The 72089-nt window shown below is 41.2% G+C and overlaps 1 protein-coding gene across 1 annotated transcript; it reads right to left on the reverse strand.

The window, feature by feature from the left end:
* Window positions 1–16226: 16226 nt before the first annotated feature.
* PNLIPRP3 (pancreatic lipase related protein 3) lies at window positions 16227–51359 on the reverse strand. The gene is made up of 12 exons (XM_080822702.1): window positions 51133–51359; window positions 41271–41425; window positions 36397–36516; window positions 35575–35706; window positions 33452–33560; window positions 29858–29977; window positions 29652–29774; window positions 26364–26482; window positions 23303–23435; window positions 21108–21219; window positions 18127–18294; window positions 16227–17851 (listed from the first exon to the last, which is right to left on the reverse strand). Exons 1-12 carry the CDS (start codon window positions 51179–51181, stop codon window positions 17788–17790), a joined length of 1404 nt encoding a protein of 467 aa, XP_080678828.1. The 5' UTR covers window positions 51182–51359; the 3' UTR covers window positions 16227–17787.
* Between the last annotated feature and the right edge of the window lie 20730 nt (window positions 51360–72089).

Raw genomic sequence — 72089 nt, forward strand, 5'->3', positions numbered from 1 at the left:
AAATCACACTCAGTGAAAATCCTGACAGAATTTTGTTTTTAGGCAACAAACTTATTGATATATAATTAATTTTTCGCAGCAGGATTTTTCTGTTAATTCATGAAGTGATTCTAATTTCTGGAGTCTAAACACAGAAATTCTTAAAAAAAAAAAAAAAGTGGGGGAGAATTCTCTTTAGCTGAAACTAAAATATACTATAAAGCTCCGGTGATTAAAATAATGAAGTACTGGGATAGAAATAGAGCAGCCTCCTCTATCTGGGGCAATTTTGCCCCTCAGAGACATTTGGCAATGTATGGGGACATTTTTGATTGTTATAACTGAGGGTTGAATTGTCACTGTCATCTGTGGAGGGCGGGGATGTCATGAAACATTCCCACAATGCACAGGATGCCATCTTCCTCCTACCCCCAACAGTAATCTGGCCCCCAAAATGTCAAAGGTGCCAAGTCTGAGAAACGAAAACAGACAAACAAATAGGACAGAGTAGGGAATGTAGCATAAATCTAGGTATCTATTGAAATATAATTGGATATAAAGGTGTCATTAAAGCAATGGAAAATGATGAATTTTAGATAGTTAGTGAATGATTTGAGGAACAGAGGAAAAGCTAATTCCAACCTCATTTCTTGTCCCAAATCTGAGAATGCATGAAAATTAAAAACATCCCCATAGTATATAGAAAAGGCAAAATACAAACCACAACCTGGGGAAAATATCCGCCCTACACATGTCAGACAAAAACGTTACTACCCCTGATATACAAAGAGTTTTTACAAACCAATAAGGAAAAGACAAACCATACAGATAAAACAGGCAAAGCACACAAACAGGATATTCAGGAGTTAAAACATATATAAAACGCAGTGATGAAAATTATCTATATAGTGCAAAACATATAGAATGTAATGATAAAATAGGATACTGAAAAGTGCAAATTCAAATGAGATATCATTTTGAGAAGAAAAAATGTGAAAGCCCTCAGACTCTGAAGGCAGAGTCTTGAGTCCCATCGCCTGGAAATGAACCCTGCAGTGCCTTCCCTTACCGTCAGTGATAAGTATTACTAGCAATATAAGCTTTCTCCTCTCCAATCTCATCGGAAAGCTACAAAGGGCACTCACCGCAGATGCAGTTACATAATGAATAGTCTAAATTTATGTTGCCCCAATGCTGGCTAAACAGCATTCTTTTATATAGACTGACCTTATTTGACTGTATAAATCTGTACAAATTCAATATTCCTGGTGCAAATCCACTAGAGGCAATATCAGGAAATTTTATTAGCTGTAATGATTTATTCAGGCCTCTAGAGTACGATTTATTTCCCAGTAGAAAAGTAGTTGGAGTATTTCAGTATTTCATTATTCACTGATTTCCCCTTAAAGTCCATTAAAAAAGTTCAAGTTAAAAAAAAAAAAAAAAAACTCCTACTGGGCTACAAACAACTCTAATGTTTCAGTTGTGAATATTTCTGTGAATATTCAGTTGTGAATATTTCTGAGGAAATAATATTTGTATATAACCCTAGTATCTTGAAAGGAGCTATTCTATATTAGGAAAGAAAATTCTATATATTCTATATTAGGAAAGAAAATTATTTCCATTTGCTGTCCCCGACTTGCCTGAAGTTCATGATTTGGTGCAGCCCTTGAATATGACTGTCGTAATTTATCACGGCTAAGGAAATTGGGATTCCCAGGCAGCCTGAGGTCAAGCAAAACCCCAACTCCCAGTGCAGATCGCCCCGTGCTGCCTTCGTCCCTGGAAACCATTTCTGTGGCACTGAAGCTGCCCCATGGGTCAGCCCATAGAGGCACTTGGACACCACAGGCGGGCTGCTTGGTCTTGCCCCAAGACCTGTCCTCCTGCGGCACATCACATCTCGGGACAGCCCGACTCTGTCACCCTTGCCCAGCTCGGGTCCCTGGCAGCCACCATTGCTGGTGGCGGGGGGAAGATAGTTCCCCTGACTGAGCACAGGGATCCTGCTAAGTAGGGGCTGTGGGTTGCGTGGGAAAAAATGACTCAGAACCAAAGTGTTTAGGAAAGGAAAGAAGTTACACCAAGTCGTTTTTCAGAAGAAGAATAAATAAAACACCCAATAGGAATTTAATGGGGAAAAAAGCCCCACACAAGATGACAAAGCTCGCATCCGTTACTGGCAACCCCATTCACAAAACTTGGGACATCTTTAGCCAACAGCTCTGCAAACGTGAAGTAAAGTTATTCTGTGAGGAAACTAACTTCCGGGAGATGCTCAGAATCTTCCACTGTGTTCTCAGCGTGCTTGGAACGAATTCCCAGGTCTTCACCATGTCTTATATGGCAGGTCTCTTTGCTCCCTGACATGTCCTCTCACTTTTTTGCTTCCGGTCTGGCTCTGATCACACTAGATCCTTTGCTGTCCTTCAAACACGTCACGCAGGCTGCTGCCTCGGGCAAATATTTATTGAATGAATCAACAAGCATGAGTTTAAAAGTCTGACAAACAAGGTCATACAGAAAAACCCAACAGCTCTTCCCGTGTCTTCCCCTGCGGCCGCCAGGGAGGTGCGGTGAGGGTGTTGCCACAGGTGCTCGGCCGAGCGGTGGAATTCTCCCAAGGCCCTGTGGACACGCGTTGTTCCAGCAGAAGCATCACGTCTTCCCTCCTGTAGGCCTGGCAGCACCCGGGAGCCTCCGGTGCCAGGGCCTCACAAGGTGACATTGGCAGACAGTGGGCTTCTGTGCAGTAATTATTCCGGGCACAGAATCTTTCCCTGGATGTGCCTCCAGCCCAGCACCCCCGCCCCACCCCCACCCATGCTACTGCTCCCCGAAGACCTCTTTAAAGTTTGCTCTGACCGTTTAGTTGGCGATTTAAGGGGTTTAATATCCCGGCACACTCAGGACTCCCTAGGGCTGGGGTGGGGGGCAGGTAGATCTCAAAGGTCAGCTGCACTTGGATGAAGCTGGTACATCCAAGCTTCTGAGAACGGTGATCACAAGACTCCCCAAATGTCACCAGGTAACAGAAAGGATCAAAAAGGAAAGAGGTAAAGTTCCTCCGATTCAGGGAAGGTAACTTGGTTGTTGTGAGCTATGAAGAAGAGGAGGGGGAGGGGGAGGGTAGGGGGAGGGGAGAGGGAGAGGGAGAAGGAGGGGAGGGGGAGGGGGGAGGGGGAGGGGGGAGAAGAAAAAGAAATCTAAACTAGCTCGTAATTTGTGCCAAACAATTTCTTTTGTCCCCTCCCTGAGATAGTCTTGTGATCAGCCTTCGTTTCCCAACCTTGGCTGCCCATGGGAATCACTTGGGGATCCTTGAAGAAAGTATTGATGTCTGGGCCCCACCCCCAGTGAGGCTGGTATAGTTGGGCAGGAGGGTGGTCTGGATGTTGGGCTTTTTAAAGTTCCCCACTTGAGATTCTGATCTGTACTTTTACATCAGCAATTAAAATGATATGTTATCATCATTTATAATGATTTTGGCATCATGTTTAATTAAATCACTTATCTCTATTAACAAATACAATTGGCAGATATCTTGGGGATCACACAGAACTACAGGGACATATTGGGCCACTCTGCTGTAGACAGCACTTGGTGTGTTTTACAGAGAGAATGCGGAATATCTGGGAATCCGGCCATTCTCACTAAGGTTGAGTAGAGGACGTTAAGGAAGTTTCTTCCTTATTCTTAAAAATGTGTCCGTTTGATGGCAGGAGTCAGGGCCCAGGGGGCGGCGGAGATTAGCAAGTGACGGGAAAGAATAAAACCTTTCACTTGAATAAAATTTTTCACTTGAGAAGAGCAGCGGGCTCTCCTCAAAAATTCTAAAATTTTATTGTCAGCATTAAAATTTGTATTTTATCCAAGAAGTGAGAGGTTCAGGCAATTGCAGAAAATGACCATATTGCTGAGGTACCTCCCTTGAAGCCACGAAACAGATGACATCAGGGGTATTGAAGAGGCTTTTGTCCCCTTCACAGGAACACACTTCCCCTCAGAACTTAAGCTCCGTTCACACGGCGTCCTTGGTGTGCATCCCATGGCCTCGAGACTGTCCCAGTCAAAATGCCACCCCTTTTCCAGCCCCGCGTCAGGATCAGACAGCACTTGAAAGCTGACCAACTATGCTTTGCAAATTTGGCCAAGCCTTACCTGGCATCCCGGAGCCACCCTTGTCAGCCTCTCTGCTGCGAACACAGCTGGTGCTGTCTGTCGTGGTCCCCGCACACCTCCGGTTTATCTGACAGCTCATGAGCCACCCGTCCAGCTGGACGGAAGTCATTCCTCCTGCAGCGCGGGCTCTCAGGCTCGCAGGACGAGAGGTCATCACACGCTTCCCTCACTCATCCTTCCAGAGTCACTGGACCCGGAGCTGGTTTTAAGTTTATTGTATTGTTCTGTGCTATGGTATTTGCACCTGTTGTCATCTCTGACTTTCCATCTCAATGAACAGCTTTTGAGCCATTGATCCTTTTTAGTGAAACTGGTGTCCTGACAAACACAGAAGGAACAACCAATCATGCAAATTAACAAGTTCGGTTGAAAAGTGGACCCACGGAGGATGTGAGACTGAGAAGAATGTTCTCGCAAGTGCAATGCTTGCTGAGGCCCGGGGACAGGCTCTATCCTCACGGTGCATGCTACCATTGTTAGGTACAAAGCAAGATTTTTGTGGAAATAATAGCCAGTGTTCCATTTCCTATGTGTCAGATTTTGAGAACAAAATCGTTTCAACCCTATTCCTCTGAAACCGCCAAACCACTGCTAACCCCTGGACAGATCGCCCTCTGAGAAATGTGGGACAAGCAGTTCCCCGCTAATAGGACGATGTCCGGATTTCCCCCTTTCAAGCCCTCCTGGCCAGCCTGGGAGCTGGACACCGTCAGTTCTGTAGATGCTCTCGAAGAAGCGAGCACTTCCTCTGCCACGAGCCCCAGGAAGTGTTCATGATTTCTCCCACGTCATCGTCTCTACTCTTAGACCCTTGGGCATGTTAGGAAGTAGATGAAAGCAAATTCTATTTTTCTGTCTACTTAAAGTGCTTGAGGGCTAACAGTCACACCTGGAGCCTGGGATGACAAATTGTTTTTGATTTGTGTGTCAACAGTAATTAACTGGTAGGGACTGCCTGGTGCACTGGGGTGGGAAGGATTTGAGGTCCCATCTGATTTCGGTGGGAAAGGGGCTGGTGATCAGTTAGTCATGCGGTAGTGGGCTGGGAGTGAAAAATGACACCACATTGGCCATGTATTTCCGTTCCTATCTTTAACTTCATTATTTTGACAGCAGAAAACGAAACGCTTTAGGTGTTGATGGTGGAATTTAAGGTGTCAGCAATGAGTTGAAGGAGCGATTGAGGAGATTAGCCTTTTGATGGATTCTCCAAAAATCCCACGGCTTTACCTACCTTCAGCCTGCTCCACGAAGGATAGTCGGTGAGGTTTGGGAGACAGTCAGTGACACAAATCAGGGGTTCTCATACTTGTCTGAGCACCTGAAATATCCATGGAAGTTTATAAAAATCAGTTACTCAACTGAGGACTCTAAGATCATATTCTCGGGGCTCCGTACTTAAAAAAAAAAAAATCTTCTGTTGACTCAGCTGCACACAAGTTTGGGAAACAGTGATAAAAATCTGCAGGGGGACCTGAAATCTGACTTCTTCCCAGCAGGAGGCCTAGGAAGCTGTTTGTCAAAGCTGCTGCTCCAGAATTTACACAGCAATGTGAGGGGAGGTAGTGTATTTCTAGACTTTGATGACTAGATATCTGATCGTCTCTCTTTTGGGAGGGTTGGCAGTCATTGAAAATCACTGCCTGGATCCTTTAATTCATTAGGGTTTGAAAATAATAGTATTTTAATTATATCATTCCTTTTTTATATTTCAGCTGGGCTATTTCTGTGAAGAGATCTTTAATTCTTTGTTTCTATTACTTGCCTCTTTAGTAACTATTAATTACCCCAAGTTACAGTTCATATAGGAAAGGCAAGTTAAATGATCGATTTTTCCATTTATATGTCTGTTTTCAAAGTAATGAATTTAGCATCCTCAAAGGTAAACAATGAAATTTTAGCCTTGTTTTTTAGTATCTTTTTGGGCTCATGGCTAAAACCGTATGTAAAGTGTTTCAGTGCAGTGAAATATACCTACTGTTTACTCATGCTCATCACATCATTCTCTCCGCAACCAGTGGGAACATCGTTAAGTCAATGGCTCCTTAATCTTTTTGACATGATTCTAGTAACCTCTGACAGTGTCCTTGCTTTTTGGTCTAACAAGAGGCTCCAGCTTCCTATTTTACCTAAAATCAACCATTGCTCCAAGGAGCCTTGTTTCTTTTTGGTTGCAAATGGCATCGTGAGGTTGCAGTCTGGGTACCAGGGGTACTCATCACAACTGGGTTGGTCATTGTTTCTTGACCTTTTTTTTTTTTTTTTAAGATTTTAGTTATTTATTTGACAGACAAAGATCACAGGTAGGCAGACAGGCAGGCAGAGAGAGAAGGGGAAGCAGGCTCCATGCCGCGCAGAGAGCCCAATACAGGGCTCGATCCCAGAACCCTGGGATCATGACCTGAGTCAAAGGCAGATGCTTAACTGACTGAGCCGCCCAGGATCCCCTACATGATTTTCTGTTTTTGTTTTGTTTTGTTTTGTTTTCAAGTTCTTTATGTTCTTAGGGTTATCCCACTGGGATACAAATCAATTAACTGTTATAAAAATCACTTGGAGTGGTTTTTCTTTGTGTGATTATGAAAATCAATCAGATACACACTCAAGTTCATTTATTTGATTTTGCTTTCAATATTTAGGGATTGCTTTCCTATTAGTTTATTTTGTTATGTAATCATGGAAAACACATGATTCCAGAACCAAATATACAAACTCAGTTCACTGAGAAAAGTCAAGTCTTGTCTCTGTCTTTTTCACCCGATTTCCCTCCTTGCCACTGGTAATCATTTAATTTTTTAAAAAGTCGATCCTTTTATTTTTTTAAATGCAGTCAAGTAGATATATATATGTATCCCCCCTTTCTTATTAATACTGTTTTAGAAACATTAACCCCTCAACTGAAATATAAGAGGCATTTCTTAAGGCAAAATATATATTTAAAGAATAAGCTTTTTTTTCAACAAATATTGCCAGTTGGTAGCAAGGGCACCCAGCCGTCTGTGGGAGAGTTATCCCAGGCTGTGTGCTCACGGCTTCCATCTCCAGTGGGCACAGGCTACTTGCGGAATGAGTTTTGCAATCATTCTTCCAGCAATGATATGTTGAAAAAAATGAGACACTATAGATTTTTACTTTCTGTCTTTTTTCTTTCTCTCTCTCTCTCTCTCTTTTTCTTTTTAGAGAGAGAGAAAGCAGAGGGCTGGAGCATTGGAAGAGAGAGAATCTCAAGCAAACTCTATACCCAGCCTGGAGCCTGATAAAGGGCTTGATTTCACGACCCTGACATCATGACCAGAGCCCAAACCGAGAATCCGATGCTTTACTGACAGAGCCACCCAGATGTCCCAGTTTTTACTTTTTGATTTACTGGCTCTTTGTTGATCAAATCAGTGAGAGAAACAACAGACCACATCCACTGCACAATCTTCCCCAAATGCCTCCACATATCTTCCCTTCAACGCCATCTACGCTCCCTGTTTCTCTGCTGCTTCTACTATTAAGTAAGTAAGTAATTTGCATTTGTTTTTCCTTCGTAGTCATCAAACTGGTTCATTACCAGGGCAACTAGAAATGATGAACCCTCATTTCAGGGTTCAGTAGGCCTGTATGCTCTATTGATTAAGTTCCAAACATCTTTTTGGTTTCCATTGCTCCTATGGTCCAAAACACGTAAAACATTCACCTTTTTGAGGTACTGCTGACTGACTTTGGAGCCAGATTTCTTGAATCTGATTCCTGTCTCTGCCATTTACTGGCTGTGTGATCTTTGGCCAGTTGCTTAACCTCTCTGTGCTTATATGCCTCATCTGTATAAGTACCTATCTCATAGAGTTGTCCTGAAAATTGAATCAGAAAATGTACAAAGCCCTTGGAATTATAGTTGGCATACAATGGGTACCCACTGGATTTTAGTTTTTATTATTATTCAGCTGATCTCTTCCTGATTTAGATTGTTCCTGTAAAAGATCATGTCAACCTGTTTAATCTTCTGTAAATTCCCTAAAGTGATTTATTTTACTTCTACTAATTAAGCCTAACAGTTTTCCCTCCTATTATTTCTATTAATTAATTAATTATTATCTATTAATAATTCTATTATTTCTATTAATTCTATTATTTCTACTAATTAAGCCTAACAGTTTTCCCTCCTATAGTGCAAATGATTTAATCAATTTCTCGTACTTAACATGTAACCCAGTAATTTCATTCTTATATGACCATATTGCCAAGCTTGAATTTAATAAATACTGAAAAACATGTGATCGATATTTTATTTTCAATATTACATTTAAAGATTCTAGACTAGATATGAGACAATTCTTTTTGTATTTGTATAGATACCACAATTAGTCTCTAATCATGCAGGTTTATATAAATTTCAGATAAAACTGCTCTCAGGTTAATTCAGTTTAAAAGGGAAGTTCGCCTAAAATGAGCTAATACTGGTTAGTCATGTAACAACATATTTTTAGTACTTTGGGTGATTAGATGAGACTTTAATAGTAATTATGATTAAAACTTGTGAGAGAATAGATTAAGAGATGGAGTATTTCACCAGGAAACTGGAATTTGTAAAGAGGAACCAAGTAGAAACATGTAGAACAAAAATGAGATAACTAAAATTGAGTCCGGTGGTTGGGTTTACCAGCATATCAGAAACAACAGAAGAGAAAATTAGTATATTGGAAGAAAGAGCAGTGGGAAGTATCCAGATTAAAGCACAGAGGAAAAAACCTAGTAAATACAGAAAAGGCCATAAACCTGCAGTAAATACATAAACCTAGTAAATACAGAAAAGGCCATAAACATGCAGTACACAAAGATAAAATCTAATACATGTGTGTGTGTGATTTCTCAGAGGAGAGGAAAGAAAGAATGAGGAAAAAGCAACATTAGAAAAGGTACTGGTTGAGCATTTTTCAAAACTGGTAAATGACCCTAAATTGCCAAAGTGTCTCAAGAAAGAACGCAGTTAGAGACATCACTCTTCCTGATCTCAAATTATACTATAAAACATAGTCATCAAACAGTGTGATCCTGTCATAAAAACAAATAGACCAATGGACCAGAAGAAAGAGTCCAGAAATAAGTCCAAGTGTAAATGATCAACCAATTTTGACAAGGATGTCGAGAATATAGCATGGGGCAAGGACAGTCTTTTCAGTAAATGGTGCTGGGAAAACTGGATATCTACCTGCGAAAGAATGAAGTTGGATTCTTATGCCATAAGCAAACCAACTCAAAATAGATTAAAGACTTAAAGATCTGAAACTGTAAAACTCCCAGAAGAAGTATAGGCAGTAAGTTCCTTGGCATCAGTCATGGTGATTAGTTTTTGGATATGACACAAAAAGCTCAGGCAAGAAAAGGAGAAATAAACGAATGGGACTACATCAAACTAAAAAGCTTTTGCACCGCAAAGGAAGCCATTAACAAAATGAAAGGGCAACCTACAGATAGGAAGAATATATTTGCAAGCCATATTTCTAATTAGGGGTTAATAGGCAAAATATATATGAAACTTATAAAACTCAATGGCAAAACCAAACCAAATCAAACCAATCTGTGTCCCCCCCCAAACCCCAAATAGTCTGACTAAAAGATGGACAAAGGACCTGAATAGACATTTTGCAAAGATGGCTAACCAACAGCCAATGGGTAGATGACAGTGGTGCTCAACATCATTACTCTTCATGGAAATACAAAACAAAACCATAGTGAGATACCTCACACCTGTTAGAACGGCCATTATCAAAGAGAGAAGAGATACAAAGTGTTGGTGGGGATGTGGAGGAAAGAAAACCCAGGTGCACTGTTGGTGGGAATGTAAATTGGGACAGCCACTCTGGAAAACAGGATGGAAGTTCCTCAAAAATCTAAAAATAGAACTACCATATAATTGTGCAACCCCTCTTCTGGGTATTCTTAGATACCCAAAGGAAATGAAATCGGTACCTTGGAAATCAGCGTTCATTAAAGTTGAATATATGCCTACTCCATCACCCTGTTATTCCAATCCCAGGTTTATACTCAAAATAAATTCACACAAAATATATGTTCAAAAATATTTATACATACAAAAATAGTCATAGAAGCATTATTTGTAATAGCCTCACACCAGAAACAACTTAAGTGTCTATCAACTATAGGATGGATAAATAAATCGTCACACAAATGTTCTATACAGCACTGAAAAAGATCAAACTGGTATTATTTGCAACGATTCTATAGACATAATGTTGGGCAAGCCAAGAATGAACACATACCATACTCGCGTCCAGTTTAAACAACAAACCAAACCAACCTATGGTAATAGAAATCAAAATGGTGGTTACTTTGGGTGAGTCATAACTGGGAGGGATAGAAAGGAGACTTCTATGATGTCATTAGGATTCTTTTTTTTTTTTTTAAGATTTTTATTTATTTATTTGATAGAGATTACAAGTAGTCAGAGAGGCAGGCAGAGAAAGGAGGAAGCAGGCTCCCTGCTGAGCAGAGAGAGCCCGATGGAGGGCTCGATCCCAGGACCCTGAGATCATGACCTGAGCTGAAGGCAGAGGCTTTAACCCACTGAGCCACCCAGGTGCCCCTCATTAGGATTCTTTTCGAAAGAGTTAATTTTGCTGTGTTTACTTTGAAAAAATACATTGAGCTGCACCTTTATGATTTATGCCCTTTCTTGGATACATTGTTATACTTCAATAAAAAGTTCAAATGAAAGCAAAATGTGGCTGCTCTGTGCTAGGGGCTTCCTTCCTCTCTGGCGCCTGAGTTATACTGTGAACATTTAGCATCGATTTCTAGCGTTTGCTCTCTTTACTGGTCTGGAATTCACCCACTGGCCCCAGTTACCCTTTTACTAAGCCTCCCCAGCAGTGTGGGAGCCCAGCCTCTGCCCATGGAGTGAACAACCGACGGAGAGAGAGTGTGTCAGAATTAAGGATAGAGCTCTGCAAACAGGGGTTACTCAGATGACAAGATCTACAAAGAAACGGCAGGGTTTTGCCCGATTCAATGCAAAGTATCAGCACCCCAAAGATCCACTAGTCATAGAATTTTTCTGTAGTCACATAAAAATGGAAATGCACCTAACTTTAAATCAGCTGTCGCGGAGCAACCTCTTGTCCTTTTGCTATGAGGGGTGACCTAAATTTAATATGAAGAACAGTTCTAGAAACTCATGTTGCCTGATGAAATACTGACTTATTTAACCCCCTGACATTCCAGTTGCCGTACCTTTTTCTAGCTTTTTATTTACTCGGTAACACTGTTTATACACACTAGCAACGTGGTATTTCAGATGAACTGGTGTATTGATACCGTATGAAATTGAAATCAATAGCTGGTGAAATTCTGTTAAAAAATAAATTTGGCCGCTTGACGAAAACACTCTTGTCACTTTAAAAAAACAAAACCTACCAGTTAATTGTGTTAAATTGGTTTGTCGGCAAAGCTTAAATGCTTTCCTCACACTCGGGTGGCTGCTGTTCAATCAAGGGGAAAGTTCGGTCTCTGGAGAGAAATATCTTTATTGATTACTACACCAAGAGCAATTACATCGAAACAGAGGCTAGTAGGTAAGACCTTTCGGTTCTTATATAACCTTATGACAGATGCTGAAGAACACACGCAACGTGTACCCTTTCTGCTCACATGCCCTAGACATTCTGTGAAGTCCGAGGGTCTCTATTATGCTTAGTGCTCACATGCCTTGTGCCACAGGTATGGTCCTTGTCCCACCCAAAACATGGGTTAGGGACAATTCCCAGTACGCCGGCAAAGTACAGGTCCTCAAGCTTCTCTGGCCTTACTGATTGCAAGTCATGCACTTGGTGAACACAGTGAAATGTGCTCCGTGTTTTACAGAGTCCAATATACACTGTGACTACTCCGAGAGCAACAATCATTTTTGTTTTGTTTTTAACAATATTCTAGCTTTTCACATGCTGTTATTCTTAAATTTCAAGATTGGCTCCAAACCAGGATTTTAGCCAGAATAAGATAATAAGATCTTGAGAACTGAAAGTTTCTCTGCACATAGGTAGAGGTTTGATTCTTTACAAATGCGTACAGTCCTGTGGTTTGTCAATCGTTAAGGAGGCGCAGGGTGACACAGTGTGCTCACTCTGCCACTAGAGGGCCCCCTGACAAATATATGAAACCAAGCAAGCGAGGCTTTCCACAATAAAAAGACAAATCAAACTTCAGGAAAACATGAATTTATTGTGTACATCACCAAAGCATAAAAATACCTAATTAGGGCTTTGTATGGCTGGAGAGAATTATGACCACACAAGAAAATCCAAATTTTATTTTTTTATTGATTGATTCACTCTGTGATCAGACTGAGACCTGAGATCTTCAAATTCACAAGTCTATGCTCTATTCCCTATGTTAAATTTTAAAATATTGCAGAAGCTCAAAAAAGATTAACCTTCTGTTTCTGAGGTTTCAGAAATCATCATCTTGCCCCGTTGGTATGAAATAGTGTGTCCCACGTTCCATGTGTCTTCTGCATTTCGCCTTTTCCATTCTGTGTGTTTTGGACTCCCTGGGCCTGTCTCCTCTCTGTGATAACCAGTTTCTGGTCCCGAAAATCCACCGGCCTTTGTCAGTGTCAGTAAAAGAAACCTCTGTCAATAAGACAGATAATGTTGTATTTCCCCTTCAGCTTCACAGAGAAAGCAAACGGCACTGTGCATGGTAAAAACATTGTAAAAACATTGTAAGCAAAACACCTACGAAAGTAACCCTCTTTGAAAAAGGTCTCATTCTAGCTGGTTGACTTAAATACGTTTTGTTGTGCGAACAAAATTGAAATTCCTTTCTTTTCTCCAGAAGCTATAAATACACGTCTTTGCATTTTTAAGCCAGAAGGGAGTCACTAAACTTCCCTTTTCTTACACTTGCCTGTGGAATAATGATTTGGATGGAGCTCTTACTTAAACAAAGAGCCCGAAAGTCTTACCTAAATGAACAGTGTGCAAAGCGTAGCCTACTGCTGTTTGCGTGATGAGTGTTCAAGCGGCATCCTCTTCTGCCACATACTCACATATTTCTAATCTTAATTCTTTTAAGTGTGAGGTTTCCTGTGATTGTTGAGAAATGATGGGCTGAAGCTTGGTTATTCCATCTGTTTTCATGACCAACGGGCATCGTGCTGCCATTGACTCAGGGCCATTGGAGTGCATCACAGATGAGCCTGAGGTAAGTGTGTTGGTCATACTCTGGGTGGTGTCATCTTTTTTTTTTTTTTTTTAAAGATTTTATTTATTTATTTGTCAGAGAGAGTGAGCACAGGCAGAGAGGCAGGCAGAGGCAGAGGGAGAAGCAGGCTCCCTGCTGAGCAAGGAGCCCGATGTGGGACTCGATCCTAGGACCCTGGGATCATGACCTGAGCCGAAGGCAGCCGCTTAACCAACTGAGTCACCCAGGCGTCCCTGGGTGGTGTTATCTTATATCCACTGGGCTTGGCCTCTGCTCCCGCTGTCTGGGACCCTCCAGGAAATGACTGCTCCTCTGGCCATAGGACACAGTCAACAGATCCAAATTTCAAAATGGAATCACTTGTAAGAACGTACATGGTGACCACAGATTTCAAAGATTTTTTTTTTCTTTTGACAGATCACAAGTAGGCAGAGAGACAGGCAGAGAGAGAGGAGGAAGCAGGCTCCCTGCTGAGCAGAGAGCCCGATGCGGGGCTCGATCCCAGGACCCTGGGATCATGACCTGAGCCAAAGGCAGAGGCTTTAACCCACTGAGCTACCCAGGCGCCCCGACCACAGATTTCAGAAATGAAAACTGCCTGATCTCTGTCTGCTAGTATCACTTTCACACGGGATCAATGAGCGGAGAGCGAAGAAGGTGAGAAGAGTAGTATTTTCTTTGCTTCTCTCTCTCTGTGCCTGCTTCGATCGCAGCGCTTGCCCTGATAGATTCTCAACAAGGATTTCCTTCCCTGCATCCTTTTCCTGCTCGGTGCTGTGCAGAGTGCGGGAGCAGGGGTAGCTCGTGTTCTGCATGTAAAACCTCATTACTCCACACGATGCCCAGCACAGGAGGATAACTCAGTGAATGTGTGTTCAATGAATGAATGAAAGAACGGCTTACGAAAAGAAAGAAAAAAATACGCGACTGAGTCAAGACTAAATGTTTGCAAAATGCAAATATAGAAAATAGGCTGCCCAAGGAAGAAACCATTGGCCTCCAATCTTGGCTCAGTCGACCCAGGCATGCAGCCTCTCATATTGGCATGAAATCTAGTACAAACTCCACTCTCCTGAGACTTAAATCATTCACAGCAGAACTTTTAGAGACGCACATGTAAAATTAAGAAGCCCATCTGGTGTTATAAGAATATATTTGGAGGGGGAAGAAAAGCACAAGACAGACAAAGCACGCCTATCATTTTTATTACACGATCTACAGAAAGTAAAGATTTACAAAATCTTTTTTAGTCAGAAAGTATATGAAAAAAGATTGATTTTTCCTAAGTGGAGTAGAAAAGGCCCCAGGAGAAACATGAGATTTTTATGTTTATTAAACACGAGCTGAGGTTTTAAGGGGTTGGGAAACAATAACTTGGCATATGTTTCTGTTCCCGAGGCCCTGGGCTTATTCTGGACAGTTGCAGAGTCAACAAAACCCGGGAGCTCTAGGAAGCAGGGTAATCCCTGTTATCCACTCTGATCTGAGAGGAGCCTGGCGAGAGTCGCACCACTCGGCCGGGTATCTGAGTCTTCCTCACCTTTGCAGGACCCTTTATCGCCTACCACCTCTCGCCCCAGACAGAACGCCGAGTTCAATGGCTTCTCCATAATGGATATTCACAGGGCCATTGGCTCCCTTGTCCGCTCTCCCCAGCGCACAAACTCTTGCCAGCAAACTCTTCTGCGGGCACTTTCTCCTCTTAGCCTGATGCGTTAACCAAGATTCCAAGCCATCCAACTTTCTCTTCTACTCACAACTCTCATTGGTATAGCCCTTCCAGCTTTATAAAGTGCTAATACTACTCTTTAAGTAGAAAGAGAAAGAGAGAGGACGAGCGAGCGCGAGAGACCTACAAGGGGCTCAATTCCCAACGCCCAGCACGGAGGAACCCGGGTCTCGTCACGTCTCTCCACCTAAGAACTGGTTTACAGGAAATGCACCGGATGGAGAAATGCATGACGTGAGACCAAGAGGGTGCCAGCAGTTGCATGTGGGGCTATTTCCAGGATGAGCGACCAGGTTTACCTAATAACTGGTGTGCAGGAAGGGGCAGAGGAGTTGTCCCAGGTGAAAAGAGACTGAGGGGCGAGTCAGTCAGAGGCCCTGTAGGGATATTGCTTGGCTCCCACTTTAAAAAAACTCACTGCCAAGAGACATTGTTCAGGCGAGCTTGGAAATTTCAAAACTACCTCAATATAAGAGGATATTGAGGAATTACTGTTAATTTTTTTTAGTTAATCTTAAGTTCATTTAAACATGATTATTGTTGGAGGCGTCTGGGGGTGCTCAGTCAGTGAAGGGTCCGACTGTTGATCTCGGCTCAGGTCTTGATCTCAGGGTCATGAGTTCAGGCCCTGAGTTGGGCTCCACGCTGGGCATGGAACCTACTTAAGAAAATGATTATTGTTAATCTTTATACAGTGGATACTGTACGTATGTTCAGCAATTTGAAATATAAATGGGAAGGAGTATGGTAAAACCAAACAGGTTTGGAGGTGAGCATTTGGGGTGACAGGATGATGAAGTATGGGTGAATCAATGGCAATGAGGGGTAGAGGAAGTCAACAGCCCCCTGGGTTGGAAGTCACTCGTCAGCACTACTGGCAGTCCATGCAAGGAGCAGGACTTGCCCCAACATCTGCTGGTTCAAAATGCCGAGTGGCCATAATGCAGGGCACTGAGAGAGAAGGGGCATCATTTTTCAGTGCTCTCCCAGGGAACAAACACACGGAAAACAATGTCGTCATTCTATACTTTCGGAATCCCTTTGCTTAGATAGGCCACGCACACTTTTTCATCCTCACAACATTCTTACAATGCGGAAAAGAAAAAAAAAGGACAGTAAGACCTATGGAATAAAAAGTTTGTGTTTTATTAAAATAGGTTGCCAGAAGTTAATTGACTCCCATCTGTCTTTCCAAGCTTAGAAAGAGCCAGCCAAGAGGCCTCTTGGGCAAGGAGGCAGGCCGGGACTCACAGAGCCTGCTGCTGCTGGTGGCCAAGCCCTTCTCAAAAAAAAACAGAGAAAGGCTGGGCAGAGAACAGTGCAGGGTCAGGACAGCAGCTGGCACAGGAAGGTATCCTGCCTCCAGAGAGATGGCCCTCTCCACTGTCAGTCGGCCTGCCGCACTGTTAGTAGGACTCCGAGACTCGGACCCTCCCGCGGGGCTGCTGATGGCCACCCTGCTCCCGGGCCGGCCTAGGCCTCGGGTTGACACACCCACCAGAGAGTAGACAGCCAGCCAGTTCATGCCAAACGTGTCTGCATCTCCTTCCCTCCCTCACTGAGTCTCATGCTCCAATCAGTCTTCCATCTCCCACTTGCACGACGGGAAAGAGACACCCCACTTGGTTCTCCGATTTCTGCCCCAACACAAGTTTAAGTACATCCAGGGGCCTCTTCTTGAGGTCCACTTGGCAGCGAGGCACCAAGGAGAATCAAGAAAGCTCCTGCAGAGGCTCTGTCAGCATTTCCTTTCAACAACATTTACAGTACAGTGCTGTGGGCTAAACACTAAGCGCATTAGAAAACAGAGCAGATAAAAACAGTCATCTTTGATGTGCACTGGATACAGACAATTGAATTACAAAAAACTGAAGCAAAGCTTTAAAAAATTGACATACTTAAATATTATAGGATTATTATTACAAACACAAAGGGACAGTCAGGGGCATTACAAATGAAACGCTGCCTTTAAGCCAAATGCAAACTTGCAATGGGGCTTTCAAGGCCCAGAGAGGAGGAGTCATTCTCTCCAGGCAGGAGGCTTCCGAGAAGGGGCTGATGATTCTCAGGGACTATTGCTAAGTGTTGGACATATCACAGATCAGCCCCCGAATCTCTTTTACTTCGCATACACCTGAAGACAAGGAACACCTTGGAAATACTAATGTACTCTCATCGGTTTTCATTATTAATACATAGACATATCAACCCACAGGGTTATCTATCATCTACATACCATGAACCATAGCCATACTTTGTCTTAGCAAGATTAACAACATAATAAATATTGTTTAAAACATTCTAGTATAATGCTTATTCTACCTGGAAATACCAAAAATGTACCTCAAGTACTCAACCAGACAGAGTCTCACTTTTGCCCAGTGAATTTATACCGTGACACTTTGGCATCAGGTCATCTCATTGAGGGAAATTCCAACACAGCTTTATTTTGGCACTGATACCTGGGTTCCTGCATATGACCATACTATACTCTGTCCTAGGACTCAGTCTGTTTTCAAGGCCCTTACAAAGCTTGTCAAGGAGAAAAACATGCTATATAGAAAACAGCAACAACTGTACTTTTCTATCTCATTCACGAAGGTCTAGTTTGGTTCAGATACCAACCAGAAGAAGATTCTTTCTTTCATCACTTCCATTAAATAAACCCATCAAGACTGTATCTGAATTTAGCATGGTTTCAGGATCTGGGCAATATTGGGTCCCATGATGTCCTGGCTACAGAAAGTAGATCTGAAAATTTTTAAAAGAAAAAAAAAAAGGATATTGAAATGACTCTATGGGGAAAAGACACATGCTAGATCTAACTGAATAAGTAATTATTATTTTGTAAACACTTCTGCAAATATAATGTTTATTTCTTAAATAAGTTTCCTTTTCTTTAATTATAAAATGTTAAGAAGTACAAATTTTTATACAAGTTGTAAATTTCAAATTCTAGGGAGGTTTTAAATACCACTAAAAATTTAAACTTTGTCTGAAAATTCAAGGGAAAAGGTAATACTTACTCATATCCATATTTTCCAGATATATCTTTCACCATCTCTGCTCCCAACTTATTCTGAGAACGCCCAAACAAATGTTCCTTCCAAATGAACTCAATATTTGTAACATTTCCAACATTAACGTCTGCATCAATTAATTTTGTGTAAGTCATGCCTGGCTTCAGTGTTCCACTGTAAACAGAAAGATAAGACTCATAAGCCCACTCCGTGTATTCTCGATGTTCAAGTGAAGCTGCATCTACACAGATGAAAGAGAAAGAGAATGAAAGAGAAAGTCGTGGCTGCTGGCATCTGCTCACAGGAGATTTATTCTTTCCACTCATGTCAATCAGCGTCTTGGAAGACCTGCGTTCGGAAGCTTGGAAGGAAGGGCGAGGTAAATGGGAGGCTTGACCAGTCAATGTTGGGGAATGCCTAGAGAGGCATTATCTCGACGGGATCTCCACAATGAAAGGTCTCGTGTTGGCTTTAGAGTCTCAGAAACCAGATTTTATTGACACCAGGAAATGATCACGCTGTCAACGAGGAGCTGAATTCACAGAAAACTGATCTCTCTGTTCCCAGTGGGGAAATGTTTTCTTTTTATTAATCAAAATGTCCTCCAACTCTCTCCCTGGTAACTTCTTTATCCGGACGAAAAGAATCACGTCACCAAGCTAGTCATCCAAAGGTGTCTTCGTGAGCACGGCAACAGAGCAGAGGGAAGTGGATTCTCTTGAGGCACAAGGCACATCTTACCCTAGCCGAAATTAGACCAGATGTGATTTCCCTATTCCTGCCGCTTCGTTCTTCCGTTGTTAATGTATTGTCTAGCTCCTCTCCCTGAAGATAAGCCCCACAAGGACAGGACCCGTGGCTGTATTCTCAGCAATCAGAACAATTCCTGGCACACAGTGGGCATTTAAATATTTGTTGAGTGAATGAATGACTGTTGCTGTTCCTAGGGCCTGTCTTACTCTATTCTATATAGAATTAATTGCTGGGGCGCCTGGGTGGTTCAGTGGGTTAAGCCTCTGCCTTCAGCTCGGGTCATGATCTCAGGGTCCCGGGATCGAGCCCTGCATCGGGCTCTCTGCTCAGCGGGGAGCCTGCTTCCTCCTCTCTCTCTGCCTGCCTCTCTGCCTACTTATGATCTCTCTCTCTCTGTCAAGTAAATAAATAAAATCTTTAAAAAAAGAGAGAGAATTAATTGCTTTAATTATCAGAAGGCAACTTTCCTTCCAGCTTCTTAGGGATAATCTCCCTGTTGCTCTTTGAACTGACTTTGCTCAGTGGACCTACTGTGCGGACCTTCCTAGCAGTGCCATTAGGAGCCCACATGACTAACATATAAGCCACAGGGAGGGGCCAGACTCTTGATGTTTGACTGTAAAATAGGAATAGAGCGCATGTGTATGGGTGTCTACGACTTCACTGCAAGGTGGGACATCTACTGTGACCTAGAAATCTTGAACTATTCTTAAGAGAAGACTGGATGACGATGCAACCTGATAACGAACTCCTTCTTTAGATATTTGCAAAAGAAATGCAGAGATGTCAAAATAGTCTTACAATTTTAAAAAAAGATTTTATTTATTTGAGAGAGAGAGAGTACTCATGGGCACGAGGGGCAGAGGGAAAGAATGTCAAGCAGACTCCCGCTGAGCACAGAACCCCACGTGGGGCTCCGTCTCGTGACCCTGAGATCATGAGCTCAACCGAAACCAAGAGTCAGACGCTCAACCGATGGAGCCACCCAGGCGCCCCAAAATATTCTTGCAAATTTTTAGGTGGATGGGAACTGCTGATCTGGTCCCCCCCACCGCTCCAGGTCAGAGGCCTTTGTGCAGGGCTCAAACGACCCAGCCTTGCTGTGGGCCTGTGGGCCTCAGTGCCGCAGACACACAATCGATTGTACTGAATGGCTCCCAGAGAACTAGCTTCATGGAGACCTGAAGAACATGGAAAATGAGATAGGATAGGGAAGGGTATCTAGAGCAGAGGAACAACATGAGTGAAGTCAGGAAGAGAGGAAAAGGTGGGATCTAGTCAACGCGAGGTACTGCAGTCAGGGTAACCTGATTGAGTTGAAGACCAACGAACCAGACACCAGACAGCGGGAGACGGGGATGGAAAGGTGGGCTGGAGCCTGTGCGTTCACCAGGGGCCAGAGGATCCCCGACTGAACCCATAGTTGCAGGCAGGGCTGCTGAGGCAAGAAGATGTGCACAAAGGGCCAGAATGATTAATCTACCGCATCCTTACTGACAAAATAACCACAGAAATCTCTTGTTTTTCGTGCCTCTCTGCCCATTCTTTGAAGATAATGGAAAGTAAAGAGGCAAAAATCCAATCCATTCATTGGTTTGCAAAAAGGTAGCATCTAATTAGTGTGCATAACCTTAATTCTGAAACAGATTGCAGAATTAAACAACGTTAAGTGAAATCTCTAATACAAACATGCTAAGGCTGACCAAAGAAAAGATGAAAGGAAACTCAAGATAAAAGGGGACTTTAGCCAAAGGTACACAGTGAATGTCTCTGCTGAATTATTCCCACCTTTGACTATTTCAACACTTGTCCTGTATCTGTGGGTGCTACTCAGACAGCTTATTAGGAATCTGGCCATTTCTACAAATGTCTTATTCCATAAGTAATTTGAATCTAGACAATCAAAACATATGCTCTGATTTGCATAACGTTAATGGACTGGATAATAACTCCCGTTTGTTGCCCAGTTCCTCTCTTATCGAGATCTATAATTTTACACTATTGTTTTCCAACCTCTTCTGTTTGTAGGTGGAAGTGCAGAGAAAGGAGCACCTATGATTTCTATTTTTATATCTGGAAAGCCAGAAGTGAAAAGAAAAGTCAAATGTGTCATGACAGCCCGTGGCATTCCCATTCCGCCGTCGGAAAAGAGTGAGGGGCTGACTGAGCCAGTCTGAGCGAGTGCCCAGCGCCGTGCCACCTGCTGCTTTTCCTCGCCCTTGGCCCTCGCCCACCTGGTCATCACAAACTCCTCCTCGCTCCCCGTTGTCCCACCTACACGGAGAAACAGGGTCCCTTGAGTGACGTTGTTTCCATCAAGTTTGACAGACAATTTGTGCCTCCAACCTGGAAATTAAAAAAAAAAAAAAAAGTGAAAACACGCGAAAAGCATGACGTCCTGGGCACTCGGATGTGAGCGCAACTTTCAGCCTTGAACGTGGCTGTTCTTGTTCACGGAAAAGCACAACTTTATATAGCTTGAGTGACTTTGGTGAAAAACTACATTTAAAAATACATATACATGTACATGTTTTCATTTTATGAAAGTAAATAGTATCATGATATTCTTTAAAGAAAATCCTTTTATCTTCCGGGCATTTTTATGACTTTTAAAAATGGAAGCGTGAGCTTTCTTTTCTCTGCTACCCTTGTATTCTGCAGCATGTGCACTCTGCAGAGCCGGGTTTGACTGGCCATGGTTTGACAACTCATCCAGAATAAATCTAGAGAACCTAGCGAGCGAGAGGGTCTTGGGAGGTGAAGTGAGTTGTCTCTTCCCGTCCTGCGGGCTCTGCACTCGGAATGTTCCGTTAGCCCAGGTCTGGGGCAGCACAAAGCCTGCCCACGGGACGAATCCCTTGAAAGTGGCCAAGGGTCACTTTTACAAAACCTGGAATGAAGCACATCGTTCATTGTGAATTCTGAAATTGTATGTTTAAGAACACATTGCAAAAAATGCAATTCTTCCTAAAATTGTTTGAAAAAGGTCTAAAAGGGGAAAAGCCTCCAGAGAGACTTTTCAATTCCTGAGTTAATCGTTGCCAGAGTTCTTCCCTCCTCAGCCCAGCCCCTGCCACCTCCACCTGGAAACCCCCCTCCCCAGGCTCCCAGGGATGGCATCGGCGCTTTAACCCATGAGCCCTCGGGACCGTCCCATCCGACCTTTTAGCATATTTCGTGCTGTGGATCCATCCTCCCTTCCTCACTGTCTTTCTTTCTCTGGCTCCTTTTACTGCTCTCCACATCGGTTCACCCTCTCTCTCTCAAAGAGCCTGAGACCTTTCTCGGTCTCTCTCACAGGTTCTCTTTCTCTGCTCTCTTTCTTCTCATCTGACACACGTTTCTTGGGTAATTCCATCATCCGCCTCCACAGCTCTGATGGCGGCTACACACAGGTGTACCTCTCAAGTCTCTGTAGATCACATCAGTTGCCCGTATCTCTAACTGCCTTGTGGGCACACACCCCCCCCCCCATCCCAAGGCATCGCAAAACCTGGTGAGTTAGAAACCGGGCCCATTAACTCCTTTAAGTCAGTTTCTCTTCATGTGCCATCAAGTTCAGCGAATAGAAAATCCAGCGAGCCAGAATCATCCTTGACTTCTTGACTTTCTGTATCCCTCACATCCATTCACAGGTTCATTGGGTTTCTACCTCCCAACCATCTCCATACTCTCTCCCCGTCTCCTACCTTTCTGTCCAGCTTTATTGAGATATAAACATTGCGGATATGTACACTGTGACCGTGATACACACTTAATGATATATTGTGAAATGATTGGCACACGAAGTTAGTTACCATCCATCACCTTCCATGGTGGTGAGGCAACCCTTGTCCTAACAGGTCATTCTGCCTCCATCTTGTCTCCCTCTAACCCATGCAGCAACTAGAGTGACTTTTTAAGAAACCAGTCCGATAATCTTAACACCCTTTGGTGGCCTTCCAGGAGCTATAGATAAAGTCCAAACTCCCTGCATGGCACATGTTTCATTATTTGACTTAATTTACGTCTCCTGCCTCATCTTGTATTACTCTCCTTGGGGTGGCCATGGTCCCGGTAGGGGTTTCTTCTTCCTCTCACTCTCTTTCACCTCCAGACACTGACCCATGCTGTTCCTTCTGCTTGGAATGCTCCCCTTTCCTTCCCCCTCTGACTCCTCTTTCAGGAATCCGCTTAGAAATCACCTTCCCTCAGAAAGCTCTGTTGATTTGGTTTATGGACATCCCTCCTTTGCACGTCTCATCAGAACGTTTATTACCCAGGATTAAAACTCCCCACTAGTCTGTACTCACTGTTTGGCTTCCTCACTGCAGCCTCAGCTTCTGGCCCGGCGCCCAGTGATTTAGTAGACACTCAATAAAGACTGTTGAATTTTTAACGATAAGTACCTTAAAGCATTACAATAAAAAAACTGAGCTATGATACTTACGGGCAAATGGGGAAAGAGACCCAGTGTTTAAAAAATAATATGATCTATTAGGCTGCATATTTTTGAGGTGAAATCTATCAGCAAAATGACCCATTGTTGGGCAACCTTCTTGGGGACAATGGAAGCAATCCCCCTGGAGACAGAAAAAAAGAGGTAGGTTAGAAATGTAATTAGAAATGTCGACCTTCAATAAACTCTATATACATTATTAAACTATAATAAATCTTTGAAATTTAAATAAAGCATATGCATTTAAAAATGACTAGGTTGCCCAATAGGCTACCCTGTCTTCCAAAAACAAAACAAAATAAAACAAAAACAACCGAGGGGGTAAAAAATGGCCTATTAGAAAAATGAGTAAATGTTATGAATAGATAATCCCCAGAAGAGGATAACGATGTAAAAAGCTGCTCAATCTTGCTAGTTGTCAGCAATGTGCTAATGAAACAACATACAATTTCCTACTCAGCAGAACTGCAGAAATTAAAACAATGTGCAACACCAAGTAGTGGTGAAGACATGTGGAATTCTCGCTTGGTCCTGATGAGAACGTAAATGGACAGACGTTGCAGAAAGCAATTTGGGCATGGCTAATAGAGACAGAAACGTGGGGCACCTGGGTGGCTCTGTCAGTTAAGTGTCTGCCTCCTGATTTCAGCTCGGGTCATGATCTGGGGCGGCAGGGGGGGGATCAAGCCCCTTGTGGGGCTCTGCTTGTCCTTCTCCCTCTGCTCCTTCCCCTGCTTGCACTCTCTCTCTCTCTCTCTCAAATAGATAAATAAAATCTTTTAAACAACACGGAAATGCACATATGCTTTGACAATTTCACTTGTATTACACACCATAAGGAAGCTCCCATACAACCACACTAGCAGACACACAGAAGTGTTTACTGCAGAACTGCTTTTAATAACAAACCCTGGAAGCAACCAAAATGCCTATTGGTAGGGGAATGAAGAAATAGATTGTGACTGATTCCTAGAAAATAAATACACTAGATCCATATATACATCAATGTAGATCTCAATTCTAAAATTTAACAACAACAAAAAAGCAAATCCAGAAAGATACAGTGTGATGCTATTAATCTCATACATATGGGATTCACCTCAAACCCTGCTTCAGGGGAGGGCGTGAAGGGAATGAAAGGAATGAAATTTTGTCTGTGCATTTTAAGATCTAAAGCAAAACTAACAAAATGGGGATGCCTGGGTGGCTCAGTTGGTTAAGCGACTGCCTTCGGCTCAGGTCATGATCCTGGAGTCCCAGGATCGAGTCCCGCATCGGCACAGAGTCTGCTTCTTCCTCTGACCCTCCCACTTCTCATGCTCGCTCTCTCTCAAATAAATAAATAAAATCTTAAAAAAAAAAAAAACTAACAAAACGTTAACTTAAAAAAATTTGGGTAGCAGTGTTTTAATATTTGTTATTTTAGGTCTTGAACTTTTGGATATATAAATCATGGACATTTAGGCTAGGATTATAGTAAAGCATCCCATGTAAAACTCTATTTTTAATAAAGAAAACTTATCACAATAATAAAAGGGCTCATATTTATTAGGTGCTTACCATGTGCCAGGTACTTTTTAAGCACGTTGTATGTGTTTAACTAATTAGTACTCACAAGCCTCTTTATTATTACAGTGCTTTCAGCCTCCTTATCTAACAGATGAGGAAACCAAAGTGCAGAACAGTTGAAGAATTTGTCCAATGAGGTATGTCTAGTAAGTGAGGGAGCAAGGGTGTGAACCAGACAGACTGGTACTTGAACTCCTCCTTATTTTATTTTATTTTATTTATTTTACTTTATTTTATTTTTTTATTATTTTATTTCATTTCATTTTCTTCTATTTCATTCTGTTCTGTTCTATTTATTTCATTTCACTTCCTTTTTTACGACTGTTTGGGTAGAAGCACAATAAAACATGTCAAGGAAATTGACTCAGTGTTCTCCGGTTTATAGCCACAATTAGCATCCATGCAGCACAGGAGTCTAAGCTTCTCCCATCTTGCAGATTGTAGCCCATTCTATCTGACCATCCTGTGACTCTGAGGGCTTCTTCTACCTGCCTTCAGTATAACAAGTGCCAAGATCCCTTTAGCTACTCAGAGCAGCGTCTGGGGCCAGAAGAAAGAGGAGGCAGAGCAGAAGGTTACTGGGGAAATGCCAGGGTTTGGCTGGAAGCTTCCTGGGCATGGCAGTTCACCAGGGCGTGCCATGGGTAAGAGCAGTTGGCTCCGGAGATGAGGAAGGTGGCCGCAGGGTATCCAGTCACCTTGCTCTGGTTAAAAGGACAGAAATGGCTTATTACTATCCCAACTGCACTTAGTCTCAAAGTGCTATTACTTACAATAAACTCCAGCTGGAAACCCCACATTTTCTACCCTGATCAAACAGGGAATTAGGTCTCTGACGCATAAGAAGGAAAATCTCTCCACTTCCCACTACAAAATAGATTTTCTTTCTCCTTTTCATAGTGATAACCAAATGAAAAATACATTTAGTTCAGATCTGGCACCGTGCGCTTTATGACTCAAGCAAAATCAGATTTGGTATTTTGTCCCTTATTGATCTGTGTGGAGCTCCTGTGAGATATCTGTGCCTTAGTTCGGCTCTGTATAAATAATTAAATTTTAATAAAATAATTTTCACGTTCCAAGTAAATAGTAATATGTTTGGTTGTAGCTATTGATTGGTTCAGCCTTCTCGGGGCATCTTTGAAGATGACATTTAAAATATATACACAGAAAAATGTTTGCCCTGGACTTAAGCCTGTTACACAGTAGCATCTAATTACTGCATAACAAATGGCCCCCAATGCAAAATTGGATATAATCTTCAAAAGAGCTGAAACAACCAGAATACAAATAGTTGGTTTAGTTATTTAAGCCCTTCAGCAACCCTACTGTTCGGTACTCTGCACAGAGAAAGAAATCTATTACTTCCCCAAATGGCAGATGCATTGTTTGCTACATACTCAGAGCACTAATTTTTCGTTGGCTGATCCTGGTTCAAAAAATGACTTGCTAATTAAACTCCACTGCAAAATACTTAACTTACCGCTTTAAAAGAGCTGTAGGATCTACAAGGATAAGCAATAAATGCATCAGGATTGAGAACACTTTCGATGTAGAAGCGATGACTGCGGGCATGGTTGCACTCAAAGAACGAAGCCACTTCTGCGAAGACAATTTCCAATTAATGGATAGCAATAAATGGATTAACTGATAACTAATAGTATGAACCATTTCTTAGAAAAGTAACTTTAAAAAACATAAAAAGAAAAGAAATTTTAAAAATAAATAAATTTAAAAAAAACAAAAACAAAAACCATATTCTTGACTTGGGAGGTCCAGACAGCCAGACCTTGTATGTAGGCTGGATACAGCACAACCTTTATCTCAATAGCACATACCATTTTCTTTGTATCAAAGAATTCTTTGTGTGACCCTCAAGGGACATTCAAGCAGGGTAAATAAACAAATGCAAATGCAAATGACTCTGTGTTCCGTTATCTTCAATACTTTCCGAATCTTCCACTTAGGGCTTTAAAGCACCCAGAGCTTTCAGTATCCTTGTGCATACAGCATCCCCACGTTAGATCAATTCCTTCTCTGCCTCCCTGTTTCTGCAGGAAGGCTGAACTCCCTCTTACTCAGTCACAAAACAGCCAGCAATATGAACCAGTGCACACCTTCAACTGAACTTCAAGACGTGACAAGCGAGAGGTGTTATAATGAATGCTAAAGACAACTTAATTTTGTCATTGTCAGGCATGACATTATGGCCACTAATAGTTCGGATTATTGCAATAATAAATAAGATAGATCTAAATACATTTGTGCGTTCTGAACTTCGCATTCTAGTCATTTATGCTCTCTATCTTACAGCAACATCTCTAGCATCTGCTGTGGACTATTCTTCCAATGACCTGGACAACTTGGTTGACCTTTGAGAAACTAGATTTTGTTATAGTATATGTGGTAGATCGTTATACTTCAAGTGAGTCACTATTTTTTAGGTCCTCACCTCTTTGGAACAACAGATTACCACTCCTCCCTTCAAGAGCAAGGAGCTTATCTTTTTTCCCCCCACTGTCTCCACCCCACCCTGGACTGTAAGCTAGTCCCCCGACTTGCTTTGACAGCAAAACATGGAGGAATTGACCCCATACAAATTCAGGTCCTCAGTCTTCAAAAAGTTCTAGTATCTACTCTTGCTTTCTTAGAACCCAGCTTTTCTGTTAAGAAATCTTGGTTAACTGGCCGGGAAGAACGGCCCTGAAGACGAACAGACCACTTACAGAGAAGAACCAGTACCAAGACCCCAGACATGGAAGACCATGTTGAACCTTCCCACCTAGCTTAGCCCAGGGCAGCCCCTAACCGGATGCAATCACATGACTCATCGCAAATCAAAGTCTCTGCCTAACTCTGTCTGAATCTTGACCCTCAGAAAAATGGGCAACAAAACCATTGTTCTTTTAAGCCATTCTGGTTTGTCATGCAATAGTTAGCTGAGACAGGGTAACTTCAGAAAGCAGAGATCAATAATGGGCATCATCTTTTTTTTTTTTTTTAAACTAGGACGTCTCTTACATCAGGTCTCTTATATTCAGATTTATATTCACAATTAATTGTGATGTAGACAAGACAGTTCATTAGCATTTGGGAAATATAAATTTTAAAAGTAAGTGATTTCTTAGTAATAAATGTAATGTAAAATCGAATATCTTAATGTCTTCAAACTCATCTAAATCATACCATGAATGATACACATACTTTAAATAAAGTTGCAGGAAACTTTATAACATCTTAAAATGGAAACTTGTAATAAATGTGTTTTATTTGAATTAATTCTTTACAGAATTTCAAAAGTTCTCAGTTAGATAAAGAAATATTATGATCTATATTTGATCCCAATAGAAGGGATTGCAAGTCATAATATGGAAAATAAGAAGAGAAATAAGTTTTATAATGGGCCTTATTTGAATGAATTTTGCTTATCTTTTCTTGCTGGAATTGGCTTTCTCACTTTGAGTGTCTGTAATTCACCAGTTTTTGTTTCTTTTCTCCCGAAGGCATTGCAAATACACACTTCTAATCACATTTACTCTTCAGAACAGATATTAAAACTTTGCAATTTGTCTCTAGAGAGGAGGACACTCCGGCTACTCTCAATGTCATGATCTGTGTATCTTTCCACTACAGCAGCCAATTGGAAGATCAAATAATTAGATCATCGGAAAAAAAAAAAAATTAGATCATCGAGATAGTCTGACCATGTGGAATACGATGGTGAGGTATTTAGTCATCATTTATTATCATATCATCATACATTATATTACGTATTTTATATATTATGTATGATACATTTCATTATTTACATGATGATGATATGTAGGTCCAGAGAATAATGAAATTCCCAAATAATAGCTTTTGGTGCCTTATTACCAGACACTCTATGGATACTATTCTTATCGGAAACTACTATAAAGGGTTAAATACTGTTTGTTTAATTTGTGATTAATGTGTGATCCATAGTGATACTGTTAAAAAGTAAGTCAAATCCTGTCTCTCTTCTGCTCCAAATCCTTCCATGTTTCCCAATTCACTTGGGTAAAAGCTGAAATCTTTGCAATGGTCCAAAAGCCCAGTATTCTCTCCCTCTGTCCCTTCTCTAACTTCATGTCCACTACTCTCATCTTTCAATTCCCTCCAAACACAGTAGGCTCCTCACTGCCATGAACTTCCCAGGCAGGCTCCTGCCCCAGGCCCTTTACACTGGCTGCCTCCCACCCACTGGCTTGGATTGCCTTTCTCCCAGGTATCCTCATGGCTAAGTCCTTTAGGTCGTCTCTGGCCACCCTATCAAAAAGCTCCTTTCCCCACTTGACCCCCACTATCACCAACACCTCATATTTAATTCTATGCTTTATTTTGTCTCCTTACTCTATTACTGTTTTTCTAGCATATTAGAATATTAGCTCCATCACGGAGGGGTTTTTGTCTTTTGAATTCCTTCCTACATCTGCTGTTCCTAGAATCATGCCTGGCACATAGGGGACATCTAGTACATCCTGCTGGATGAATAAACATATTCTCCTGTTTTCACTGAGTGACTACAATATGCTAGACATTCTGATAGGCCCTGGGGATACAAAGAGAACTGAGACACGGACCCTGACCTTGTGGACCTCACAGCTAGTAGCAACTTCATACATGCAACTGTGTTTTGGGCTAAAGTATATTTTCATATCATATTATGTGCAAAAGGGTGTGGATCCTGTCCAAGGAGGGAGCTGAGTGAATGTATACTAGCTAGCTTCATATTTTAAGAAGTATTTACCTTCCTTGTAAACGTTGAAGTCAAAGGTAAATAAAGGTGTAATTAAGTCTTCACATCCTGGCATGTGCTTCCCTCCATTTGGGTAAAAGTCAAGGTGACCACAAGCATTAATAGTTCCAGCACCTGAGATAGATACAAGCAGGATAAATGCTTCTAAGATTCTTTTCCATGCTCCAGTGTAGTTTCTGTTTGTATTGAAAACTCACCAAATTCAAAGAGCAAGCGAACTGCATTTGTATGAATGACATCGACAAAGTTGGCGTCCGAGGGGTCCAGCCTAACTTCATTTGGAGTATTGTGGAAATATGGCCCGGCTGGGTCCAACCCTGGGGACAAGCACGGAAGGCCATTAGACCAACACACTTTCTCTCCAAGAGTACATTCATAGTGTTGTTATTTTGGAGGGATAGATTTACATAGGTCAAATACCACCCAAGACAAAGTACTGATACATAAATTGAGTACATACATGCAGGTCTCTATACAATGTCAGATTCCCATGCACAAGTAAGGCTGTGTCCAGACAATTCTTCCAGTCAGAAGAATCAAATGCTAGGGTCTGTACAGGGATTACCATCTACATAACTACATAACTTACATAACTAAGGTTATGGATCGCAGATGACCTCAAAAGCAACATCTGTATGCAAAAATACAGATAAAAATAAAAGATAAGAGCTCTTCACTCTGTAAACATGAATCTACAAAGCAACACACTTCAGCTTAGTTTTTAGCCATGGCTCATTATTTCCACTTCATTATATTACAAATGAAAAGCCTGACATCCGGTGACGTGAAGGGATTCAACAAGGTCATCATATACTGGAGACAAAATGGACTAAGAGCCCAAGTGTCTAGACCCTCAGCCAGCTGTGTCCTGTTCAAGTATCTAAGAGGGATAAAGGTAAGCTATGTAGAGGTCTCGACGATGTTATGACCATTCACGGAGCCACTCATTTACACATTTGACACTTATTATCAAGTACTTACTATGTGCCCGGAGCTAGGTTCAGCACCTGAGTACAAGGAATAAGGCCTGGCCTTGTCCTCAAGGAGCTTTCTGTTGGATGGGGATGACACCTCCATCCAGAGCTCTCAGTCCAGAGACCGAGGGGAGCCTAGGTCTTATGCGAGCACAGGGAAGGGACACACAAACCAGTCTTGGGAAGTTGGGACATGCCTCTGCGGGACATGGAAATACAAGCAGAGATCTGAGGGACCAGGACACTCGGCCAAGGTAAAGAGGGGACAGCAGCGCCCCAGGGGTAAGAAAGAGACTCTTCATGGCCTGCAGGTGAAACGGTTAAGCACATTTGGGAAACTATAACCAGTTTTTGAGGGCTGGGGTACAAAATTTTCGAACTGGGTGAAAGACAAAGCTAGCATTGTAAGCAGGGACCAGGTGTAGTCTGAACCACACAGAAGGGTTGGGACACCATCTGGTTGGCAACGGGAAGCTCTTCCAGGTTTGCAAAAGGGGAGATTTACATTTTAGCAAAAGTCTCTGCTGTAAAGTGGAGACTGGGTCCCAGAGTGGAGAGGACTTGGAGCGGAGCTGCAGCTGACCCTTGGAAATACGGCAGGAGTGAGAAGTAGATGTTTGGGCCCCACACCCGTAAGACACAACAGGCTCAGGCTCGATCTTCAACTGTAGGAGGTTTGTCTGATTGTTTCTGTGCGATCACCGACCAGCTGCGAACTTCTGATGACGTCAAGAACTCTGCAGAGATGCCTCCAAAAATAGGAGGCGCCCACCAGACTCTACTGATCAGAGAAGAGGCAAATAGCAGGGCAGCGGGGAACCTGCATTTGGGGGCTTCTAGGAGGTCTTGGGGGAAAGACAGCAGGAAGTTCAACTTACATGTCTTAAAATCTATCACTTAATTTTGCTTTGAACTGGTTTTATGATAAAGCTCATATCTTTCTTGAGGCTTTGGTTCTTTTGTTACACAAGGACCATGATTGTTCCAAAACTAACCACTTGCAAGGACTATAGATTCCAACATCGAAATTATAGCAATTTTTGGATTTTCAGAGAGCCTTTAAAAATGTATTATTTTCTATTTACTCAATGGGATAATTCACTTGGCAGGAAGAATTAGGAGTTAAATAATATCTGATTTTTGAAATCAGAATTGAGAAAAACAAAATCTTCACAAATTTATGGTGACCCCGTGTGATTGTAAATACATGAATAGCAATGTTCCTCCCTCTGATTTATGGCTGAAATGCCCACAGGCTGTGTAGGCCCCAGGATGTTCCCTCTTCACAAACTCTGCCCATTTCTTCATTCCCCTGGGCCTGAAAATTTAGAGCAAAGGGGGATTTTTGCTACACGATGACTTCAGAATAAAAATACAATTTTATTATCTCAAAGAAGAAAGGGGGCCATGGGCTCGTGTTGGCGTTGGTGTTGGGATTGGGGAGCTGGAAGAAAGATGAAGTTTTCTGCAGGAAAAGTCTGCTATACTGGGAGGCTGTAGAGACCATACACTGTACTTGTAATCTGGAGTTCTTAACTATTTTTAGGAAAAGATACTTAAAGTTCAAGTTTGAATTTAAAGCATAAGTATGTGTGTGTATATATGTACACACACACAGAACTACAGTTTATTGTTTTAACCAAGAGGAAATGTACACATACTATGTGTCGGGTCTGGGGAGGGGTGGGGGGTGAGGGAGACTTTCTTAGTAGTTCAGAGTCTCTCAAAATAAACAGATGAATGAATAATTATATATGTGTGTATATACAATCATGCAACATAAAAGTTGCATTTTGGGATATAATAGAGGCATATTTGAAAGGAGTTGGGAAATAGAGAGAATGAACTCTGCCAGAGGAAGGCGCACTTGAAATGAATCTTGAAAGATGAATAGTGGCCATTTAGGGCAAAGGATAATAGCACAAAAATATGAAAAGCCACGATGAAACATGAACCATTATGTGACGAGCTAAGAGGCTTTGGGTGACAGAAAGTTCTGGCAGTGAGTGGCAGCCCGTATTTGGAAACATGAGGCCTTGGCAGCACTTGTGGGGGACTGGGCTGGGAGACCTGTCACGAGTGGCCAAATCCAGGCGAGCGATGTAGAGGGCCTGAGCCGGGACAGTGGCCAGGATGCGGACAGGCACAAAGCAGCCGAGGAGACCAGCACCTGCTGCCTGAATGTTGCTTGGGGATGCAGAGGAGAGAGAGGCCAGGCCAATTTGTTGATACTGGAGCTGATACTTTGATCTCCCTCCATCTGACTCGATTAGTTTGGAAGCCGCAGTGCCGGAAAGGGAGATGATGATCTTCCTCGAAAATCTAATTCACAGTATATCCTAAATCATGCTAATTCATCGTGTATGCATACCCGAGTCGGCAACTTATTCTTAGACTTGACAGTAAGTCCAGGGGTAACAGTCAACATTCTAGCAACTGGACCGGCGTGGGCACAGTTCCACACAGCCAGCGTCTACTGTGAGCTGTGACCCCGATATGTCCCAGATGTCCTTCCAGAACCGTCAGTGAGGCTCTGGCTCATTCTGGAGTGGCACGGCACGTGTCATAACTCATAAGCCCTCCTCTACTGCTGCGTGGTCAGCTCCCGATACTTTGCCACCGCAGGTGATCCCCAGCGAACGTTCTCGAATGGGGATCTACACCCTCCTGCTTTGAAAACGCGGTCATATGTAGTTGAGCCCCATTCCCTCCTATCTCACATCCGCTTCCTCTACTCCCGTCGGTGTTTCAGACACTGATTTTGTGTGTAGACAAACATGGAAGCAGATTCCAGGCCCACCCCCAGGGCAGGCTCACCTGTTATCCTTCCAAGGCCTGGGACCCTGGACCCAGCTTCCCCAGCCAGATGTGCTCCCACGCTGTGGCCAATCAAGTGAACTTTAGAAGGAGAATATCCAAATTTTTTCTGTTCGGGTTTTCAAAGGAAAACAGAACACATGTTTTTAAAAGACCAGGCAGAATGGCTTCCCTGTGCTCGACATAAGCTTATTTGTCCCTCTCACACACAGGCTGGCGACTAGTCAAAGGACAAAGTGACCCCCTGGCTCCTTGTCTGGCTGAAGGAGAAAGGACGGGGCAGGCCTGGAGGAATGGCCTCTGTCAGGTTCTTCTCCCTGTGCTAAGGGGCCTCGTGGTCCTCAGGAAAAGAACGGCCCAGCAGCCACAGCTATGGCTTCCAGCCCATCCCTGAGACCCAACCCCGCCAGCATACTCCCATCATGGGTCAAATGCGGTCATACCGGGGCTGTTACACACCTTACCTGCGTCTTTCTCCTCCAGCTGAAGGGCACTCTAGCAAATGTGTATGCTGAGTTTGGTCTTCAAAGAGGAGTTTTTAAGAATAGTCCCAAAATGACTGTGTGCCTAAGAGTTCACACACACACACACACACACACACACACACACACGCACCCTCAACGGGGAACAAAGAAGCAAGCCCTTGCAGTTTCATCTGAGCTTCAAGTACTCTTCATGGTAACAGTGAAAATCAAGCAATCACCTTCACGTGGATAAATTTGTCATTTGATCAAATGTTCCACTTTTTTCCCGCCAGTAATGACAATATGACGTGCTGCCTTATAAAGAGTATTTTCTCCCTCCATTACATGTGAATGTGCATCCAAGGTGTCTCCTGGTCATTAGGGGGCCCCTTCCTCCACCGCGGCCACCCTTTCAAATCTCGGCTTTCTCTCTGTCTTCCTCTACAGCCTGGTTGGTATCCGATCAACCCTCCTCCCCCTTCAGGCATCCCCTCCTCTGTCCCCATCAATTCACCAAACATGTACTACAGCAAATGCTTCCCCTCCGCAAACATTTCCTCTCCGACAAGTCACTGCCATTTATTTCCTGGACCTAGAAGAGCCCATAGCACAGGCCCCAGGATCCACAAGAAATTCACAAAAGGTTAGGACAGGTATTTCTCTGAAGAGGAGCTGTATCAGATTTCATCCTTTGGATTCAAGGACCCCATTCTAAGTACCTCCTTGTGCCCTGGTCTCCCTTGATGGCAGGACGAGCAGACAAGCTGTGTGGGGGCAGAGGTGAGGACTTGGCTCCCTGAATCCCCTCCAGCTGGTTCCTCATTGTGCTCAGGTGCAAGCATCACCTCCCTGGGCTGCCCATCTAGGTTAGCCTCGGCTCCAGTTTCCATCCCACTGCCTTGAACTTCATAGTACTGTCCTATGCTTTGTCAGACCAGAAACACTGTCTCACTCGCCCTGTATCTTCAGTGACTAGAATAGCGCCTAGCCCACAGCGGCGCAGAGAAAAATATTTGTTGAATGAATGAGTGAACTCACCTTAAGAGTCGGAAAGGGTCATAAATCTTTAGATTTTACTTCGCTGCATTTTTTGGTGGGAAATTACTTTCTATAATGGTAGGGCATATGGAGATTTATAAATGTCTCAGGGTGTAACCCTCCTATATAGCAAAAGACTTTGCTATTTTATTCTTTTAGAAAATGTAGGTGTTACTGTGCCTGGACTGGACCACCTAATTCACTGCCACAGAACCCAATTTCTGTGGGACCATGTAGTTCACATTCCCAACAAATGGCATTCATAAGATAGGAACAGTTTATCATCATTAAGGATAGGTTTACGATGGGACAAAAACTAACTGGCAGGAGACAGTCTTACAAGCCAACCCAGGACAGGACCTTGGGGGTGGGGTTAGGGGTGGGGAAGCCTTGGGTGAGGAGCCTGTGAAGGGACACTGCCACCAAGTGGCGCTTTGTAGAATCACAGGCACTTCTTTTCCAAGAAGTCACTTCCTTTCCTGGTCACCATACGGAATGCTTAATATCTCACACGCTTAGAAGTTGTGTAAGCTAATAAAAAAGCCATAAAATCGACGCAAATCCTCGGTGTTATGATGTAAAACCAATTAAACACAATTTTAAAAAATCAACTTTTCTCACCGTGAGAACATCAATAAAATACGCCACCTCAGCCCCAACAACGCGCAGATTGTTGACGGCGTCGATGTATTCCAGCGAACCGTTAATCCAGTCTATGTTAATGCAATTCACGTCTTCTGCTTTCAGTAACACCTGGCACAAAGATTTATTATGTATGTAGGAAAGAAGAATTAAAGAAAGCCAAAATGACTGAGCAATGGGTTCCAGAATAAGAAAGAACACTGGGGGAAAAAAAAAAAAAAAGAAAGAAATAACACTACCAGGTATTGAGGACAGAGTACACATTAGGTTCTGCCCTAAACCTTTTACATATATCATCTTATTTAATCCCTTTTACAGATAAAGAATCCAAAGCACAGACAAGTTAATTAAACTTAGCCACGATCGAAGTACATAGAACCATGGTATGAATTCAGGCAGCCTGACTCTACTATACTATATGGCTTTATAAATAATTAATTGCTTACTATGTTAGCAGTCTATTAATCTTGAGTATAAGGGAGGAAAATTAATTTCCTGGAGTGAACCTGGAAAATTTTTTCTCTTAAGTGAGAAATTTATCATATTGTTCAATCTTTTGTCAAAAGTGAGACTTTATCAAAGAATAATTACAAAGAAATATGCTCCCATTATAATCTATGCAATTCATAATAAGTGGGTATAAATGGGAAATGGATAATTCATTTGGGGCCTTGGGACAGGGACAATGTGAGTAACCAAATGGAGGATTTTTCATGAATATGCATTAATATATGCAAAGCACATTCCCATTAAATATACAGCTTTTATACTAGTATAAAGAAGAGTTTATTCGTATCATACATTGCACATGTCTTGCTGCCATTTTCCATCTGATTTCCATCCAGGTATGTTAATACGGGTCATCTTGTCTGTTCCAAAGTGTGAGGTTTGGATAGTTAGATAATTAATTGCACTGATCTCCTGTTTCAAGTGAAAAGAGATTAAGGTAAGATAATAATTCAAAATTATGTGACACTTAGTAGAATTATTCCAAGTCAGCTCAAAAGTCTTCCACTACATTTGATCTTTAACAATCTTCTTTAATACATTTTTACCAAAGAAATAGTTATACTGCTACACACGGCAAAGTACCAAGAAATTATTAATGCGTTATCAAATACAATATATAAATGTAATCACAAGGAAAGGAAAGAAAAATGTTTGGTTTTAGGGCAAGGATTGTAAGACGATGCTGGGCCAGTTGCAGTCAGGGCTCCTGTCAGCCTTACTTTTGTCTAACACTTCTCTGCTGCCCGTGGAATCCATGAGCCGTGTGCTGCTTGAGGCTTGGGAAATGCTGACAAGGTGGCAAAAGAGATTGTTCACCCCACTTTATGGGGGAGGGAATAAAGTTTAGGATCTCACCACATGCAGCACAATAGCGTATTAACGATCATCTTATGTAATTACCTTAAATGTTCTTTCGTATTTCTTGTATTTTGTTGGATTATTTTTATAACCAACCAAACTCAATTTAAGTGATACTAGGCATTGAAGTGATTTCGTTCTTAAGAGAAACATGAAAAGGCATGCTCTAAGAAATGCTCAAAATTCTATTTTGAGAAAAAAAGATGAGCCCCTTAATCAGCGAGTTGCAAGCTGGACAGTGGTGAATCCTACAGCAAAGATCCTTCAAAGGAAGGGCCTATTCCTAGCCCTGTGTTTAACAGTAACATGCAAGTTGATCATACAACTTGCGGGCTAGTTAAAATATTTCCAGGATGGTAAGCAAGCAGTTAGGAGAATCCTAAACTGACTTACATTGTAATTATAATAAAGCAACACTCGTATGTGCCAGGAATCGTTCTAAGTACTTTGTAGTGTAGCTCATTCACCCTCCATGACACTGTGAGGTAGGTACTAACTTTGCAGATTAGGAAAGGGCACAATCAGAAGTCAAGTCACTTGTCCAAAGGCACTCCAGCTAACAAGTCCTGGTGTAGGGGTTGAAACCCACATGGTCTTTCCCTGAAGTCACATGTTCTACCACTGAGCTCTCAAGTTGGGGTCTGATCATACTGTTCTTTACTGATACGGCCCAGAGCAGATGTGGGATTTGTTGTGACAGATAATAAAATCAAATGTATCTGAGCTTTTTTTTGGAAGCGCCGCTGTACTGAATAATGGAATCCAAACACAAAAACATTTGTCCATCTATGCATTTAAAAGAATCCAGACGTTAATTCCAACTCCAGCTAGAGCTCCTTAAACAACCAACCATATTTTTATTTCTGTGTCAAAAAAGAAAAAAAAAAAAGCTCAAACCTATTCGAGAAAGGGGATTTGGTAGAAAAAGTTTGTTTAATCTTTCTACGTCATTGAGAAGAACTGGAGGCTGGATGTGGGGCCTTGTGAAGGCTTCAAAGTGTCAATCTGACAAGTCTTATGGAATCCCAGCATCCTCCACTGTCACAAAAGCCTTGAAGAATTCAATAAAGTAGGAAAGGTAGAAAAACACTTTTGTTCTCTTCGTATTCAATCTGGCACACCCCTGTGAAATGGCACACTAACCTAGAAAACAGGAAACAACACCATGGAATCAACTCAAAGAGGACACCTCGGCTTAAGGACAGAGCCATAAAACCGTGTCAAGACAGAAGGGGTTATCCCAAGAAAGGGCTAGGTAAAGTTTCAATGTTTAGCTGGGTGCTCAGGCCTTTACTTTTAACGTTCTTATCGTTGAAGAATCACAGAGCCTAACTGGTATGAGATCAACCCATTCCACAGAGCACGGCTACTCTCTCGGTGATCTCATCTGTAGTGAGTCAAAAGTAGTCACCAGTTAGGTATGTCCCAGCCTTGAGAAAAGGTGCAGGCCCAGAAACTACCATAATTGTGCAAAATGTGCATCACCACCAGTGACTAACTGTATGAGCCACTGTGGGGGATGACAGATAGGATTCATTCTTGTAGAATTGTAGCTGTGAAGACCCCCAGGTTACTCTCTCCGAAGAGTCCGGGTTATTGCACCACAGTTGGCTTTAACAAGCTCTCCCTCTGGGAAAAGAGGACATTAAACCATTGCACGGTTAACTTCTGCTTTCTCATATGCCAAGTCAGATCTGCACAGTGTAGCATATGGGCCAAGCCTGGGGCCATCGAGGTTTTTAATATTGTACCTCGACCCAACCTGTATCCTCACTGTTGGTATAAAACACTTGAACACCAAACCCTCAGGCTTCCATCCATTGCAAAATTCAAGTACAGATCTGATTTGTCACGGGATTTTTTTCCAAATGGAAGGGAGTGGAAAAGACATGAGGAATGTTGCCTTTATGGTCCCTTTAGCAGGAGAGTACTCAGTGTCTGATAGTCTCTTCATTGCCCTTAGGGTCCACACTCTCCCAGGTGACATTTATCACCTGTTTTGGTGCCTGGGCTCTGTGAAAGTTCAAGTGCACGGCCACTATGTAGAAGGACTAAGGACCGATGAGTCCTATGAGGACTGAGGAACAAGACCAGGGGTTCAGTTAGTCCTGAATACACACATGTACCCTAAAGTTCTAACCAGACAGCAAAGGTGCTCCAAAACTTGTATATTCAACAGATTCCCTTTACATTAGAAAAACGGTGGCAAAATAGATCTAACACAAAAATTACCATCTTAACCAATTTGAAGTATACAGTTTAGTAACATGAAGTCCTCGGCATTGTTGTGTTAAGCATCAGTACTGTCCCTCTCAAGGAATTTTTTATCATCCCAAACTGAAATCCTGTACCCTGAAATAGTAACCCCCAATGTCCCCTCCCCCAGCCCCTGGTAACTATTATCCTACTTTTCCATCTCTATGAATTCGACTATTCTAGGGGTTTCATATAATGGGAATTTCATGGAACAGACAATGCTTGTCCTTTTGTATCTTTGCATATTTAAGTTTGCAAAATGTTTTGAAGGTTCATCCATGTTGTGGTATCTACCACAACGCCATTTCTTTTTAAAGCTGCGGAACATTCCCCTCTTGGCTTTTTGATAGTTACAGAAATCACACTTTTGAGTACACTTCCTTTGTAAATTTCTCTGTACCCCAAATAAGGGCTTTTCCTCTTTGTTTTGGATAGAGCTGTCATCGACAGAGCAAAGGGCGGATTTCAGTGAAGAGCCGTGTGCCCCTATGTACGTGTGTGTCTGGTCAGTTGAGAGCTACACATCAGATTCTGTTGGTGTGGTGTCTTGGCTGCGTCTGATGGAAAGTGAGGCTCAGGGTGATACAGGGGCAGGTAGAGACAGGAAATTATCTTGCACTGTGGAGTGCTTGTTCTCTGGCCTTTGCTCCACTTAGGTCTAGTATCATGCTTTTTTTCTATGCCCCTAAGATCACGCCACTCTTTGGGTTTCAACTCTCACCTCAGGGTAAAAGACTATGGCATCTCTTTTTCCAGCTCTAGACTGCCCACTGAGCTATAAGATGCAAATATCTGATAGCGGGCCCAAACCTCACTGGTCCAAAATGTAACTCATTCTCCAGCATCCCCATTCAAGTTTTCTTGACAAGAGGGTCATTTTTCTTCCTGTGACTCATGTGTAAGATCTCAGGACAGTTTATGATGTTTATCATGTCCGTCTTCTATTCTCATACTTGTGCTCTGGCTCTGGCTCAGGCTAGTTCCCTGAGTCTGGTTTTCTAGCACTCTCGAATAGAACTTTCTGTGATAGTGGAAATAGCCTATATTTGTATGGTCCAACATGGTAGCCACTAGCCACAGAGGACTACTGAGCATGTGATATGTGGTTGGTGAAGCTGAAAAATGGAATTTTTCATTCTTATTTAGTTTTAATACCCATGTAGCTCATGATTAGCATGTTGGGCAAGCTCGGTACTACACGGTCTGGCAATCACCTGCAGGCTTTCCCAGCTCCGGTCCAAGAAAGTTCACTGCAGCCAGGGTCAAAAACCTATAGCCTCATTAAAAACTCCCACTGGGGGTCTCATGGCTCACAGAATAAAATCCAGAGTCCCCAGGAAGAAGTTCTAGTCTCTAAACTACTTTTCTAACTAACTCCGTACTCGAGCACTTCCTCTCTGTCCCCTGTCCAAATCGACATGTTGTATTCATCAGACATACTCTGCAGGCTCTCTCCTGTATGAATTCGTCCACACCACACTTCATTTGTCACTTCCCTGTGTGTCTCTGCTTACACAAACCCTGCCCACTCTGCGGGACACACCTCAAACAGGTGTCTTCCTCAAAGCCTTTCCTGGTTCCCGTCCCACCCCCAAGGGGAAGGTAAGCCTTTCCTCACCGCGCTCCCAGATTCTTTTTTTGTATCTTGTGTAACAGATTATAATTTGTGCTGCAACAGAAGTTAATTGTTTATATACCCCATTTTCCCTAATACAATAAACAGGATACTGTCTTATTTAATCAATTTGAAACATGATAGATACTGTTGCTTGTCCCTAGTCTTATCTGTGGAAAGTTCTCAATCAGTATATTAATTGAATGGAGTATCAAATTCTTTTCATATGAAACAACAGATGCAGAGCAATCTTTATATTTAAGTACTAGAACAAACAATATGACAAGAAAATCTGGCTCACAATACTAAAAAGAAATATCGGCCTTTAAATCAGTAGTTTGTGCCAGATTAAATTACTGAACCTAGGCCTTCTGTATCTATAGCTACATCTTCTGATGTAGAATAACCTATGTGTGAAGGCAGTAAGTTATCTTACCTGATAGACTTTGGGATTGCGTCTAGTGTAGAGCAGAAAGCGAGTGTTTATCTCCTCCGGAGACCAGGGCAAACCTGCCAACTGTCTTGACAAAGTCCCAGTCCATGGTAAACCGTCTTTAAAGCACCCCACCCTTTCATAGCAAACTTCTTTTCCTGCAGCAAAAAGATAGAGTGTTAGTCTTACAGGAACCAGGCCCAGAGAGAGGCTGGGTTTCCCACCACAACGGTTCATTGAAATAGGGCTTTAAGTCAAACAAATTTGGCTCAGGGAGATGCTCTTTAAAGAATGCTCTCCACTCCCCTTCTGCCACCACCTTCCTCCTATTACTTATGACTAGGACTTTGTAGATCACAGTGCCACAAAGGAGAGCATAGGGGCTTTGGAATCAGACATTTCTGGCTTTGGACAATTCTTTTTTCTTTTATGAGTCTCGGTTTCCTCCTCTGCAAAGTAGAGTTAATCCCACTTACCTTACAGCCTTGATAGGAAGATTACCTATCACCCAGGACAGCCCTTGTGAATGGGCCTGGACATAAGAGGGATACTGAGTGTTCCCTGAATTCCCACCTTTTCTTATGAGAGTGAAATTTTTGCTGAAAGGGACCTTGGAGTCCCCAGAGCCTAACACTACACCTGACAGCATAGGTCTCCTGAGAGCACAGGGACAGCAAAATTTCACTCAGTTGTAACCAAGTCTCTTCTGTCTGGAGCTCACCTCACTCATCTCTACGATGAGAAGCTTTGGGGAAACTGAGTCTTAATATTTCTGCAATCCACTGACTTTCCTTTGTCTTTTCAACAGCTTTTCTTTTTCATTTAATAGTCGAAAACAACTTCATTTCCCGTTGTTTAATGGAGGAATATTTTAATATTCAATTAAAATTGCTATTATTTGTTCAACTTATTAATGAATTATGTATTCCATTTATTATATCTTATTACATTGGTTTTCATTTGTTCATTTTAGGGTTTTTTGTTACTAGTGACTAGAGCTGTTTGAAGACTCGAATTTGAGGGCTTTCTTCCATTTACCAAAATAGGGCGAATCAGACTTTGACTTCCAAGTCCACCAGATTTTACTTTAAAATTTTAGGAGATATTGCATTTTCTCCATTCCCTACTAATGAGGTTCCACAATAAATATAAAGAGAGAGGATACAGAATTAAATTTTTAAAAAGAAATTGTACAGGTGAGCAACATCCCCTCCTCACCCCCAAACCCAGCCCTGTCCCCAGAGGTGACAGTTAAACCGGTGGTCACCCCCATCTCTCTCTATAACACAGTTACTCCGCTAAGTTTTGATATATTAACTTTAGTCACACATGATCTATTAACTTGCTGCAGTAATAAATGAGGATTTAACCCACCTGATCTTGGGATCAGCCAGGATCAGGGCAAGAAACAAATCACACCGCTTATTTTTAACTGTGAGAGTTTAATACAATGAATCATCATTAATCAGATATTGGCGAACCAAAGGCAAAAAGGGACCAGATAGCAGCTCCCGGTAACAACTGCAGGGGTCTGGTGGGACACACAGAAGAGGTTTGTTTATTCGAATGAGGAAACTTGGAGGAAGGGCTGCTAGACCCGGACCGGGGTGCTGTCTCTAGAGCTGGGGTTCAGTCCCTGAAGAGGGGTGCTAGCTGGCTAGCGCTGGCATCTTTGAGTGGGCACCAGATGCCCCGGTACCCCACGCACCAGGGGTTTTAGAAAAGCTGCAAACCAGAGCCATCGGCTGCTACTGGACAATTGTTCATGCAGCGGTGACAAGTCATTGCTGGAAAAACACTGATAGGAACCGGGAGCCAACAGGAAGGAACACCTCCTTTTTTCATCCTGGAGCCTCAGCGTCCCTCTCGTGTCCCTGCTGACAGTGCTTCTCTGGGAGTGGCTGAACAGGGGGAATGGTGGTTGAGCATCCCAGTGCTGGCTGGGCAAGGGCTGACATGAAGCTGGGGGGCAAGAGCTCTTACAGGACGATTCTCTCCACATTGTCTTAAGTCCTCCTCCTCTATAGTCAATAACATTGTTTTTAGCTCATCTAATGGCTTCCACCATAAACTTAAATAGTAATCATCATCATCATCATCATCATCTTCTTCTTTTTTTTTTTTTTTCTTTTTGAGAGAGAGAGAGAACATGGGGGCTGGGGGGGTAGGGGAAGAGGGAGAGAGAGAATCTTAAGCAGACCACTGGGCTCGATCTCATGACCCTGAGATCATGACCTGAGCCAAAATCAAGAGTCGGATGCTTAACCGAGTGAGCCACCCCAGGTGCCCCAGTAATCTTTTCTTTTATTTATTTATTTATTTATTTGACAGACAGAGATCACAAGTAGGCAGAGAGGCAGGCAGAGAGGGAGAGAGGAGGAAGCAGGCTCCCTGCCAAGCAGGGAGCCCAATGCGGGGCTCGATCCCAGGACCCTGAGATCATGACCTGAGCTGAAGGCAGAGGCTTTAAACCACTGAGCCACCCAGGCGCCCCAATCTTTTCTTTTTTGATCCATACCTCCTACTCCTCATAACCTGACTCCCTACCTTTGCAAGACAAGGTTTAAGCCATGTTGCCTGTCTTCTTCCCTTCCATCTTCCAAAGGCTGCCTGCCACACTTTGACTTTCATACCATCAAAGTTGATAACATTCAGACTTTGCTCTATAATCATAATTAAGTCTTTCGTGTTTTATCTGTAGGCTGGCTCCAAAAAATTGAATATCAATAAACAGAAACATATTATTATGACTAGATAAATATTTTTCCTTTCAGAGCCAGTTAGCGTGCTATAATTACATTTCCTTGTCTGCACCTCATTATTCAGTTACCCATTCCCTTCAGAGGAGAAGATTCAAATGAATGATCTTTTCATAGACACGAATTGCTCAACATCAGTGTCATTTTAGTTTCCTCCATATTTGGATTTTGCTTTTCTTGTGTCATCTCATTTTCCTGGATTCTCTGGTTGCCTTTGTTTTCTCTTGTTGCAAGAGTAAACATGTGCCCTCTTCCATATATCCCTAATACAGTACAGCTCCTCAATCAACATTTCTCCTGCCTGGAATCTATTCTGTTTTTTTTCTGTTGAAGCACACATACATGCAGTTCTGATTTGGACCAATGAGTTTACACTTGGATTGTGTATTTTATTTTATTTTTTTAAGATACATGTATTTGAGAGGGAGAACATGGTGGGGATGGGCAGGGGGAGAAAGAAAATCTCAGTCTCTGTGCTGGGCATAAACCTGACTCAGGGCTCCATCTCAGGACTCTGAGATCATGACCTGAGCTGAAATCAAGAGTCAGATGGCTTAGCCACCCAGATGCCCCAAATCATGTTTTTCTAATAGAACCTTCTGTTTTTTCCTAGAATGTCCAGCTGCCTTTGCTTTTTGGGTTACATGGCTCCCCCCTCACCAACACACAAATTCTTAACTACATCATTCAGTCTATGGAAGTGAGTTTGGATTTTGAAATGAAGGTTGTTACAAATACTGTCCATTTTCAATGTTTGTAACTTACCAGGGTTATTGGTCACCATGTCCTTTTTCATAAGGAAATACCCATTGAAAGAGCATAAAGTTAGAAGAAACTACATGTGATGAAGGAGACTGGTCAACATCATAAGGTACTAAAGCCATTTAGAGAAAAGAATTGAAAGATTAATAGTTCTTTAAAAATAACATGTTTTCTATAAAATCAGTAAGTTGGTATTGGGTCAATAACCTAAATGGCCAATATAAAACAAAGAATATAGCTTTAAAATGGTAGCCTTGAAGATATGCAGTCATTGAAAATGTTTACAGAGATTTGTAATGCAGTTTGTAATGAAAGTGAGAATTTCCCTTGGGGGAAAAGGCAGGTAGGTAGCAGAACTATGTATGGTTTTATTTAAAATGCATGGGAAAAATAAAATTTAAAGGAAGTGCATCAAAATAGTAACAGTGGTGAGAATGCATAGTTTTTATTTTCTTTACCCTTATCTATGGTCTTAAATTTTCAATGATTAATAATGATTACTTTAATAATAAAATAAGTTACAACAGAAAAAAAAAAAGAGGACTGCTTCTCCAAATTATGTTCAGGGTGGCTTCTTTCTCTTACTACTAATAATTAAAATAGCAAAAACAGACTGAGCCCTAAGTGTCTCATAGGTGAGGAAATGGACACTTAGAAAAAGCAATCACTCTTGCCCAATGAGTCACTGCTGTTAAGTGGTAAAATATGGACCATCAGGCAGCTTATTCTATCACTAAGTAGAATTGAGAGGAACATTAATTAATTAGCTTTTGCCTGTGGTAAGCAAGAGCCTCCAAATCTCCTTGTCTTACCAAAATTAGGGTTTATTTCTCATTTATGTTACATTTTGGCTGTAATAGTTTTAGGTTCGCTGTGGCTCTGATTTACCGGTCCTCTTCACTCCAGGATCTAAGCCAAAGAGACCCTTGTTCAGAACATGTGGCTCTTGGGGCAGAGAGAAAGGGGGTAAAGGCTCTTCATACAGGCACTGAGACTTGGACTGTCTTTGCACATCCTGTGGCCAAAGGTGGGGCTAAGGCTGCAGAGTCCTCTTCCGGGGACAGGGAGTAAATAATGGGGGACAATAATACAGTCTGCCATGGAAGGGTACCGGGTTTACATTTTTATAGGTGCCACCGGAAGGAAAAGTCTTTTGTCTTTTAAATGTGCATTTCTTGAATTACCCACACACTTGAATATCTTGTGCATTTCTGCCCCTTTGCACATCTGTGGGCGAGATCTTTGTGTCCTATGCACATTTTTCTAAAGTTTGTTTTCTTATTTATTTGTAAAAACTCTTCAAATATGATTTGTTGCTTTCCAGTCAGATATTGAGAAAAGATATTCTAGTTTGCTGTTTATATTTTTGTTTTATAGAAGTTTCACATTTTATTCAAAAAATAATTAATCTTTTCCTTTACGGTTTTGGGGTTTCACCTTATTTAGAAAAGTATTCCTTACTTCAAGTTAATTCACAATTCCACTCTGTTTTCTTTTATACGTTTCTTGTTTCACTGTTTTACTTTAAATGTTCACCCATCTGAGATTTATTTTGGTGTAAAGAGTAAGATTTTCATCTAGAATTTCATTTCTCTTGGCCTGAATTTATACAAAGTATAATCATTTTAATTTCTTCCACACCTGTGGTTATTTCCCTTTGTTTATTTAAATCTGTCAGCATGGTTTTCTATTTATTAAGTTTTATTAAGCAACCACCACACGTATCTATCAATTATATTGCCTTTCTCCTGTTTTTCTAATGCGTTAACCTCTACGTTTATTTTAATTAATGAAATTCTTCCTTCAATATTACTTGTTCTTTTTCTAATTTCTTCAGTTCTTGAGTCATTACATTTTGATATATTCTGCAATTGAAGTGCTTTATTTCCTTTTTGACCTAAAAGTTCTTTAAAAGAGCATTTGAAATATAGCATAATACATGAAGCTAGGTTTAATTGGTTAAGAAATCATATAAAGTTGGCATATCAGTTCATATTTTCTTAATTTCCACTTTCTAAATGAGTCATTTCTCTATCTTACTGTGAGCAGCCTTTTCCAATGACAAAAAAAATCTTGAAAATAGATTCATTAATTTATTCAAGAAATATTTATTTGAGTGCCTATTATGCACCTGACTCTGTTCTCAGCACTGGGGATTCAACAGTGGAAGAAATAATCCTAGTCTTAATGGAGTAGAGTCTAGTGGGGTTGTGGGGTCGATGAATAAGAACACATAAATTAACTGAAAGTACATGTATATTTAGGTGAGGAGGGGTTTCTATTCAAAAGGGTGGCCAGGGAAGATCTAACTGAAGTAGGTGCCATTTTTTCTTCTCTTAAGTAGGCTCCACGCCCAGTGTGGAGCTCAACATGGAGCTTGAACTCATGACCCTGAGTGCCAGACCTGAGCTGAGATCAAGAGTCAGATGCTTAACAACTGAGCCACCCAGGTGCCCCTAAAATGGGAGGCATTTGAATCCATAGTCGAAGGGGATGAGGAGCACACTATGGGGATTTCTGGCGGAAGGCAGCATTCTAGGCAGAGGGAAGGGAAGGTACCAGCCTCTGGGGGAAGGAGCGTGCTTAGTGTGACAGAAGAATTACAAGGAGTTCACCCTGACCAGAGCTGAGGGATCAGTGGGGAGAGATAGGTCCACAACTCCTGATTCTGCAGTTTCAAAATCTAAAAATCTCTGGGGAAAAGAAGTGGGGTGTTGACTTTTTCATTTGTTTTTCAGTTTGCAGCAGACTCATTTGGCAACAAAAACTCTCCTCTGTGTGTGTGTGTGTGTGTGTGTGTGTGTGTGTGTGTGTATACTCATTATCTCACTTAATAGGAGTATTCATAGATTTTACTACAAAAATACCTGCATGGCTGTTTACAGGTTGCTGCCCCGGAATTCCTCTTGAGGTTTTGTATTTTACAGTGTACTTACCACAGTCTCCTTCTAAAATAAAATATAATGGGAGTGCCGGAACACATGTAGTCCCAGGGGGTTGAATAAGGGATGGTAGACAAGTAGCAGGGATGGTGTTTAGAAAGGTTACAGAGGACTACAGCATCCAGTGCTTGGCAGATCATTGGAAGGACGTTGGCGTTTCCTCTGAGGTGAGGGGGAGAGCCACTGGAGGGCCTTGAGCAGAAAAGTGATGCGGACTGACTGAGTCTGGCTTTTGTTTTGAGCATTGATTGAAGCAGGAGAAGGGGAGAGGCAGAGAGACCAGCTGGGAGGCTATTGTAGTCAACTAAACAAGAGAGAATGGTGTCCAAAAGGTTAAGGTGATAACAGGGTGGGTGGTGAGAAGTGCTCAGGTTCTGGATAAATTGTGAAGGAGGATTCAAAGGAATTCACTGATTAATTAGCAGAGAGGTGTGACAGAAAAGTTGAGGATGGTGTTGAGGTTTTCCGATGAAGTTCCTGGAAGACTGGAGTTGCCATTAATTGGGTTGGAGAAACTCTAGAAGGGACAGATTTGAGAGTGAATCAAGAGCTCAGCTCTGGATATGTAGCTTCTATGTGAATTAGACACATGGTGGAGATGCCACAGAAACGGCTGGACGTGAGACGGGGCTTCCCGGGAGAAGTTCAGCTGGAGACAGGACCTTGGAAGGCTCGAACATAAAGTTGGTATTTGACGTCATGAATATGGATGAGATCACCAAGGGAGTGATGACAGGTAAAGAAGAGGGATGATCTCAGGATGGAATCCTAGGACATTCCATCATTAAAACATCAGGAAGATGAGAGGCGAAGAGCAAACAAGACTGCCAAGAAGTCATGGAAGAAGCAGAGGAAATCTGGAAGAGCGAGGCATTCTAGAAGCCAACTTAAACACACACACACACACACACACACACACACACACCCCAAAAGCAACCCTGCCACCCGGGGAAGGGACAATCAAAAATACCAAATACTGCCAGGTCTAAACAGATACGGATGCAGAATTCACCATGGGCTTGTCACCACAGGATTGACTGGTGACCATGACAAGTGTAGTTTCTGGGGTGAGAGTGAGTTCAAGAAACAAGGGGAGGAGAAATAAGAAACCCTATGTACCCATCTCAGAAGTGGGAGTTTCAAAGATGGGTGAAACAACACGTTTGTGTCCTGCTGAGAATGTCCCAGAAGAGAGGAAGAACATTGGTGAGACAGGAGAAATAGAAGATCGCTGGGTAGGATCCTTGAGCACATGAGAGGAGACAGACTCTACAACATATATAGGGGAAGGGCTGGCCTTTGTTGGAGCAAAACAGCTTATCTCTTGTGTGTGAGAGAGAAGAGGAGAATGTACGGGCAGGTGCACCCATGTAGCTGGTACTGGGAGCTCTGGGAAGGCCTCTTTGTTTCCATTTTCTTGCTGAAATAGGAATCCAGGCCATCAGCCGAGTGGGGGTGAGCAGGGAAGTGTTGGAAGTTTGAGTGGAGGGGAGAAGCATGAGACAACCCAGGAGCCCAGGCAAATGAATGGACAAGAGAAGAGGAGTGAGATGGCCTGGCAGCTTTAGGGTCTGCTTCCGCGGTACCCACGAAGTCGCAGCGAGACAAGCAGCGGGCTACGTGCTTTTCTCCAGGCACATGTAGCTGCACAAAGCAGATGAAGTGTTGGATTTAACCAGGGTTGTGGTTAAGCCAAGTGAAGCAAGAGTTCACAGAGGGAAGTCCAATGTGCATGATAAGGAGTGCTCATGATGGACCATGGGATTTAAACGAAGTAAGGAGGGAACTGAGGAGAGTGTTAGCTGCCAAACAAAATTTTTTAAAATAGGTAATTATACGAAATTTAGATTATTTAATATAAATATTGTATGTGTATATATACGCATGTATATTTATTTATTTCCATGGCACATATACATTCGTTACAGAGATGCTATAATTTAAAATTTGACTCTCCATCACATCTGTATTACTACCTATACTAGCATCTATTAAATTTGTAACAAGGTCCATTTGGGTTCAATTCTCTGGTAGCTGCCATTTTACAATTTGTGTTTAATTCGATAAGCCTTCAAATAAAAATCACTCCCTGCTGAGAAGCAAACATTTCTGAAGTAGGGGGGTACCTGGGTGGCTCAGTGGGTTAAAGCCTCTGCCTTCGGCTCAGGTCATGATCTCAGGGTCCTGGGATCGAGCCCCGCATCGGGCTCTCTGCTCAGCAGGGAGCCTGCTTCCTCCTCTCTCTCTGCCTGCCTCTCTGCCTACTTGTGATCTCTGTCTGTCAAATAAATAAATAAAATCTTAAAAAAAAAAAAAAAGACATTTCTGAAGTAGGGAAGCCTTGTCAATCACAGCTGTGTGCCCAGAGCTGAATCCAGTGCCCGACACACAGCAGGTGATTGTATTTGTTGGTTGAAATAAAACAGATGAGCATCCTTGTTAGGAGAGGGTTTTGAGGAGTGGGCTGTGTGTAGAGATGGCAAAGAGGCTCTGAACTCTGGAAGGAGGAGACACCACCTGAGAAAAGAAGGTGGCAGATAAGGGAAAAGAGACCAGGGCAGACTTTTCTCGCTCAGTTCTGCTTTGGAGCTCATCAGTCTAACTGCTTCCAACATTCAAATCAGGCCTGTTTCCTGCCCCTTCTTGGGACATCCTACAACAAACAATAGCTCCGTCCACTTTTATCCCACAGTAAAGTGCTGGAGGGCAGGGACTAAAGACCTTGAAATTCTTTGATTCTATTTTGGTTAAAACATATCAGCTAACTTTTGTTGCGCTTCAGGAGATAAAAACAAACAAACAAACAAAAAGACCAAAACAAAGTAAAAGGAAGTAAAAACAGAGAAAAACCAATTAGTACATAGGAGATGCGTAAGGACAGAAAGAGCACAAAACATGAGTGTGGAGTTAGTGTGTAAGAAATGTTCACAGACCAAAAGCCCTTTCCAAAATCATGATCCAAATAGAAAAAAATCAACCCGGAAGTTCTAATCAGCATTAATTATGCATTCATTCGTTCATTGATTCATTCAGCATCTACAGTGAATCAGGTACTGAAATTAAAAATATGAATGTATTTTTTCATTTACTGCTCTATACCTATCTTAGAAGTGAAGAAATTAAGACTTTAGCAGATAAGTTACTCGACCAAGTCCATAAGGCTGATAAGTGCAGGGCTGGGAGCCCAGCACGAGACCACCCGGCAACTTTTATCTTACTGGAAATAGATGCTTACATACCCGGCAGATTTAGTATTACGAAGTGGATGCACTTCCCTTAGATACTTTTATGACAAGTAAATCAAAATACAAAGAAAGCCGGTATTTCAAAGCCCATGTCAGTCACATTTTGGATGTGCCGATACCCCCTATTTCCAAGGAACTAATAAGTTAGGAGTCTTACCTGTTGATGTGCCAAAGAGTAAGAGGGCAGCAATCCAAAGTGGGAGCATCTAAGTTGATTTTAAGAATCACATTAACTCTTCTTGAAGGTTTTTACTGATAAAGTCACTTCACTATAAAATATTAAGCAACTTTCTTCAAAGTGATACCTCTCAACCTTTAAGTTCTAGGTCCAGAAGCGCATGGAGCTCACACGACCTTTAATCCCTGTGTCCCGCAGAGAAATGTGCCAGAGCCTACGCACCTAGCTCCACGTTGAAGAGATTTAATGAGCAGGGCGTGCCTTCCATTAGGTGATTGGTAATTAAAACTTCTGAGGTTTTGCTGTTTCATCATTAGCAATATTTTGATTAAGCACAGACTGAGTCACTCTTGAAAGTTATTTTAAGGCTTTGGGATGGTAGATAACATTTAAAAGGCACAATTTTTCCAAGTCAGGATTATGTACTTTGAGTATTCTTTCCCTAACCCATTTCTGAGGGCAAACATTGGTTTACTACAAATAGACCCTCGTAAAATATTATGAATTGAATAATGAACGTAGCTAGTAATGGCTAATCTGCCCATTATAATGGGGCAATAAATGTAGCATTGTCATCTAGAGCCCAATCATCTGGGTTGCCCAAATTCTGGCTCTGCTACTTATTTGAGGTGACCTCGGGCTAGTAAGCCTCAGCTGCACCTTTCCTCACTTGTAAAATGGAGATCATCATGGTTCCTACCTCATAGGGTCACTGGGGTGATTGAATTCCTTATTATATGAATAGCACCTGGTAGATAGTACTATTTTAAGAGTTAATTTTATTAGTTATTTTTCCACTACGTTAATGGTTATGAGAACAAATTTATGTCCACATATAGCTAAATACACCCTGATGTCATGGTACATAGGCTTCATAATGACATTTAATGTCATGCAAACCTGCCTTGTTGGCGACTACATTCACTTCAAGTGATTGAGTTCACAGATACCCTCAGTCAGTTTCTCCATTTTTAAATCCTCATAGATGATGGCTCAAAGTATTTCTTACTTTTTCTTAATTTTTTCCCTCTCAGCATAACATTAAGATGTTCAAGTATTTATGAAGCATCAGCCCTTCCATATAAATCTTGTTATACTATAATATGATATTTGTTGATAGAAAAAAAAGTAGCATTAATTGTCATTGATCTCACATCCTTTGAGGAAATTATTACTCTAGGGAGAATATGATTCCAAGAGTGGGAGACTCATTACACTTTAACAATTATATTTAACGACCATCAGGTATTGGTGACCCCATAGCTGCTTGCTGAAATCATGGCCGTTCTGCCTGAAAAAAATGTTGCATAGAGCAATTAGCAATTGCTCTTAAAAGTTCATCATGAGGGGCGCCTGGGTGGCTCAGTGGGTTAAAGCCTCTGCCTTCAGCTCAGGTCATGATCCCAGCGTCTTGCGATCGAGTCCCGCATCGGGCTCTCTGCTCAGCAGCAAACCTGCTTCCCTTCCTCTCTCTCTGCCTGCCTCTCTGCCTACCTATGATCTCTGTCTGTCAAGTTAAATAAAATCTTAAAAAAAAAAAAAAAAAGTTCATCATGAGGGGCACCTGGGTGGCTCAGTGCATTAAAGCCTCTGCCTTGGGCTCAGGTCATGATCTCAGGGTCCTGGGATCGAGCCCCGCATCGGGCTCTCTGCTCAGTGGGGAGCCTGCTTCCTCCTCTCTCTCTGCCTGCCTCTCTGCCTACTTGTGATCTCTGTCTGTCAAATAAATAAATAAAATTAAAAAAAAAAGTTCATCATGAAATCAAAGCTCTACTTATATGTGTCAGCCCACCAAAATGAGGAAAAACAGCAAATCAGATGAGTTCTTGATTCAAGAATAGAGAATAATTTAATTAATCTTGTCCCTGACATGATAAATTATTTTTAGGATTTAGTATGGCAGAGAGCCTTTAAAGATGTCATGATGGATATTTCAATATTAATGTTAGAACCCTGAAGAATATGGCTGTAATTTTAAAAATCACTTTTTAGGCTCTTTTTTTAATGCATGGCATTTTAAATTATCCAAGATTTCAAGGAGGCCAAGGACTTCGTCATGGCCGTTTTGGTGAGGCAAAGCAAGAGTCAAGTACAAAGACAAATACCCAAGTAATCTCAGCAAACCAAATACTTGAGTGGCTACTACATGCCCGGCACAATTTGAGTTTCCAGTGATACATCCATGAATAAAAGACAATAAAGACCCTGCCCTCTTGAATAGGACGATGGGGAAGGCAGCCAATAAACACAGTAAACAAGTAAATTGTTGAGTATGGGGAAAGGTGGGTTAAGTACTATAGGGGGGAAAAGAAAGCAGAGTAAAGCAGATTGGGCAATCTGGGATTTGGTTAGAGGAGAGAGCTGCTATTAAGTCTGAATGTCCAGGGAGGTCTCACTGAGAAGGTGATGTTTGGGCAAAGACTACTGGCGGAGGTGAGGGAGGTAACTATGTGACTCTCCAGAGAGAGGGACAGGTGGTCCCTCCTGTCTTTGAGGAAGAGCAAAAAGGTCAGGATGGCAGGAGCAGAGGAAGAGGAGTAGGGGATAAAGTCACAGAGGCACTTAGGGGCCAGAGTGGGCAAGGCTTTATTGGTCATTGTAACAACTTCAGCTCTTCCTCTCGGGAAAATGGAAACCCCCGGAGGGCTCTGAACAGAGGACACCAGATATGACTATGTTTGGAACAGGGTCTTTCTGGCTGCTCTCCTGCCAAGAGACTGAAGTAGGGCAAAGGTAGAAGCACTTTCCCCCCTGCCTTCCTGTTCTTGTTCTTTTATTTTTGTAGTAAACTCTCTAGAGGTGCTGGTGCGGGTTGTGGGGAGCTGGGGGGAGGAGGGTCCTCCTGGGTGGGGGCTGGGGATGGGGTTATTGCACTGAGCTCCCTGTCCCAGAGGGCCTGTGTGGAACGTGTGTCAGGACTGGTGCTGGCACAAAGGGAGACACAGCTGCACAAACACACAGGTCAGCATGGGGGTGTGGGCGGGCAGGAGAGGCTGGGAGCCATATTGCACTTTGGGAGTGGGGCCAGCCTCCCAGCTAGGAGGCTATTTCAGGAATCCAGATGACAGATGATGATGGTTTGGACCAAGAGGGTGCCAAGAGAGGTGGTGGGAAGTGGATCAACTCAGGATACAGTCTGAAGGTAGAGCCAATAGGGTTCCCTTTCTTACCATGTCTATTCTTTGACTTAGTTCTGGAAGGATGCAATGGTACAGGAAGGTCCTCAGTGTGTTTTGCAGATCTACTCCATTTTTTTCCTGCTTTATTCTTGAATAATAGATTTTTCTCTCATGAGTACCATCAGAGTAATTCTTATGATATTTGAAAGGACAAAAAATGTTTTAATGAATTTGTTTAGCTTGATTGGTTTAAGGAATGTCATTTTTTCTGAAAATTTTTAGAAATGTGCTTCTAAAACAGATGATGCTTCTGGGGTCTATCTCTGTAGTAAGGCTTTATTTGCATGCACATTTTGTAGTAATACACCACTTATAGGCAGACATAAAACAAGCACCTCATGTGAAAGAATAACCTCTACCAAGTAAATATTGTAAACTATTACTTTGTGAACTATAGACTGTAATTAGATAGTCATCACATACTTGTTAAATTATACACAGTAAAAATATACATTGCATCAACACAATTCATTATAATTACAAGTTATTCTAGAAAGCAACTTGAAGTTTCCAAGTAGTACACTTCTCATAGTAGTAATGTACTATCTTAGGATGTGTATTAAAATTACACTTGAAAAATTAAAATTCTCCCACATTCAGGAAAGAAACTGGAATATATAGAAAAAAATCACTGTCAAAGAGGCAAGGGAAGGAGAGGATAGGAAGATTTATATTAGCAGTTCATGTCTGAGACTTCAGCACAGTTTGAAAAGGCCTGGATTCTAGAAGCGGACTCTCGCCAAAGGAAGAGAGCAGCACGGTGATTCGGAGCCTGGACTTCAGAGCTGGATCTGGGTTCATGGCCAGCCAGGACCTCTTTAGCTGTGCGATTGCTGGCAACTTAACCTCTCTGAGCCTCAGATCGCCTGTGCACATTGGTTAAATAATTAAGTCCCATGAGCTTACCTGCACCAATTTTATTTTGAATATTAATAAGTTTGCCTTTTCTTTATCCAACTATTCATTTCTTTCCTTTCCTGCCCCCCTTCAGTTTTATTAACGTATAATTGACAAATGAAACCGTATATGTTTAAAGTGTACAGTGTGATGATTTGCTGTACATACATTGTGGAATGACTACCAACTCAAGGGATGTTGGTGTGTTGTTGGGAAGACGGAGTGAGCCCACATGCATAAAGAATTTGGCCTACACGACACGTCCACACAGAGCAGATGGCAGCTGTAACAACAATTACTATCTTCTTGGGTCCAACCCAGTCTCCTGTTTTGGGTACGGCAGTATGTTACAAATGCTACTTGTCCAAACTAGCCCAGGAGAAAGGCAGGACTGGAAGGGAGGGTCATCCATGGGTAAGTCTTCCTTCCGTGGGTGCCTAGTGACAACAGGGAAATCTGTATGCGGACAGCTTGTGTAATTGCGAAGGAACTGTGGGCCCAACAGCAATGAACCTCAGGGAGAGAGAGAGTCATGGAAAACAGGCTCATTAGGAGGCATGATGAAGTAGCTAGATATGGTGAGGAGAGGGATGACTGTTGAGCGAGGATGGCAGGAGGAGGAACAAGTATGCTCAAGAACAGGGATGAGGAAGGTGACTTATAGGTTAGAGAGCAGAGGGAGGAGACATGATTTGCTTCAGCAGGGACTGAATGTGCTCCTGGGACAATCTCGTTCCATGATCAACAGCATTCCTAACTTTGGTCGTTCTGTCATATGCTTCCACCCATCACAAGGAAAACCAGAGCTTAAGTAGATTAGTGTTAATCCGGCCAAAAGCATTTTAAAACAACGCAAAGGCTCATCTGTGAAGGACTTACCGCGAGTTTCTGGGCTCCCTGCGAGTAGGACAGGTGCTCTCAGCGCCCTGGCAGGGGGAGTCACAGCTGTTTCGCCTTGCTAAGTATTTAGACCCCATTTGTCTACCTCTCTTTCTACTCTGGCTCCCCTTCCATCAACCTTCCCCAGGCATGGGTGGTGCTGGAGTGGCTGTAGGCACTTTTGGGGCCCAGCTAAGGGAGATTCAGGGAAATACTTTGTAAGGACCTGACTCTGCTGTTTGATGCTTGACTGTTGACAGCTTTCAAGCCTCACCCTAACCTCCTTCCTTTCTGCCCAGCGTCTGTTAACCTGGTAAGAAAGCCTGAGTCCTCCGTTTTGGGGGAAGTTTAAACAGGGAATCCCCTGCGCATGCGTGTGGGAGCCCTCGCCTCAGCCCCGCCTCCTAAGCACCCTAAAACCCCCAAGCCACCGTCCTCTCTCTGGTCGTTTTTAAACGACCATGGGTGCCTGTCCCACTTTCCCAGAGATGCATGAGGTAAGTAATATGAGCTCATTTTGCTCCCACAAGTACCCTACAAGGTTGATATTTTATTCCAGTTTCTATGCAGGTAAGAAAGTTAGAGGTTAAAAAAGTAAACCCCAAGATAATTATGAAAATTGAACTAGGATTTGAATGCAATAAAACCTCTAAACTTTGCACTGCCTCACAGCAGCCTCCCAAATGGTGGGTCCTCCCTGTCTTCTCTGCTATATTTCCTTCTTCCTGGCTCTGGAAACACACATCCCATATTCTAGGTCCCTGAAATAAACTATTTTCCTACCTACCTTTATGGATTCTCTGGTTCAATTTCTGGTGGCTTTTTCAATTTTTTTTTTCTTATTCTTCCAAAATAATCATTCCCCAACATTCTTCTCCTTTCCTTACACCATAGATTCCTAGATATTTCCACCTGTGGCAAAAACCTTCCCTCTTATGACTTCACCTTTTGTCTCTAGGTGAGAAACTTCCCTCCATCCTCTTTCTGAAATCTTTGGCAAGACCAGCTGTCTTCTGGACCTTTCTAGCTGGGTGTTTTAAGGAAATCATAAAGTCATCCCATTCAAATTCTAAGAAACTCTTCTCTCTGTGGAGCTTTTCCTCACACCTTCCATGCTCCTGTTGTAGGAGCTTCTATTCTTTGAGTCATGAGCTGGAAACACCCATAGCATCTCTGCAGCTCTCAGGGGCCCTCAAGAATATTGGTTCTTTGGTGTCTCCTTTGTTCACTTCCTGTGAGACTCTGTCATGATCACTGTCATGATCAGGACTTCATCTCTTGCCTGAAACATTGCTCCTCTTTCCCCAGCCATGTATCCTAGATGTTATTTATAGACCAACCATCTTGAACCATATCTCTGATCATTCTCCCCAAGTGTCTCTGTTGAATGAAGCTCAAATATTTAACTTGGATAAAGGACCTCCTTGTCCTCTCCTCAATTTACCTTCATACCCACTGCCCTTGTTGACTTGCTGAGGTTTTTGGTTCCCTCTGGTTCTTTCCCCTCAATGGCCCTTCCCCACCCTTCTCTACATGCTAAACTCTCCTTATAATTCAAGGCCCAGTTCAAGTATGAGGGTCTCTTTCCTGAATACTTCTCCAGATTCCCCTCAGTCATAGAAGATTTCCCGTTTCCGAATACTCACTTAACTTGTATTATTTTTATTCTTCTTATAACTTTTAATTTTATTATTCCATTTTTAATTTTTTTTCTTTTGTCTGTTCACCTTTGATCCCCCTTTACCCGTTTCTCCCATCCCCCACCCTCCACTTCTGGCAACCACCAGTCTGTTCTCTATATCCACAAACTTGATTTTTTCTTTTTTTTCTTGATTCCCCATATGAAAGAGATCATAAAGTATTTGTCTTTCTCTGACTTATGTCACTAAGCATAATGCCTCCATGGGCCATCCATGTTGTTGCAAATGGCAAGGTTTCATTCTTTTTTATGGCTTAATAGTATGCCATTGTGTGTGTGCACAGGTGTGTATGACACGATTTCTCTATTCATTTATCCCGTGATGGATATTAGGTTGTTTTGATATCTTGGTTATTGCAAAAAATACAAATATTTTTATCCTTATAACCTTTTTTAAAATTTAATTTAATCTGATTTTTTTTCAGTGTTCCAAAATTCATTGTTTATGCACCATACCCAGTGCTCCATGCAATACATGCCCTCCATAATACCAACCACCAGGCTCACCCAACACTCTACCCTCCTCCAAAACCTCACTTATTTTTTTCACCCCCATGATTAAATTGTAATGAGCTCATTGCAATGTACTAAATTCAAGGCCAAAGATACATATTTGTATGCTTGTTATGGTACCTGATGAGCACTTTTTTCCTAAAACACTAATCTGATCATTTTATTCTTCTGCTTTGTCTGTGAAATAAAGTCTGAAGTCATCAGCAGGTGATGCACGGCCTTCCTCACATCACCCCCCTTGGGCTTTTCCCACCACTCCTCACTCAGTGCCCATCAAACAGAACCACTTACAGCATTAGAACAAACTCAAGCTCTCTATGCCTTCATCTGAGCTATTTCTGCAACATTATTCCCTTCCCTCCTCTACAGGGTAAAATCATAATCTTTCATCCAGATCCAACTCAGGTATTACCTACTCTGTGAAATCATCCTCAACCTTTAAATTGGAAATTATCATTTATTCTGGGCTCCCCCATACTTTAGACACATCTCTAATTCTGATGCTATTGCATTATAATTAGTGACATGTTGGACTGTCTCACTAGACCCCTCCTTGAAGTTAAGGAAATCAATGCCTCATAGTTATCTTTGTGTTCCTCGGTACCAGGTAAGGGGCCTGTCACTTGGTACACTCAGTACTTCTAGCACAGATACTTGAGTAAATAAATGAGTGAAAGAATGAAGGAAGGAAGGAAAGAAGTAATCTAAACAAATATTGAATGGACTCATCTTGATTTTGCTATACATACCAAAAAAATAGAATTCTTGTCATGGTCCAAATTTCTATTATAGCCTTCAACAACTTATTGGAAAGGAAGCAACACTATGAGTTTATTCATTCCATTCTTCGTGTTTTCTAGTACAGGTAGGCTCTTAAAAAAAAAGTCAATTGCAGGTCTGGTTTCCATCCTCCGAAACCCAAGGATCACCGTTATGTATTGTTCTCTCTAATATACTAAAACAGGTAGATGTGTCCTAATACAACAGATGTATATATTCCCACAACAGATAGTTCCAAGAATTCAACTTTGGTACTGATAATCATTCATCTTTAATTGGATTAAATCTTGACTACTTCATTAAATTGCTCAATATTATTTATGCTTCCATATTTCCACAATGTCTAGTTGCCATCTTACTGAATTTAAATTTTCTGAGGAAAAGGTGACTTGGGAGTAACTTGAAGACAATTGAGTTTTCTCTTTTCCCAAGAGACCCAGTATTTGGGCTGTTATAGACAGAAAGACATGTAGCTATTTGAAGTTTATTGAATACATACCCTTAAGCTTCTTATGTGATAAATCACAGAACACATTTTAGCCAAAGCACTTATTCCCTTCTGGAAGACTTTATATTTAAGCTCTAGATGACAGTACGTGATATAGAAAAGACAACTCAATTTGACATTTGAAGGAAGTTGTGTGAGGAGGCTCTCTGGACACAGAGGGATACGTAGAAATAAAGGGTCTTGGTCTCTACTTCTGATATGGCCACTAGGTAGCTATGATCTAGGCCAATAGATACTTTCTGAGTTTAATCCCCTTGTCTATAAAATGAGGAATTTGGACTTAGTGATCTAAGGTCCTCTGCAGCTCTAAAGCAGTCTAAGCTTTGAATTTTAAGGAGCACATTCATAGATCCTTGAGTAAGCTTGTCTTGTGAAGGGGAAAAAAAAAAAAAAAACTTGACAAATTTGTCTTCCTCTCTCACAGTAATGCTTTGACCATAAAAACCATCCTAAAGTGTGATTATTTCTTGCCGTCTACACTGACTCAGTGTTTATCACTGTCAGGTGGTGTGACTTTTGGCACCACCCAGAAAGAAACTCCTCTCTTGGGGCAGGATATCATTAAGTAATTTTAAGAATAAAGAATGAATGACTTGAATTTCAATTAAAAAAAAACAACAACAACAACCACCCAAAGACTCAGGATGTCTTGATGAGTAAGGGGATTGATTTAGGTTCAGTCAAACCTAAGACCTTGCCGGTGGCATAAGGAAAAGTAACACCACTGGTATTTTAAAAGAACAGGAACTGAAATCAGTTTTTTTCCCCCATTGTGGAAGAGGATAAGGGAAGCAAGAAGAAGGAGCCAAGTACTTATAAGCTCCACAGTAAGGGTGAAGCCCCACCCTTGTGCTGGGGTCTCCAAAAGAAGAAACCAGCTGACAGAACAGAAGAGCTCAGTTTAAGGGGGAATTTTCTAATAAGTAGAACGTCCCCAAGTAGGAACTCCTTAACTGGTCACTTCAATAATATATTTGAGAACCTTATTACAGTAAAAGCACTTGTTATAAACAGGGTATTAGGAATTTAAATATTGAATCTGCCCTCAAGGAGACTATAGTCCAGTAGAAATCATCTGACATGTACATAAAAAACCCTAAAACCAGATAGAAGGTAAAATTTATGAACTGAGTCGAAAGGTAATAAATCCAATGTCAGTGGCAATGTTCAAGGAGAGGCTGCATGACTGTTTGGGTGACGTAAGAGAGATTTATACATCCAGTAGGAAGTTAAACTACATGACCTTCAAGATCCTTTCCAACAAATGCTTTGTGGTTTTATTAGACTGTCACTATAGTAAGGATTTTTTTTTTAAAAACAAGATTGTCTGATTTTTTGTTCTTCTCACATCTCAGATGTTTTTCTTGTAGAAATGTATCTCTACTGTATAGTATCTTTTACCAACATTAGTATTAAAACATTGTTAATTAATTTACTTTAAGTATATCTGAGAATTCAACTAGTTAGAAAAAGTCAATAGAGCATATTTAAAACTATTTCTATTTTATCTAGTAATTAAGACTAATTTCTATTTTATCTAATTATCACATGGTTTCACTTACTTGTGGAATATAAGGAATAACATGGAGGACATTAGGAGAAGGAAAGGAAAAGTGAATTGGAGAAATCGGAGGGGGAGACAAACCATGAGAGATTGTGGACTCTGAGAAAGGAACTGAGGGTTTTGGAGGGTAGGGGAGTGGAGGGTTAGGTGAGCCTGGTGATGGGTATTAAGGAGGGCACGTATTACATGGAGCACTGGGTGTGGTGCATAAACAATGAGTCTTGGAACACTGAAAAAATAAAATAAAGTTTAAAAAAATAAAAAAATAAAAATAAAAAAACCTGTTTCTAAAAGGCAAATACATTTTTTCCAATATAATCATGATGGATTTTTTTAAAAGGAAAACTTAATTATTTTATATAATACAAACCAGAAAAATGGGACTAAAATAATAATCTTACAAACATTTATAATTTCCATTCACTCTTCATACTCTTCATACTACTTTAGCTTTAAGATTAATTGTTCAGAATCTTATTTCACAGTCACTCAACTTTTATTGACTTCGATATTGACAGACTTGGTACAAGTTATAAAGCCTTATGTGGCGTGATATATAATTAGAATACTTTGTCTCATAACTTATATTAATGGTTGCATGTCAGAGAATGCCAATTTGCCTCTGAGAAGAATGTAAACCTACGTTAATTCATTTATTGTGGAAAAGCCTATCAGGGCCATTAACCACTTTGTCTTTGTCTCACATAGTGAAGCGCGAGCCGCTGGAGGGGTGGGTACGAGCTGAGCAGGCTTGGCCTACTGTTCCTTAACGTGACTTCTGTTAACAGTAAATTCATATTCAACTCGCCTACTGGTGAATTTTTCAAAATGTAAAGGCGCTGGATCTGGATCAGATTAAATTTTTTTTTTTTTAAAGCATTAGTAAAAGAGTAATTTGATTTCTAAATGGTTGTGGTAAGGAAGACTCTCACTGTCGTTCCTAAAACCTCATACATAAATTCAGTTGAATGGTACTGGATATGGTCCAACCATTTTTAGAGCACTGAGTTATAAATAATTAAGTAGTGGGATCTGGTGTGTTGTTTATAGGTCAAGATACACATTCTCTGTTCTTATGCCCGAGGGTGATAAGGCTCTAGCAACTGATTTAGCTACCCAAACTGACAAGAGGCTGCTACGTAAACTGGAAAGCAAATTTATTAATGTGTAGGAGAAAAATTCACTTTTGAAGAGAAAAGATACTCTGGTGCCTCACTCTCTCCCGCAGGCCAGGTCAATAATGTGACTCTTGCTTAGTGAGCACAACATCTGATCAAGGATAGGTAGCTGAATGATATTTATGGCTCCTGTTATCTATCTAGAAAAAGACCGGAGGTCTATCTCCACAGTAACAATACCTTTGAGGCCCCTGGTTGGGTACATGTTTCCCCCAGATAACGCTGGACACACTCTGACAAATTCTTGCTATTTGGAATCTCCGTTTATAGATACTATAAATGTTATTTTCTTTAATATAGTTTTCCATCAAAGGATGATTGAACATCATAAAGAGGCTTAGGACAAATGGGGGTGGGGCACAGGGCAGGGGGGGGGCTCATTCAAATGCCTCCAAGGGCCAGCTAGTCACAGAAACAAGTGAGGTTGATGAGATGTGAGAGAAGTGTTGGAAAATAACCAAATTTACTTTATTTTTCCTGAATATAGTCTGAAGAGGCGTGTATGACATTTTTAGAGGTATTTGAAATTTTAAAATAAAAAACCTTGAAAATAGAAATATTTCCTTACGTAAGTTCTCTTTCATAATTTGTTACGTCTGGACTTATCATGGAAACATAAGGTATCACCATCAGACCATGTAAACCTAAACCACAAATCCTTCAATTGGGCACAATAATTTGATTTACTAGTTTCATACACAAAAATGGAGCTGAGAAACCCTGGTGCTCTTTAACACGTACAGACTCTCTTTACACGGTGCTCGGATCTGGAGATGTCTTTGTGCAGTTCTGGCATCCCGACACCATTGCCCTTACTTTCAGTTATTGCTTTGCAGTTCAACGGCTTCAGTTTGTAGCTCTTGTTTTCATATTATCAATTTCAAATTACAAAGGTAAACTTTCTGATGTTTCAATGTTACTTTATTTTCATAAAGTTTAAAATCAGAGAACTTCTTTGGAATTCCATTTTCAACTCCACAGCTTTGGTGATATAGTTCAAGCCATGACTTTCATTTCAGGAATGTGATTTCAGTGCAGGATAATGGGCCAGATTATTCCTTGCCAAATTAGTTTCTTAAAGACACAATTTCACTTCAAGTGAGCAAATTGAATCAAATATTTGTGTAGCTGATGAATGTGGCAAATGTCTTTGCAGAGAACTATTCAAAATCGATGGGTTCTTGCATCAAAAGGCCAAGACTTTGATCCACTTTTCATTGTTAGAGATTGAGTGGCAAATGACATTAAAGCGTCCAAAAATATTAGCACTTGGCCACATAAGTCCATGTATGCAACAGGCCACAATAGGATACACCTAATTTATAAAAAGAAGCCCTCGGATATCTGGACTTTATGTTATGCAACATTATCCAGTCCACAATATTAATTATAGCACATTCATGGTATGTTGCATTTTAAATTCTTTGGCACAAAGCAATTCCTAGAAAATGATATAATCAGGAGACCTAAATTCTATGTCTTGGGAAATGTTTCCTTCCTAAATTTAAGTTTTCACATTAACACTGTCCATTGTAAGAGTTGAATCACACTGACTGATTTTGACCAACTGCCCTATGCTTTGCAAATTTTCTTGCAGACAAAGATCAGTCATTTGCCAAGTCCAATCACAGCCTGTCATCTTCTGACCCATGAGCATTTTTGTCAATATCACCAATTCAGTGTAGCTGATGATGTGATATTATTTAAATCTGTGCTCTCATCATCTGCAGAAAAACAAAACAAAACAAAACAAACGCTGCAACCAATTTAACTTTTTTTATACAACTTTTCTCCAAGGGCTAAGATGTAACTTCAATATTCTGGTCAACAGTACTTCCAGTAAGATTCCCATTTACAAATGCTTGTTTCTCTGCAGAACACATAATTTCTGCTGTACTCTATGATCCTCTTTTATAAACTTGCCATCCTTTATAAAAGCTCTTGCTGTCTGGGTAATTCTTTCATTTAATATATAACCCCACTTATAGGAGCATCAGATATTTTATTCATATTCAAAAACAATCATTGGCATTTCAATCCTAGTCTCAGGTGAAGTTTTTCATTTCTCATCTTCTCCATATACCAGTCATAAACGTTATGATTTGTTTCATGATGGTTTATTTCATATTTCACAACCTCTTAAGTTGTGGTTCTTTCAATAGGGACATCTTTTATTTGCACATTATATATGGAAGACTGTTCTTCACTTCATCAAAGAAAGATGATCTTTTCCATTGAGTCTTAATCAAGCATCTTTTTTCCTACATTCAGTGGAGATGGGCATATAGAGAGACACTTCTTTATTTTAGAAGAAACAAACACAAGCGGAAACTGAAATCAGCTTTAACATTAGAAACACAATAGGGATTGAGGGTGACTGTGGCTAATTAAAGACCAAATGTTTCATCTAAGGGAATAGTTGCTCCTACTCTATATTAAAAAAGTAATTCATTATCTTCATGCAAGAATGCAGATCTAGTATTGCCAAAATCGATTTTTTTTAAAAGAAAAGCTGAAAATGATTGGCTCAATTAAAAAAAAAAAAAAGAAAGGAAATTACAGGTCAACAGGCTAGACAGAAGAGATCAGAAAACCCAATCAGTCCCATAGGCAATCAGTATGCAATTTCTATAATAAGGTATTGAGACATTTTCGTAAAATTTTACTTTTCTGAGATTATACCCACCACTATGATTGGAACGCTATATATTCGCCAACATCTCAAACATTCTAAAAAAACAAAATAATAAATATCAGCTCATAGTGTGAATCTCTTATTTTCGTTATCCCAGGAGGTTCTTTCTGCTGGGAGGGATGTTGATCACATGGACTGCATCCCTGTCATCCACCATCACTGAGAGGATGTTGTGTGATGCAGCCTAGCCACTGTTCTGAGTTTATGAATGGGCATGTGACCCAACCAGTCCAGTCAGAATCGTCTCTGGGTTTTTATTTAAATGTTGATCTACTCGCTTGTCTTGGGGCTCAGAGCCAGAAAGTACATGATGTCTAGAATTATTTATGGTCACTTTAGCCACAACACAAAAAGAGTCTACCTCAAAATGATGCTAACATGGAGAAAGATATCACAGCCAAAAACATGAAGGAAAGAGATAAATAAACCCAGAATTTTCCTTGGTCTTTCTAGTTACATAAACCAGTATATTTACTTTTTGGCATAGGCTGGTTCAGGATGGGTTCTGTAACAAGCAAATAGTCCTGACTCCATCTGATTAGTACAGATAACTAATATTATTCATTATGTCTGAGTTGTTTGGCAAGCTATATGGTCCATATAATCCTAAATATTCTCCATTATAATATATTATACTTAATTGTAATCTCTTATTTAACATCAATTTTATGTACTAGATTTGGAAAAATTTATCTGTGAAGAGGAAGATAGTAAATATTTTAGACATTTTGGGCCAGATGTACTCTGTCACAAGTAACTTAATTCTGTCTTTTTGTGAAAAATCAACCATAAATAGTCTGTAAACAAATAAGCCCAGTTATGTTACAGTAAAACTTTATCAAGGGCACTGAAATGTGAATTTCATATAATTTTCACATGTCACAAAACATTACTCTTCTTTTGATTTTTTTCAATCACTTAAAAATCATTCTTAGCTTGTGAGCCATATTTGCCCTGCAGGCTATGGACTGTTAACCTTGGAGTAGATCATAATGTCCATAAGGGTAAGGAGGGAGCCTCATCATCATTGTGTCCCCAGCACTAAGGGGCCGTGCTCGCAAGTAGCAACATATCCCTAAATATTGAATGTGGGTAAATGAGTACTCAAGGAAGATCAAGATTATGAAAAAATCAGTTTTCACAAAAAACAGTAACACTAAACCTTCTGGAAACTTACTAGAAATTATTAAAGACTGAAGGAACCCAAGGAAGGTCACCGCTTCTTCCAGTTCTCTGGCCCCTTCTTTGGCCTTTCCTCATCTCTTTACACCCTCCCTCCTGAACTGTCCCAGGAACCCCAAGTCTTGCTCCTTCTATTATGCAGACCAATGTTTCTCTTTACTATCTCTTTACTATCCCCAAACTTGCATACTGAAACTAATAAAAGTATTCAGGTGAATAGAGGAATCTACCTTACAGGTCAGGGAACAAACCTCCCAGTTCTATTCAAGACATCCTCAACAGGTCATTGGTCTCAGGCACATGCTTAAAAACTGATCTTTTTCACACATAAAATGGAGACAAGTATCACATATGGAACCAACTCCATACATTTTCTTGAAAGTTCCACATGAATGAGTAACATATGGGATACATAGATTCTTTTTTTAATTCCTAAAAAAATTTAACACATTATTGGTAAAGATTTTAGTACTTTTCATGATGATGAATGTTTAGGAGGAATGTGATCCTGCCTGCTTAACAAAGCAAATTTGTGTTGTTGTTGTTTTTTTATGGATTTTTTTTTAGATTATTCATTTATTTATTTATTTGACAGACAGAGATCACAAGTAGGCAGAGAGGCAGACAGAGAGAGAGGAGGAGAGCCCGATGCGGGGCTCAATCCCAGGACCCTGAGATCATGACTTGAGCCGAAGGCAGAGGCTTAACCCACTGAGCCACTCAGGCGCCCCAAAGCAAATTTGTTTTAAGGGGGCCATAACTGTAATGAAATTTCTCATCTTAAAATAAAAGTAAACTCTCATATTATCTTTTTCCTTAACTGAGAATCTTGTATTCAACTGATTGCAAATTATTAATACATGAAAAGGAAAAAATGACAACATCTGCATCTTAATTATATTAAAAAAATAAAAGAACTCAGTCAGCCTAATCTCAAGAAAATATGAAAATTACACCTTTAGGATCCTATGCTCTAGAGAAATATGGATCTTTCTAAGCAGCTTTTAAAATGATATTTTATTCTAGTAGAATCTTTTCTCTTTCATTAACCTGGAGGATAAACTTAGACTTTCAGTTAAAGTAACTATCAAATGAATAAAACAGCAATGTATTATCAATATATAACACACTGATCTTAAATAATAGTATTCTAAAATTTTTTAGTCTTTCATACAATAATGAACAAGTCTCTTTTCTTCAAAATCATCTTTAATGTGTTGTGTAGCTACTGTTGCTAAGATTCTTTTCTTTTTTCTTTTTCTTGAAAAAGAATATTATGTTACATAGCCTATGGGGTCCTCTTATCTTACCTTAACTTCTGCTATCATAACTACACGAAACTAAAAGTCTACACAGACGTATCTTTGTTTTAAATAAAGAATGACACATGGAAGTGGTTAGATTTTAAATTGTTTTAAATATTCACATTATCTTTCAAACCATCAATTCTCACAAATGAAAAATTTGAGTTTCTAGTCCATATCATCCAGTTAATCTGTCCATGTTTCACTTATATTTGTTTATGAGATATGAGAGTAAATATAAAATACTAATTCCAAACAAATGTGCCTCCATCATTTAAGAACAGGATGAAAACATCTGGTTGCTTTAACACAAATTGTAATTGCTCTCACTGGTTATCTCACTTTGGCTGTACAAAATCAAGTGGACTTCGAATGGGCATTCTTTCTCCTTCTCTATTACTCTAGCAAATAATATCATTTTCCACACCTGCCACTGAGGGACTTTTTCAAAAGAGATTTTACTCTCATTTTCTTCCCTTGTGGGGGTGGTATGGGGAAAAGGACAGTAGAGGAAGGCAGGGAATTAAACCAAGTCCAGCCAATTTTCAAAAAAAAGATAATGTGTTCTCACCACCTCTCAGTTGTAAGCTCCTAATCGGTAAAAGCCAAAGTTGTGCACAAGTTTAACTTCCCCATTACAGTGTGAGTTCTTCAAGGACAGAACCCTATTTTACTCATGTTTTTACCCCCAGCACCTAACATGCATGATACAAGAGATGTAGCAAGAATGCTGAAAGAATTAATCAATGGTCAATGATTAAGAGTCTATGTGTAGCAACAGTCATAACTCCCTTTAAAAGACAAATATAGACAATATCTCATTGGCTAGGTCTGTAGGGTAAGCTCCACTAAAGAGTGAGAGCAGTCATTGTTATTATTTTAAATACAGAAAATAATTAGTGAAAGCCACTCAAAAATTTGCATTCATCTACTGAGATCTGAAAGGTTGGGTTGGTTTATGATTGATCACAGGATAGTAGGAATTAAAGAAATACCATTGGATTAGAAACAAAAATTTTTCATGTCAAAGACCATTTCAATCAATTGTTAGGATTTTTGTTCCTTTTGAATTCCTGTGTTGCTTTTGACAATATTTCAGAATGAGGCAGGGTTAGAATTGCTTTTCACCCAGTAAAGAACTACATGGAAAAATTGGCTTATCTTCTATTTTCTAGAGACAAAGGTGAGATTCTATTGAAAAGAAACAGGATAAGAAAAGGCATAATTAACCAGCTCATTCTCAATATTCCTGGTCTCCTTCCTGTTACACAAATGGATCTTTTGTTTTAAAATGAACACTTGGGGACACACTGGTGAGTTTGACTTTGATCAGTATATGCCCCAAGATTTCCTTGATGGTTTTCCTTTGCATGAAAGAAATGGATGTCCCTGGGCAGTCTGTGGAATCTCCTCCTGTATTCGAATAAAGTCTGCTATCATTACTGCTTCACTTAAAGTAATATCGCTGATTATTATAGCCACAACATCCGACGTTGCTCAGAGATTATCCCTTCAAAAGAAAAATCAAGAACTACACTTATAGCAAAGACCAGTATGTCTACCTCGCCTTTAAAATTTTTATTTCTTAGACAACATAAGACAAAAATCTAATGTAGAATCACCAATAAAATCCTCCCAAGCTGATTTCTGACTGAACGGTGCCCAATTAAAATCCCCAGCCAGTGAGACCACAGAACAAACACCACAGTGAGTCAAGAAACATAACCTGATACTAATGTTGTCCACATTACCAAGGCAGAAAGCTGTTGCCCAGAGTCAACAAGACGCAGGAAATACATGTGTCCACACGCATGTGTCAGAATGCAAGGAGATAAGCCAAATCTGGATGACTAGTATCTAAAGCTTTCTCTGACAAATTCAAGGATATAGTGCGTACATCTCAGGAAGTGTAACTTCAAGTTAACCCGACCTAAATAAAGACTTAATAGTGTTATAATAAAGTCTCTATAACTGGATGTGTATATTCATGTGATCTCAACTATTCAAGGTTCTTACTCAGAGAGTCATCACTGGGGCCTAGGCTTCGGGGCAGGGAAACATGAGCAGTAGCCTTTAGAAATGGTCATGACTTGGTGACGTCCATTGTAGTTCGTGGCAGTCAATCATCAGTGACTATATCCTCACATGGTCTGTTGCATTGATGAGCACTGTTTCTGATAGGGTTAGACACAGTGCAGAAAAGGGCAACAGCATCCCAGATAGGGCGACAGCTTACAAAAATGTCTTGGGAAAGAAGTGATTCACACCATTAAAAATCCAGGCACAGTAAACCGATAATATGGCCTCAATTGTTGACCAATTTCCTAAAATATAATCTGGGAGCTTATAGAAAGAAACTATATAATTCTGTCTGGAATCAGATATTACACCAATTCACTTAAAAACTAAAATATGGGAGTGTCTGGGTGACTCCGTTGGCTGAGCACCTGCCTTTGGCTCAGGTCATGATCCCAGGGTCCTGGGATCAAATTCTGCATCCGGCTCCCTGCTCAGCGGGGAGTCTGCTTCTCCTTTCCCTTTGCCCCTCTCCCCTCTGGTGCATGCTCTTTCTCTCTCTCAAATAAATCAATAAAATCTAAAACAAAAATCAAAACCTAAAATGTATATCATTTGTTTCAAAAGGGAAAAACAAAATATAATTAAATTAAAGAAAAAAGGGGGGGTTATCAGACTAGTGAGACAACCCCAGTAGGCTAGTCCAAGTCCCTACAAAAAGGTTTCAAACCTAAAGCTACAGGAACACTTTGAGAGCTCGCCAATGATCCATCAAGTAAGGACCAAAGCACCCATATTTAGTGCTTACAACGCACTCAGTTTTTACCATATTTTTGTTTAATAAATGTGAATTACTGCAGAATTATTTTATAACCCACTAGAAAAATGTTGTTCCGTGATATTAAATTCACCAGCACAGAGATGCTTTCTGGAATATCAAGCAGGCACCGAATTCTGAATTTGTGCCGGAACATAACAAACACAAACCACAATTTCTTTGGCTTCACATTAAGAAATCAGATGGTGCTCAGGGAGTACATGAGCATTCTGAAGGGACAATGTCCTCCAAATAAAAGAAGCCCTTGATCTTATCTCAGAGTCAAGAAGTTCTAGATTTATGTCTGCAATTACGTCTACATAATTTGCATTGATTACAAGCTATTTTCCGGGTTACAAGGAAGAAGCCTGGTGGGGGTAGAAAATGGGTGGTTGGATAAACAGGACTCGAACTTTCTGACAGGAATCACAAGGAGAATCTCAACCTTGTTCACACGGAGTCAGGTGTCAGTGCCTTGCTGGAGAAGAGGGATCCAGAAGAGAACCCCCAGGCTCTGGGATCTGTTCCCAAGTGGCCAGGAGAGTATCCAGTGATTTTGGGGTTTTTGTTTGTTTTTCCAAATAGAAAGGAGCCCAGGAAGGCTGTATGAGAACAGAGCACTGGAGATTTACAGGGGGTAAAACCCAGCTAACAGAAATATGTCAGTATAACCCACCACAAATCTTCAGTTTGCACGAAAGCCTATAGAGAACTACAATCCAAAGGCAGAAAAAATAAAATAATTATCTTTGGCTCAGAGCCACCACCAACAAAACAGACCTCGTTGCCACAATTATAGTGACTTGCAACTATAGACAGATCACTAGATAGGGTTAGTTTCTGACTCAGAGTCTGAATGAATGAATCAGTTTGTCTGGTTGGTATTAGGCAGTCTGTGAACAAAGGGGTTATTTGAACTGCCCTCATGGTTGCCTCCAGCAAATGGTCAGGCAGAAAGAATGATGTCGATAACGAAGATTATCACACTGAGGAAGATTGCCATTAAGACTCACTGGGTTTCACATCGTGTGTTTCATATTAAAAAATCAGAGCCTGTCCAGTGAAGACAAGGGGATGGTGCCCCACCTGGCTTCAGCTGTCTCTGAATGATCTCTGAGAATTCACAACACAATCCTAAAGGCTGCTCTACCTGTTGTCCCTACCTTTCATTTTTTAACAAGTCATTTTTTTTTAACAAGTCGGTCTTTGTAAAGAACTGTGGCGTTACCAGGGTTGTTTTTTGCCATGGGTATTGAGGAATCCAATGTGAAATACACAGTACAGTGTGCTTATGGGCCAACAGCTCTGGAATGGCCAACTGGAAAATGTTTTCCCCAAAGAAGTAAATGATACCAGAACCATTCAAGTGTTTCTCAGCCTTACTTGTTTATTCAGTTTAGCTGAATTATTCCAAGAGATTTAAGTTTGGCATCACTTGGTTTGCTTATTTGTTTTGTTATTCAGCACTTTTTCTCTCTTTAAAAAGTATTTTAAATTGAGGCATATTTCATGTGATTGGAAATGGGTGTAATATGGATTGTTAGATTTTGCTATCTTATGGCTGACAAGCTAGGCATTCATCCCAGCAGCTGCCATGGATGGATTTTGGGAGAACATGGCAACCCAAGTGTGGCTGTGTAGAGTGGAGCAAATGTGGCAGCATTTCTCTCCAGGAACCGAATCCAGAAATGGGAAGACAATGACAGTGAAAATTGGAAGGAATTG

This window comes from Martes martes (assembly GCF_963455335.1).
Source record: "Martes martes genome assembly, chromosome: 14".
In the NCBI taxonomy this organism is placed as follows: domain Eukaryota; kingdom Metazoa; phylum Chordata; class Mammalia; order Carnivora; family Mustelidae; genus Martes; species Martes martes.

Bases quoted from the DNA above. Each gene is read 5' to 3' on its own strand.
- PNLIPRP3 (XM_080822702.1), bottom strand. From the start codon at position 51,181: ATGCTCCCACTTTGGATTGCTGCCCTCTTACTCTTTGGCACATCAACA. The intron at 36,517-41,270 runs GTAAGATAACTT...CACTTGAAACAG, and splicing joins GCAATCCCAAAGTCTATCAG to GAGATCAGTGCAATTAATTA. The intron at 35,707-36,396 runs GTATGATACGAA...TCTTTGTGCCAG, and splicing joins GGCAGCAAGACATGTGCAAT to GTGTTACTGAAAGCAGAAGA.